The following is a 72089-nucleotide window of genomic DNA, read 5'->3' as shown; positions in this document are numbered from 1 at the left end:
ATCAAAAAGACCTGTTTGTGTCCCGACCTCATTCTGTTGTATCATTGCTGGTTGTCCTTCCTTATGGCACTTGCAACTGCACATTGTCACGTCAACTGGTCGCAGACTGTGAACTTCCCGCCAACATGAATTCTGTTCTTGCTCTTTTTGACACTCTTGTTTGCAACTGATGTTTGGTTGTTTTTCTTTGCAGTAGTTGGAATGAAAATGGCTGGTACTGAACCAATTCTAAGTTTTCTTCTAACACCTTGCATGTAAACAGTAAACACAATCGTCCACAAAGTGTGCTGAACAAATTCTGAATTGATCTCCTCGCTTATCTGCAAGAATCCGCAGAATCAATTCCTCAATCGTTCTTGGATCAAAGCTGGCATTATTACTCTGCCATGGCATTTCCCCAGGTAACAAAGAGATCCCAATGGGGGATCCTGGGGAAAGCTATATAGTTATCATTTATATTTGTAGATGTGTTATCCTATATTTTCTGCATAGTTTATCAACATAGAATTCCCTGTTAACAGATCCACGTATATGTTTATGTTCATTGATCAACATGTGATCCTCTACAACCAAATATAATGTATACATTGTCTCTATATGTATCTAATGTAAAACAATAAAAATCTATTGATTAAAAAAAAGCTGGAATTATTCAACCAAGATTTTATCACTTCTACATCTTTTGGAAAGCTGAAAAGGGAAATATTTGAAGAAATTGTATTTTTTTTTTACCACTGCCATGGACGCAAGAGGGGATAATGCAGTCAGGCATGTCTATGAGAAAAAAAAAAACACGTAAAATTAAAAATTTGCATAAAATATAATCATTTTGTCGATTAAAATTGAAAAAAAAAATTCACATATATACCCATATTTTTTTAGAAAGTATTTCAATTAAAAAATAAATATACAAGAAGGTATATTTAACGCAATCCTAAATTTTTATTTTAATACTATGTTTAAATGTAAATTAAATGGAAGGAGGGAGAGAGGGAGAGAAAAAAAAAAAAGTGAGCGAGTGAACAGCAAGCGAGGAGAGGGAGAGAGAAAAGAGAGCTAATGAAGAGTGAGCGAGTGAACAGTGAGCGAGTGATGAGCAAGCGAGGAGAGATAGGTGAAAAAAATACCCCCAAATAAGGTTGTGGGACTTTAACGGCAACAGCGTAATGTAAAAAAATTTATTCCATAGAAAAATGTATATATGTATACAAAATATTAGCATAGTTAATAAACATAACACAGTGAACACATTAAAAAGCTGAAACACATCTGTACTGATATGCATTGGATAAAGATGCTTGTAATGTCTTCCACGAAGGCCTACGCGTTTCGGGACTGAAACTGACCGTCCCTTCGTCAAAGGCGACTCGTGGGACAAGCTCTTACTGTATGGTGAAATGCAAGATTGGAAAAAAATATAAATAAATACAACATTTTCTATCGCATAATATTGTTATAGCATTGCATAGAGAACATGAAGTCTATGAAACCAAAACAAGAGAAACAGTCTACCCAAACATGACAGTTGGAGCACCCATTGCCCGAATCCCTGTGGCGGATATGTCCAAACCACCCACGGATCCAAAAACCTGAGCCTGGGTGTGTGTGGTTGGCCCCACTCTGCCCACACCGATCCACCCCCAAAAAAAGAGACACCGAATCACCGAGCCCGTCCAAGAGGGTACTGTGTCAGGAAGGCACAGACCCAAGTGGATGTCTGAAAGGGATGATAAAAAAAATTTTTAAAAATTATGGTATTCAATTAAAGATTATCTAAGTCAAAAATGTCAGCCCAAGGGTCATAGTCGGCTCAGGAAATAGTATCATACCGGAGTGCTAGAAAGTATACAGTGGTGAATCTAGGGCGAATAGAAAAAAGGGGCTATATGAAGGGAGTGTGGGGTACCAATTGAATGGTCATTGATTAGCTCGCATGAACATATTGATCTTCACACCAGCAGAGTCTGCAAACAGAGAAAGTGCTGTGTGGGAAAAGGTAAATCAATGTAAAGTAAGTAAAGTGCCTGGACTTATATAAAGCAACAAGGCAAAAGCTTACACACCGATATAAGGCTCTTTAGTTAGTGGGCATCAGATCTTGCAGCATCTATGTCCAAACAGGTCGCCTCGGTTCAGGGCAATGACAGACTGACACTGATCACTGCAGCATTTAAAAGACTGAGAGGGGAGGGGTCGGGCTTGACACTGATCTGTAAATTAGCATGGATCACATCAATTAGCATGGAAGAGGGCAAAGAAAAAGGAACCCAGAACTCCTCCCACTCTTCTGTGAGAGGGGACAGAGCGCAGCCAACTGTATCTTAGCAGCCAGGAGCGTCGTAACAATATAATAGCCGGCTACATAGTAAGACCACAGGATAGGAGGATCATGTCAAGCACAGATGCATCCATGGTTCTCCATATTTACTATGTGAACATATTAAACAAAAAAGGGGACCTACTGTATATTCAGAGCTTTTGGAAATAGGGGGCAACATGTAAAAGGTGTCAAACAGGACGGGGGGGACCCTGAGCCATCACTGCACTTCGCACCCCACAGGCACAAGCCTGAGAGGTGGGTCATGCAGCGGCGACCCACCGATGCAGAGAGGGCGGCCGAGCCAGGCATCTAGATGCCCGCAAGGATGCCACATGAAAAAGGCCCCCCAAGAGGGACACAGAGTCCCTGGGAGGCCCCCCTGCACCAGGCGGGGCAAAGAGGGGCCAACAGATGTACCCAAACATATAGTGCGCCATAACCGGACATGGCAATGAGAAATCCAACAACTGCAGGGCATGAAAACAGGTCAAATGTACATCATCAAGGGACTAAAACACGATGAGCAGGTCAGGGGTAGACAAATCTAAGTAGATGGTTTAAACATAACATTACACAGGTGACCAACCTAGATTGGACGATCGGACAGTGTGTTAGATCAAAGGAGGGGGGGAAAGAGGGGGAGGAACCACAATATAGGGGACTATAGATCTTTCTCACATTCTCCTGATGCAAACCCCTCTAAGAATGGCTTATAGCTAAGCTGTTCATTTAGGCCCGGGGGCGAGGTGTCAGCAAGGTCAACAATCCAACGGACTTCCCATTGTAGGAGGACCTTGTTCCAGTCCCCGCCCCTGGGGTTGGGGTGGATTCTATCCAGGATCAAAAATTGAATTCCTGGAAAGATCCCATGATGTTCATGAATTACGTGCCTTCCCAGAGGGAGATCTGGGTTTGCCTTTTTCATGGAAGTGATGTGCCTGGAGGCTCGCAGGGAGAACTTCAGTTTGGTCTTCCCAACGTAGAAACGTTGGCACTGACAGGTAAGAAGGTATATCACCCCCTCGGTCTTGCAGTTGAAAAAGTGGTGGGGTTGGTATGGTCGGCCATTGGGGAGAATGATATTTTTACTGGTGTTCATGTATCTGCATATAGAGCAACCAGGTGAAGGTCCCAAACCTTTTACATGGATTGTTTCGGAAGTCGCCTACAAATTCACTATGGACCAAATGGTCTCTTAGTGAACTAGTGCGTCGATATGTAATGGCCGGTCGTGCAGTTAAATGTGGGCGTAGCATGGGGTCATCATATAAGGTATGCCAAAACTTGTTAAGAATTAATTTTATGGATTCGTGTTGATTGCTAAACCTCGTAATGAGCCTGACTGTAGGGTAGTCATCGGACTTCCGAGTGTGCTAGTGAAGAGTGAAGAGTGAGTGAGTGAAGAGCAAGCGAAGAGAGAGAGAGAAAAAAAAAGAGTGAGCTAATGAAGAGTGAGCGAGTGAAGAGTGAGCGAGTGAAGAGCAAGCGAGGAGAAAGAGAGAGAAAAAAAAAAGAGTGCGCGAGTGAAGAGCGAGCAAGGATAGAGAGAGAGAGAAAATAAGAAGAGTGTGCTAGTGAAGAGTGAGCGAGTGAAGAGCAAGCGAGGAGAGAGAGAGAAAAAAAAGAGTGAGCTAATGAAGAGTGAGCGAGTGAAGAGCGAGCGAGTGAAGAGAGAGAAAAAAAAGAGTGAGCGAGTGAAAAGCAAGCGAGGAGAGAGAGAAAAAAAAAAGAGTGAGCTAATGAAGAGTGAGCGAGTGAAGAGCGAGCGGGTGAAGAGCAAGTGAAGAGAGAGAGAGAAAAAAAGAGTGAGCTAATGAAAAGTGAGCAAGTGAAGAGTGAGCGAGTGAAGAGCAAGCGAGGGGAGAGAGAGAAAGAAAAAAGAGTGAGCTAATGAAGAGTGAGCGAGTGAAGAGCAAGCGAGGAGAGAGAGAGAGAAAATAAAGAGTGTGCTAGTGAAGAGCAAGCGAGGAGAGAGAGAGAAAAAAAGAGTGAGCGAGTGAAGAGCGAGCAAGCAAAGAGTGAGCGAGTGAAGAGTGAGTGAGTGAAGAGCAAGCGAGGAGAGAGAGAAAAAAAAAAGAGTGAGCTAATGAAGAGTGAGCGAGTGATGAGCAAGCGAGTAACGAGCAAGCGAGGAGAGAGAGAGAGAAAAAAAAGAGTGAGCTAATGAAGAGTGAGTGAGTGAAGAGCAAGCGAGGAGAGAGAGAAAAAAAAAGAGTGAGCTAATGAAGAGTGAGCGAGTGATGAGCAAGCGAGGAGAGAGAAAAAAAATGAGTGAGCTAATGAAGAGTGAGCGAGTGAAGAGCAAGTGAGGAGAGAGAGAAAAAAAAAAGAGCGAGCTAATGAAGAGTGAGTGAGTGAAGAGCAAGCGAGGAGAGAGAGAAAAAAAGAGTGAGCGAGTGAAGAGCGAGCGAGTGAAGAATGAGCGAGTGAAGAGTGAGTGTGTGAAGAGCAAGCGAGGAGAGAGAGAAAAATAAAGAGTGAGCTAATGAAGAGTGAGCGAGTGAAGAGCGAGCAAGTGAAGAGAGAGAGAGAGAGAAAAAAGTGAGCAAGTGAAGAGCAAGTGAGGAGAGAGAGAGAAAAAAAAAGAGTGAGCTAATGAAAAGTGAGCGAGTGAAGAGTGAGCGAGTGATGAGCAAGCGAGTGAAGAGCAAGCGAGGGGAGAGAGAGAAAGAAAAAAGAGTGAGCTAATGAAGAGTGAGCGAGTGAAGAGCAAGCGAGGAGAGAGAGAGAAAAAAAGAGTGAGCGAGTGAAGAGCGAGCGAGTGAAGAGCAAGCGAGGAGAGAGAGAAAAAAAAAGAGTGAGCTAATGAAGAGTGAGCGAGTGATGAGCAAGCGAGTAAAGAGCAAGCGAGGAGAGAGAGAGAGAAAAAAAGAGTGAGCTAATGAAGAGTGAGCGAGTGAAGAGTGAGCGAGTGAAGAGCAAGAGAGGAGAGAGAAAAAAAGAGTGAGCGAGTGAAGAGCGAGCGAGTGAAGAGTGAGCGAGTGAAATGTGAGTAAGTGAAGAGCAAGCGAGGAGAGAGAGAAAAAAAAAAAAGAGTGAGCTAATGAAGAGTGAGTGAGTGAAGAGCAAGCGAGAAGAGAGAGAAAAAAAAAGTGAGCGAGTGAAGAACGAGCGAGTGAAGAGTGAGCGAGGAGAGAGCGAGCGAGTGAAGAGTGAGCGAGGAGAGAGAGAGAGAAAAAAAAGAGTGAGCTAATGAAGAGTGAGCGAGTGATGAGCAAGCGAGTGAAGAGCAAGCGAGGAGAGAGAAAAAAAAATGAGTGAGCTAATCAAGAGTGAGAGAGTGATGAGCAAGCGAGTGAAGAGCAAGCAAGGAGAGAGAGAGAAAAAATAAGAGTGAGCTAATGAAGAGTGAGCGAGTGAAGAGCGAGCGAGTGAAATGTGAGTAAGTGAAGAGCAAGCGAGGAGAGAGAGGGAGAAAGACAAAAAGCAGCTTGGGAGCTCATGCTGAATATGGACGCCGGCACCAGGTAGTGACTACCCTTTGAGGTTCATTATCTTTGGGTGTCTCTCCAGTAGCACCAATAGGAACGTGATGTCGTTTTCTACACAGCGTTGTGAACCTCTTCAAGAAACTATGAAGTAGCCGTGTCCCCTCTCTTGATTCTCGCATAGATGCATTTTCATAATTGGTATTGTGCCATTAGTCCTCATGAGCTTCATAATAACATACATCCCTCCCTACGGGTGATCAGGCATTTTTCTGGACTACAGGGGGGAGTGAACTCTGGGGGTATCCCTCCTCCCCTCTCCTCTCATTTGACACTTCGGGTCCTGCGACTTCCCCGGAACTCTCTTTAGAGGTTGCTCTTATCATGTGTACTGTTATTGAATAATCGAAAATCCTCGTCCATTTTCCTGCTGAAGCCTTCCTGGCGAAATATGTTGAAATTTGTGGACGTGGTTATGATCAGAATTCTTTGTGATTACAGTTCTTTCTCTTCATTTGTCAATATTAGTTTGAGGATGTTTACCTTTGACTATGAATGTAAAACTGTTTTCACATTTTATTGTTCTTTTGTGTAAAACTATATTAATAAATATTGGTATAAATTCTTAATGAAGAGTGAGCGAGTGAAGAGTGAGCGAGTGAAGAGCAAGCAAGGAGAGAGAGAAAAAAAAACAGTGCGCTAATGAAGAGTGAGCGAGTGAAGAGCAAGCGAGGAAAGAGAAGAAAAAGAGTGAGCGAGTGAAGAGGGAGAGAGTGAAGAGCAAGCAAGAAAAGAGAGAAAAAAAAAAAAAGAGTGAGCGAATGAAGAGCGAGTAAGTGAAGAGTGAGCGAGTGAAGAGCAAGCGAGGAGAGAGAGAGAAAATAGGAAGAGTGTGCTAATGAAGAGTGAGTGAAGAGCGAGCGAGGAGAGAGAAAAAAAAAAAAGAGTGAGCGAGTGAAGAGTGAGCAAGTGAAGAGTGAGTGAGTGAAGAGCAAGCGAGGAGAGAGAGAAAATAAGAAGAGTGTGCTAATAAAGAGTGAGCGAGTGAAGAGTGAGTGAGGAGAGAGAGAGAAAATAAGAAGAGTGTGCTAATGAAGAGTGAGCGAGTGAAGAGCAAGCGAGTGAAGAGCGAGCGAGGAGAGAGAAAAAAAAAAAGAGTGAGCTAATGAAGAGTGAGCGAGTGAAGAGCAAGCAAGCAGAGAGAGAGAAAATAAGAAGAGTGAGCGAGTGAAGAGTGAGCGAGTGAAGAGAGAAGTGTTGGAGAGTGAATAGCAAGTGGAAGGAGGCAGGGAGGGAGGAGAGAGAGAAGAGTAAACGAGATAAAGAAAGGGAGATAAAGCAAGATAAAGAAAGCGAGATAAAGAGATCCATATCTTAGGATGAGTATAAAGGATAAGTAGGTGAGAATTAGGATAGATGATGAGAAGGATGTTAGAAGGTGGCGGTGCTGGAATATTGATGAGGAGGATAAATAGGATAGAGGAAGGACCAGGAGTAGGACGATGGTGGAGTATAGAGAATAAGGTGGAATAGTATGGTGGACGAGGATGAAAGTGGAAAAGGAGGAGGAGGACAGAGCAAGATAGTGGATGAGATGGTGAATAAAGTTTGTAGGTGAAGGAAAATGGAGGCGGTTAGCATGTGTACGATAGAGGTGGAGAACGATGAAAGATAGTGGATGAAGGAGGAGGGAGAGGACGAAAATGAAAGATGAAGAATAGACAATGAGTTCTGTGGAAGATAGAGTTAGAGAATAGAAGTAGAGGAATACAGTGGAGAATAGAGGAATACAGTGGAGAATAGAGGAATACAGTGGAGAATAGAGCAATACAGTGGAGAATAGAGGAATACATTGGAGAATAGAGGAATACAGTGAAGAATAGAGCAGGTGGAAGAGGAGGATAGATGGAAGATATATGATTAAAAGGGGAGTAAGAAGATAGAGGATGAGATAAACTAAGATGGAGGAGGAAAGAGGAAGATGAGGAAGACAAAGAAGATGGATGATTTTGTTTAGAGGATGTGGTGTAGCATAAAAGATGGATATACACACATATACATAACCCATAGAATCACATGGTTTAAAGAAATATCTAAACCAATTGTCAATATAAAAATAGATATAAAGATGTAATTAAACATACATAATAGAAAGAAAACACCCCCCCCCACAACACCAAAAAAATATATATAGATAAAAACATAATGATGCAGAATTATTAATACTGTAAATCAAACCAATGTATTAAACTTGATATTTTCATGGTTTTGAAATAAATTAAATCCACTTGTCTCTTCAATTCTATGGAATAAAAATAATAAATAACGCATTAATAAATATAATAATAACTTCTAAATAAAAGACATTATATAATTAACTTTAACCAAAATTGAAAAAAAAATTACCAAAAAAAATAAAAAATAAACAAAAAATCATTATATATAAATATACACACACAAAACTTTTTGGTAAGTAGCATTAATATTTTTAAATCAGATTAGAAGATAATGTTACAGTGTACTTGATAGCATAAACAGTTTTACATACCTGTAATAAAAGATGTTGATGGACAGATGGATGTGGATCTATGAAAAAACAAAAAAAAAGTATCGTTATACCGTTGTAAAGGAGTAGGAGGCTGATTAGGTATTATGAATAGAAGTATGGATGAGGTTCAAGGAGTAAGTAGTAGGTGGAGGAAAAACTAAGTAGGTATTGGAGGGAGGAATAGGAAGATGAGGGAGGGGGAGGGAGGATGAGTAGGGAGGAGGGAGGAGAAATGAGGAGTAGAATGAGGTTGGACTGAGGAATGAGGAAGAGGAGAAGGATGATGGAGTAGGAGGATGAGGAGGGGGGTTGGAGATGATTAGAGGGGAGGAGAAAAGAAGGAGTAGGAGGTAGGAGGAAGGTGTAATTGTAAGTAGCTAGTGGTTAAGTAAAAAATGAGGGAGGAGGATGGAGGGATGAGGAGGTTGCAGTGAGGAGGAGGAGGAGGAAGGAGGACGGAGGAGGAGGGTGGATGGAGTAGGAGGGTATAGTAGTAAGTAGTTGGTGGCTAACAAAAAATAAGAGGAGGAGGACGGAGGATGGAGGGAGGAAGACAACGGAAGAGGGAGAAAGATGGAGGATGGGGGAAGGGATGGAGTTGAAGGGTGTAGTAAGTAATTGGTGGATAAGAAAGGAGGGAGGGAGGGAGGACAGGAGAAACTACAGTAGAAAAGATGGAGAGGAGGTAAAATTAAAAAAAAAAAATGTTCAATATTTTTAGGAGACATACCAGGGTATAGTGACTAAAGATGGAATTAGAAAAGTTATAGATAAATCTTGAGGATGGTCAGAACAAAATATATCACTGCAAAAAAAAAAGATATCAGAAATTAAAAATAAATCTTTAGCAAAAATAAATAAAATAAATAAAAATATAAAATTAAATTTAAAACTAAAAACAGCGACAATAATTAAATTAGATAAAAATATATATAAAAAATAAACAAATTATAATTGAATAAAAATTAAAAAATTTGAAATGTATTAGAAAATGAAAAAAAAAAATCTGACAATGAAAAACAAAAAAATTAAGAATAGTCTATTGCATTGTAAAGACATACTACATATACAAGCAGAAAAAAGGAAACCGAAAAAAAAAAATATTTCAAAAGGACATCTATTAAACAAAGAAAAGAGGAAAGACATGCTAACACACAGAAGAAAGAAAGGGAAGACATATAAAAAATAATGACATTTAAAAAAAGGACAAAGAAGGAGCAATCAAAATAAACCTATACAAGACATCTATACACATAGTGAGCACATTTAGACCTGCATTTCATTATTACAAAAGCTTACCTGTTCTGGGTAAATCTTCAAGGTGATTTAGCTGCTCGAATCCTGATAGATCTTCTCTCCTATCGGTTCAGGTGCTCTCTCATGGACATCCACATGTGTTCTGGCAATAAAGGGCTTTGTTCCCTTTTTAAAAATGGCGCTGGGATCCGCCTCAAATCGCCTCATTTCCTGCCTGCAAATCACACGTTTTTTCAGCACAGTCATGCCCACAGACTCATGGGAAATTATGACACTCATTTCCCATGAGGCAATGCAAGTAAAGAAGAGAGGAAGATCACTGCAGTGTAGGAAGAAGGCAGATTAGGAAGTCTGCCTAGCAACAGTGTTTTACAGGCAAGTGAAAAAAATGTTTTGAATGAAATGTTTATTAGGACATTAAAAGAAAGAGAATAAGGTGAAATTTATTTTTAGGGTGGCCCTTCACTTTTAATAGAGGTTTTTATGAATTTATAGCTATCATTAGTTGCAATTGTTTAGGTGTGTGCGGCATGGGTGGATGATATCCGGGAATGAGGTAGATTCCTTTATTGTCCCCAGTCTCCATGTTTGGGGAGCCTAGCCAATCACATCCTTTGTGCATTATAAAATCAAACAGGAAATGGGAGTTTGTCACTTCCTGATGACGCCAGTACGGTGAAACGTACGTAGAAGCGCGGACTCGTCACTTCCAGGTCTTCTATGTGACATATATGCAGAATGAGGTGTGGATCGCACACCGCCGCAATTCTGATATATCCACCCGCACATGCTGTAGACACTTTAGTGCTGGGCATAGCACAGTCACATGTAAAGGCAAAATCTTTTGTTACATTTTTAAACTTTTTTTATTAAAACTTACTACACCATAAGAGATGTTTTTGTGTGTCCTTGGTGGAGTCTGTTCCCTTATCCTCATCCGCCATCTGGAGGGGTCACTCAGTGGAGAGATGAATACCTAGGATTTCTCTGGTCCATTCAACCTAAGCATGTTTTGATCAACTGTAAAAAGTGGTCAGATACCTTTGGTGAGTTGCCATCTACCTTATAAGCACTCATTGTGAAACTTTTATTTGAAGGAACATCAAACCAGAAGATTTCTATTATGGTGTTGGGATCGTCACTTTGGACTTTATATATTTATTTGCTTTTTCAATCACCATATGCTTTTTCTTAATATTGTTCACATTTATGTTGTAAGTTTTTAGGGCCAACACCTTTACAATTAATTTTTTATATGGTTCAGTGTTTACACTTTCTTAAAGGGGAAACTATATTTTTTAAAACAAGACACTTGGCGCCATTTTCAACCCACTCATTATCACATTCTTAAAATCATTGTAATGTACTGTGTACATTAGGGGGTCATTGCTATATATATAGCACTGACCCCCTAAGGAGCTGCTGAATATTTGATTGGACCTGCACTCTGCCTCTCAACCCCAGAAAATGGACTCGACCCCCCTGGCACAACTGTGTGTTAGTGTTAGTGTAAGACCCAATGGTAAAGAGCAACACAATAATAACACAATATACTGTATATTTACCATCACCCGGATATCAATCACTCCACCAGCTGTAATAATAGATAGAGTCTCACACAAATTGTAAATTAACCACATAAACAGTTTACTGAAAAAAAAACTTGTTCAACACATTAAACACAGTGGTAACCCAATACCAAGAGTGAAAGTAATAACAATCAAGATGCAGGTGTAAACCAAACCTCAATGGTCACTTGAGGAGCATATGCAGACAGGCACAAAGTGGGACCTGTATTCAATATGGTAGATCCCTTACACTGAACACATTCCCACTCCCTCCTCTGAGCATACACACATTAAATAGGCAGTGCACTATCAGATACAATGCAGCAGTGTAATACAGTACATATATCTATGTCATATGCTCAAGGGCTCCCCCTAGGTTGTAATGCAGTACTCAGAATATGTATAACGAGGTGAGAACGCTTTATAGTGAAAAGTAAAGTCTCTTGTCTTCTTCCTCTTCAGCTAGCTTATTAAACTGCAGCATTTGTAATCCAGGAAACAAGTGAGTGCAAATTATAGTAAAGGTGATGTGTAGATATCTGTGTGCTCAGTTATATAAAGCACCTGTAAAATTTCTTCCTTACTGAAACATGCAACTCAAAATTAGCTCTGTAGTACAGAGAAAACGAACTCTGAGGTTTTGCTGCACGCATTCTTTGAATAAGTGAAACCGCTTCTGTGGGACTACAGTTCTCACCAGACGTCTGGGACCTATTTGCACAGTAACATAACAAGTATTACATCAATCTGGGCAAGTGCCTGCTCACCGCACAAGGCCCAGATGCTTGTACTGCTTCTGATATCTCAGTCCCGCTCCAAGCTGGCGCCGCCACACCGCACCGCTCCTTCCGATGGTTGGTGAATGCAATGCAGGAAACTTTTGAGATATCTTGAGCCCTCCGATCCATCCACACGCTGATTCAGCACACTGTGTTCTGGAATTCCTTAGAGGCCACACAATTCCACTCTGCGCCATCAGGCCGCAGTCTTCCAATCGCACACCCACAGCTCCCTGCAGGCAGTTCTTTAATGGCGTCCCAGCAAAAGGCAGAAACGTGCCATGCCTGTCCCTTTTATTCCCTTACCCAGCAGGCTGTTCTGTACTTGGCATTGTGGGTAAGTGAGTGAGGCATTGTGGGTAGGTAGCTCCTTGACTGGTTTAAACATATGAGTTACTTCCTTATTAAACTACACAGTCTATCATGCATAGTTGTTTGTTATGCCGCGTACACACGGTCGGACTTTTCATCTACAAAAGTCCAACGGACGCCGACGGACTAAAGCTGGCTGGTAATCCGATCGTGTGTGGGCTTCTCCGGACTTTCAGCAGACTTTTTCAGCCTCAAATCCGACGGACTTTAGATTTGAAACATGCTTCAAATCTTTACGTCGTAACTACGACGGACCCCGAAATCCGCTCGTCTGTGTGCTAGTCCGACGGACAAAAACCCATGCTAGGGCAGCTATTGGCTACTGGCTATGAACTTCCTTATTTTAGTCCGGTGTACGTCATCACGTACGAATCCGTCGGACTTTTGTGTGGTCGTGTGTAGGCAAGTCCGTTCGTTAGAAAGTCTGCTGCAAGTCCGCCGAAAGTCCGCCGGAAGTCCGCCGGAAGTCTGTCGGACAGGCTGTCGGACTTTTGTAGACGAAAAGTCCGACCGTGTGTACGCGGCATTACTAAATAGAGAGAGGTTCGAGCCAAAGCTGTAGTGGCTAGAGGGGGCCATTCCCTTATTTAAGGAATAACACACCACCCAGTACAATGACTCTGGTAAACCCCTGCGTTACATATATATAGATATATAGATATATATATGGATATATATATAATCTATATATATATATATATCTATATATATATAGATATATATATAGATATATCTATATATCTATATATATATCTATATATATGTATAGATATATAGATATATATATCTATATATATATATATCTATCTATATCTAGATAGATATATATATATATATATATATATATATATATATATATATATAGATATATATCTATATATATATATATATATATATATATATATATATATATATATATATATATATATATAGATATATATCTATATATATATATATATTTTATATATACAGTATCTCACAAAAGTGAGTACACCCCTCACATTTTTAATTTTTTTTTATATCTTTTATTATATCAATATAAAGTAGTGAGTGTACAGCTTGTATAGCAGTGTACACCCCTAAGTGAAAATGTCCAAACTGGGCCCAATTAGCCATTTTCCCTCTCCTGTGCCATGTGACTCGTTAGTGTTACAAGGTCTCAGGTGTGAATGGGGAGCAGATGTGTTAAATTTGGTGCTATCGCTCTCACTCTCTTATACTGGTCACTGGAAGTTCAACATGGCACCTCATGGCAAAGAATTCTCTGAGGATCCGAAAAAAAAGAATTGTTGCTGTACATAAAGATAGCCTAGGCTATAAGAAGATTGCCAAGATCCTGAAACTGAGCTGCAGCATGGTGGCCAAGACCATACAGTGGTTTACCAGGACAAGTTCAACTCAGAACAGGTCTTGCCATGGTTGACCAAAGAAGCTGAGTGCATGTGCTCAGCATCATATCCAGAGGTTGTCTTTGGGAAATAGACGTATGAGTGCTGCCAGCATTGCTGCAGAGGTTGAAGGGGTGGGGGGGTCAGCCTGTCAGTGCTCAGACAATACGCCGCACACTGCATCAAATTGATCTGCATGGCTGTCATCCCAGAAGGAAGCTTCTTCTAAAGATGATGCACAAGAAAGCCCGCAAACTGTTTGCTGAAGACAAGCAGACTAAGGACATGGATTACTGGAACTATATCCTGTGGTCTGATGAGATGAAGATAAACTTATTTGGTTCAGATAGTGTCAAGCGTGTTTGGCAGCAAACAGGTGAGGAGTACAAAGACAAGTGTGTCTTGCCTACAGTCAAGCATGGTGGTGGGAGTGTCATGGTCTGGGGCTGCATGAGTGCTGCCAGCACTGGGGAGCTACAGTTCATTGAGGGAACCATGAATGCCAACATGTACTGTGACATACTGAAGCAGAGCATGATCCCCTCCCTTCGTATTCCAACATGATAACGACCCCAAACACACCTCCAAGACGACCACTGCCTTGCTAAAGAAGCTGAGGGTAAAGGTGATGGACTGGGCAAGCATGTCTCCAGACATAAACCCTATTGGGCATCTGTGGGGCATCCTCTAACAGAAGGTGGAGGAGCACAAGGTCTTTAACATCCACCAGCTCCATGATGTCATCATGGAGGAGTGGAAGAGGACTCCAGTGGCAACCTGTGAAGCTCTGGTGAACTCCATGTCCAAGGGGGTTAAGGCAGTGCTGGAAAATAATGACAGTTTGGGCCCACTATTGACACTTTGGGCCCAATTTGGACATTTTCACTTAGGGTGTACTCACTTTTGTTGCCTGTGGTTTAGACATTAAAGTGGTGTTCCAGCCGAAATTATACTTTTTAAATAAAAATACCCCTATAATACACAAGCTTAATTTATTCTAGTAAAGTTAGTCTGTAAACTAAGGTCTGTTTTGTTAGTTTATAGCAGTAGTTTGTTATTTTATAAACTTACAGCAGGCCGTGGCCATCTTAAGTCTGGGCATCTGAAGCCAGACTGTATTTCTTCCTGGATCTCATCCTTGCAGATCTCGCACATGCTCAGTGCAGCACAAGCAGTGTAATAGGCTTCAGGTCAGGTTTCCATAGCAACGGCAGTGTCAGAGGAAGTTGCCGCTCCTTCCCAGAAGGCATTGCAAACAGGAAATGATGCAATGGGCCGCGGCCAGGGAGGAGGAAGTGAAAAATGAATACAGCAGATATACAGTAAGTGCTGAGAAAAAAAATAAAAAAAATATCCAATTTGTTTACAGTGCACAGTTTAGTGAGGGATGCTGAAGAGTTGTAAAAGTGGGTGAAACTCCACTTTAATGGCTGTGTGTTGAGCTATTTTGAGGGGACAGCAAATTTACACTGTTATACAAGCTGCACACTCACTAATCTTCATTGTAGCAAAGTGTCATTTCTTCAGTGTTGTCACATGAAAAGATATAAAATATTTACAAAAATGTGAGGGGTGTACTCTCTTTTGTGAGATACTGTTCATATATATATATATATATATATATATATATATATATATATATATATATATATAATTTTGTGTAGGGGGGCTAATTATTTTATTAATATGAGTTGAGCGCTCTCCTCTGAGAAGGCCCATGTACTTGGCAGTGGTAATTCATTGCTGCTTAATAAGCAGACACCACAGAGTTTTACAAATTTTCTAGTACTGTAATCTCACTATGTATAATGAGATTACAGTAACAGAAGGTGTTCTCCACAGTTCAAAGCATTTGTAGATCACTTCACTCCTCAAAAGGAGAAGAAATCTACACCGCTTCATAAACAGGCACTCAGAGGTGAGCAATCTCCTCTGAGAGTGCCGGAGAACTCAGCAGTGGTTATTTTCCACTGCTTGATAAAAGGACACCAATACACACAAATACTCATTATACCCAATATTAATTTAAAATCTTCCTGAACGATTTCTATCAAGTCTTTACTTTATTTGTCTTTAGTTTTATTTGTATTTTTCTTGTTTAGGGTCTTATATATTATCATTGTAGTTGGTAATAATTTTTTTTTGTATATGTGAGTTTAAACCAGGAAATATATACAATACTAACAATATATAGATTGGGTATCTCTTTTCAGAGGTATATGGCTATACCTGCTAACAAATCAACTACTAAATGGTGTGAATATGGGCGGGTTTATATATAACCTCTTGTGAATTACATTTTGCAATTAACTTAACTCAAATTTATTCACATGCATTGATCTGATTCAATAGTATTTTTTGATACTCCACAACAGTAGAAGTATATAGTTTGCGGACTATGGATTGAGTATATAAAGCACGCAGTAGTATAAAGCACATAAGATCGTTACTTTAGTTTTTTTTTTTAAAGTTGCCCCTTATGTGGGATATAACCAGTGGCACCCCATAATACCTCTGATTAAGAAAACCAAGTCGAGATAGTGAAAGCAAGGGCAACCACTAATGTGTAGTGATGTTGATTAACAAAACTAGTAACCATGGGAACAATGTATGGCTACAAATAGAGGACTGGTACCCACTGACTCCACCCCTGATGAAGTCACCTGTGTTGTGACACAACACATTGGGAGGAGCCAGATTACATCACTTTTGGTCACGGCCGGGACCAGAAGATTTGTGTATTGATGCATTATCCATGCCGAATATTGTTTGTTATATGTGAGTTACTGCTTTTTATTAAAATCTTTTTATAAAAATACTACACTATAAGGATTATTTTCATTACATATTGGCACTGCTGACTGGAGGAAGGAAGAATATACAGTGAGCCACAGTGAGGAATTACTTGCTACCAAGTTCTGTTAGACCTGTATGGTCTAAATGTGAGGTGAGCTGCTAGAGTACACTGTGTGGATTTCAGATGGTGTGAGGGAGTGTGACCACGTCACACAAGAAGCTTATCTTATATGCACTTTATCATCACTGGACTTTAGTTCACTTATTTATGGACACCTGATTTCATGAATTTAAGCACTGAAATTGATTGTATATTGTGGTCATTGTATTTATTGACATATAAAATGTGTTTTCTTTTTTATTTGCTCATTTGCACAATTTTTGGATTCACCACTCAGTAGGGTCACTTTAGAAATCATGTATTTTTATTTTATTGCTGTATGAAATTACTCCATGTATTTAATTGCTTATTTGCACATTTGCTGAGTTCTTTGTAGCACTGGTGATTTGGATTCATCACCCAGTGGAGTTATCTTAAAATTTTATTTTAGAAAATTGATGATTCATACATTTGTTATATGCATATTATTTTACCCTCTGTAGCACTGGTAATTTAAGGTTTTTCACCCAACAGGGTAATTTGGAAAATGTATTCATTGACTCTGGAGATTTTTATTAATATTTTTTTATTAAGTTTTTTGCACATATACCCAAAGGTACTCAACACAAGTAATTGTTGTATTTAATCAATCTAATTGATGGAATATTTATGGAATATTTACATTAGGACACAATCACATTTTACGTATGTTTATTGAATATAGTATATAACATACAAGCAATATTATATAAAGATTGGTGATTTAATGTAACATATAAAATGGATACAATTATATGATTATTCATTACCATTAAGCACTAGTCACATTAAAGCAAAGCGCTACATCATAATAATTACATCTTTGTTTGTATATGTGGGGACACATTGAACATTGTGAGCAGCTGCTTTTAATTACTATTATTTGATTATTATTTAACAACTTGTTGAAAGTAGTAGTGCATAAGACCTCTTTTATATATTTATATATATATATATATATATATATATATATATATATATATATATATATATATATATTTTTTATATATATATATATATATATATATATATATATACCCTGTTCCCCGAAAATAAGACCTAGTGTGATTGTCGGTGATGGCTGCAATAAGCCCTACCCCCCAAATAAGCCCTAGTTAAAGTCCTTGCAGGTCTTCTTTTCAGGGTAGGTCTTATTTTTGGGGAAACAGGGTATATATATATATATACATTATATATATATATATATATATAATGTCAGAATCATTACTCGATTCTCTAATCAGCACACACAACTTCAAAACATTAAACAATACTGACACTTACTGAATTCAGATACCTTAGTGAGTTTATTTGTCTCTGACCCACCTAGACTTACGTATTGACATACTAGATCTGTCGGCAACAAATAAGTCCAAAGTGAATTCAAAGGAACAGAAAGAAAAGACCCTTCCAAACATTTGGGTACTTTCAACTGTGGAGGTTGCTCCTACTGCCAATTCATAAATACCAACAAAAACATCAGATTACCCAATGGTAGTACATTTCATCAACATCTCTGTGCCAGTTATAAAACCATAGGCATTGTATACCTATTGACATGTGAATGCAGATGTTTTTATGTTAGAAAAACAAAACAGGAATTTTGAAGAATGTACTGAGCATGAAGACGTGCGACCCTGACCTCTCCTTGGGTAGGCACACTGCATCGGTACATGGACGTATATTTCCCAAGATCACCTTTTTTGGCCTTAGACCGAATTCATCCCAATAAAAGAGCGGGGGATTGGAATAAGATTTTTTTACAGCATAAACTCAATTGGAACTTTTCCCTCGGGTTTAAATGACTCAGTGAGCTTCAAATCCTTCCTAGAGGGGTTTGTATCAGGAGATATGGAAAAATAAAACAGATATCTAGGACCTATTAACATATCCATATAATGCCCTTTATGGACATGTATACCTGAGTACATATTCAATAATTGAATGCTGTATAACGAATCCTTTTTATTCCGAATTGCATTATGACATTTGCATATTTAATGTTCAGGTTCTTTGTATGTCTTGCTATTTTGAGTTCTCCGGTTTATGTACCCTTTTTTTAGCCATTTGGTTGTTAATACCCACAATATTTTTTATACTCTTGTGTAATATTGTGATAGCTGGGTGCTGTTCCCACATATGTCTGTGTACACGCGCGGACATCTGCCTATCTCCCATGTGTCAGCGGGCCATCGACGTGTGACGTCATCCTGCCTCCCACAGGGCGGGGTGCCGCCGCATGTCAGGGACTCGGAGGGCCGACGCTTTTTAACGGTGGAGCTTAAGAAGCTCACATTACCATTGCTCCTTGCTGCTCATGTGTGGGGGAGCAAGATCCGGTGCCTCATGTGGATACTGTGCTATCCTGGCCATTTACAAGACCCTGCAGGCTTATTTACAACTACTTTCAACCGCTATAGGTAAGATTTTTACTTTAATATGTCAGCCTGCTCTCCTCATCCCTACATTTGCTACTGATGGTTGGTTTATAAACACTCAGCTTTGGCAGTGTTAAAGTGGAAGTAAACTCCCATGCATAATTTTTACCTATAGGTAAACCTACAATAAGGCTTACCTATAGGTACTGTAAATATCTCCTAAACGTGCATTGTTTAGGAGATATTACTTTAGATGCAGCTAGCGACGTCACCCACGCATATGCTTTGAAGGAACGGCATACTCGTGCTATTCCTTCAAGTGTCCTGTGTAAATGGAGGCTCTGGCGTGCATGTGTGGGAGTGACATCATCATGGCTCAATCCACTCACACAGCTGGAGTCCTTGAACTCTGTGACTGGCCGGAACCGCGATGACGTCACTCCAGTGCATGCACACGGGAGCCGCTGTTCACAGCACAGGGCTCTGAAGGAACAACATTAGTGGTCATTCTTTCAGAGCGCATGGGCCAGTGATGTCACTGGCTGCATGTACAGTAAATATCTCCTAAACGATGCACATTTAGGCGATATTTACACTACCTATAGGTAAGCCTTATTATAGGCTTACCTATAGGTAAAATTTAGTGATTTACTTTCAGGTAAAACATATTTTACGTTTAAAACTATTTTAACTTTTGCTGCTGTAATACATAGCTGATATGTATTTAGTTTTGATTACAATATTTCAGGAAATGAAAGAAAGATTATCTTCAATTAATATAAAATGATTCACTTGGTAAAGTTTTTTTGTTGCCATAGATTTGGCCTCTGCTCAGAAATAATGGGGTGGATTTACTAAAAGCAAATAGACTGTGAACTTTGGAAGTGCAGTTGCTACTCATTTTCCCTAAAACTTAGTGAATGTGCTGAAACTTCCCAATGAATTCTCAATCGGGTGCAAGAAAAATTAAAAGAAAAAACTATTTTTGCTTGCACATGATTGGATGATGGTAATCAGCAGAGCTTCTCCGCATTCACTAAGCTCTAGGGAAAAAAACAGAATTGGGAAGCGCAGATCCAGGAGGTGGCAAGGAATCTATTGGAGATGGAATCCATGTGAAATTTAAAACAGTTTATTGCTGATAAAACATGTAACCAATACACAGTACTAATGGGAAAAATCTTCAGAATGGCCAAACTCACTGTGATAGTGCCAGCAATGGAGCCAAAGGTGGTGGAGAAATGGCTGTCCCCCTTCCGTGAGGGCTGTGGACAGAGGGAGCTGCAGACCAAAAATTGGAAGCCTGAAATCACTTTCAAACAGCTGGGAGCGGTGACCATAACCAAAGCTGGGCTACATCAGGGAGGGGAAAGGCTGGGCACAGATCCAGGAAGCACGGTCACTGTATGACCAGAGTGGAAGATGACAGAGCCACTACAGTGACCGGTGAGACCAGAGATGAATGCTGGAGGGGCCCAGCCTTTCTCCTTGATGTAGCCCTGCTTTGGTTATGGTCACCGCTCCCAGCTGTTTGAACATTTTTCAGGCTTCCCATTTTTGGCTTCCCATTTTTGGTCTGCAGCCCCCTCTGTCCACAGCCCTCACGGAAGCGGGACAGCCATTTCTCCACCACCTTTTGGCTCCATTGCTGGCACTATCACAGTGAGTTTGGCCATTCTGATGATTTTTCCCATTTGTACTGTGTATTGGTTACATGTTTTATCAGCAATAAACTGTTTTAAATTTCACATGGATTCCATCACCAATTGATTCCTTGCCACCTCCTGGATCTGCGCTTCCCAATTCTGTTGTTTTTGTCTGTTTCTCATTTGGTCATCTGAGTGCGGTAGCAGCGGTCCAGTGTGACTTTTATAATTACTTTGGCTCCTTGGTTTACTTTCTGCACTTGGCTCCCTGTTGGAATTTTCTTACTAAGCTCTGGGGAAAATTAGTGCAACTGCCCTTCCAAAGCACACAGTCTTTGTCTTTAGTAAATTCACCCCAACATATTTTCTTGCAGCTGCTTATCACATCCCTGTTGTCAAACTTATTATGGGCATTTTCCGACACCAGCAAAATGTATTGGAAGTTCCTTCATACAAGTTAAACAAATTGTATTAGTTGAGCCATCTAATCTATAATGGCAAGGCAATTTTTTTCTATTGCATTGAGGGAGATAAAACACGTCACGACTTAACACATTTGTGTTGTCTTTAATATTTTTACAGAGGGCCTGCACTCGCGGAGGACGTGCAAAGATGAAAGTGTTTGTTTTCTTGCAGTCGAACAATGCTTTTTTCATTTCAACATCACATTTAACTTTCTTGGTGTCTGTCAGGTGCTTCTTCTGAAATGTGTCCCAGTCTTGACATAAGGACTTATGGGTGAGACTCAAAACAACTGCAAATATCAGGAGAAATGAGAATTTTGGAAACATTCTGGAAGTCGTGATCTGAAAAAGAAGAGCAAAGAAAATGATTATATCCTTTTTACCTTTGCTGACATGTAACACCAAAAATTCACCTGTAATGTTGTGTAAATTGTTGTGCGCTGCAACACACTTGTGTCAGTCATGTGCAACGTGTCTTAACGTGCGTAGTACTAACACATCCAAACAGTGGTATCTAAATAGGTCCTGAGAGCCTATTTACACTTCTCTGTTCCAGTGCATTGCAGTAATGTGTGTTAATGTGCTTGTTATTGCAATGGATGTCAACACACCTCAACTGTTAGCACTGTTCTGGTGTAGAACACAAGAGCTCACAAAATAGTGAATGGTATTGTACCATGTATCACAAGCATTTTAACCACTTCAGCCCTGGAAGATTTTACCCCCTTCCTGACCAGAGCACTTTTTGCGATACGGCACTGCGTCGCTTTAACTGACAATTGTGCAGTCGTGCGACGTTGCACCCAAACAAAATTGACGTCCTTTTCTTTCCACAAAGAGAGCTTTCTTTTGGTGGTCCTCTGCAGTTTTTATTTTTTGCGCTATAAACAAAAAAAGAGCGACAATTTTGAAAAAAAAAGCAATATCGAGGCAGGAGGCGGAGCCTAGCGGAGCAGACATGCATTGTTAGAGCTCCGCACCGCTGAGGAGAGAAGAGAAGGACAAAGCGGAGCCTGCAGGCTCAAAAGGTATCCATTTGAACCTTTTTGCCCCAGGGAACAAACTGTGAAAGTTTGGGCAGGAAATATGGTACTGGGAGGAAATCGTGGCAGAAATAAAAATCACCTCACAAAGAGCTCACAGGCACTCACTGCAGCTGAAGCAGCTCCAGTCACCTCACAAGATACAGCATCAGGGCGCTCTTACAGACAGAAAATGTCACAGCAAGACTCTCCATTTGAGTCAGATACAGAACAAATCCTCTCACAAACTTCTCCACAAGCCTCCTCAGCATCCCCAGTAATATTATTACAATTTGAAAAGATGCTTCATAAGGCTTTAAAACAAACCTCAGACCAAATAACAAAAAGCCTAACCAAAGAAATAAGAGAGCTGGGAAACCGCACCGCAGCCTTAGAAATAAAAATGGATGAAATTGAAATTACAACCCAAGAAAATATAACAGAATTGGAACAATTAAAAAAGAGAATTTAATACTTCAAACTAAGCTCGAAGATTACGAAAATAGAGCCAGACGTTCAAACTTGCGCATAAGGGGAATACCTGAAACTGTGACAGACCTGCAATCTACTATTACTGCTCTATTACAAGAACTAAAGCCAGATATCCCTATTGAACGTTTAGAACTGGACAGAGTACACAGAGCCCTCACAGCCAAAAAGAAAGATGGACCCCCACGTGATATAATCACAAAATTTCATTATTACAGAATGAAAAAACAAATACTAATTGCTGCAAGAGAAAAAAAGGAACTTAATTTTCAAGGACACAATTATCAAATTTTTGCTGACCTATCCCAACTTACTATTACTAAAAGACGATCCATGAAATCCCAACTAATGGAACTGCAACGCCACAACATTATGTATCAATGGAGCTTCCCCTTGTCAATCAGATTTAACTACCAAGGTACAATTTACAGAAGCAGATCAGCAGATGAACTACAACAAACCCTTTTAAAATTAAATCTGACAGAACCCACAAGCAGCAACACTCCCACACGCAGAAGAATGGCATCATCTTCACCTTCAGACAACACCCAGAAAATTTCAGAACAAAATGGGAATCATCATTCTCACAAAAGAGGCCGTTATGCCACATCATCCATGGACCAAGAAGATTCAATGGACTGACATCCTAATTCCTGATATCTCTTCATTTATTATACTAAGAGATCTTTCTCTATAAAAAACCTATATTTATAACTGAATGTAACTGCATTCTGATAGTCACACACTGTGTGGGATCATGTTACATTCCAGTTATATTTCTTATTACTTCTGATTCATATAGCCTTAGAATATATAAGTGAAATAAGGAAATTCTTGTTCAGTTATATATTATCAGGTAATAACAATAGATTTATTACTTTTTAGGACAAATATGTTCAATAATCCAGAAGTAATGGAAGCTTTTTCTTTCTTTTCTTAAAACAAATATATTATTACCTAACTAGTTCCTAGAATTATGTTTTTGTTTACTCTAATCTGAAGCAATACAACCTCAATTTTATGAGTTAACATTTCTAAACAGTTGCATATGAATAAAATATGTAATTGTTTACTCTAAAAGGGTTAAAATCCTAAAATAATTCAAACTATCTTCATCAATACCAAAGTTATTAACAGTACCTTTCTAACTGAATTATTTAGCCTAGGGCAAGACTAACCATATACAACCACCCTGGAATAAATAATTTCAACAAAAACTATATTCTGCGCTCCAATTAATGAATCATCATTTTGATGTCTTTTGACATAGCACTTCTCTCCTGTAAGCGGAAGATCCGTGTACCCCCATTAGCCCTCCTCATTCTCCCAACCATATTATGTGGGAGTGTGACGAAGGCACTTATTCCCCGAGAGAGATATTTATTCTCTTTCACGGGTAAATTGTGATTACTTGCAAAAAATAATTTATACAATGTATCATCTAATCTCATATGTTTTTTGTTTACTCTTTACTCCAGAATTCACTGGTTTCTTTTCTATCTTTTCATCTCTTCAGTCCACACAGGTTGATCTGCGCAGTCAGCTCTGCATAACAAAAAGTAAGTCAAAACTATTTGATCTGTTGCCATGACACCACTGAATATACTCTCCCTGAATGTTCAGGGAATAAATGTCCCTCAAAAAAGGACCAAAGCCTTCCGTACTTTCCATAACAAGAAGGCTCACATAGTATGCCTCCAAGAAACACACTTCACCAAAGATTCTACTCCAAAATATATTTCTCCTTTTTATCAACAAATTTACACGGCTTCTGCCTGTACCAAGCAAAGGGGAACTCTAATTGCATTTCACCGATCCACACCATTCACCTTATCATCAGAAATTAAAGACCCAGAAGGTAGATACCTGATACTCATGGGTTATATAATGGATACAGCAATCACGGTGATTTCCTACTACGCTCCTAACAAACAACCAACACCATTCCTCTCACATATATTACAAGTGATTAATACACACAAAATAGGAACAGTGATAATGTGTGGGGATTCGAACCAGGTCCTCCTCCCATTTCTAGATAAATCACCTTTTACACCATCTAAAATAACCTCTAGATTACCTTTTTCTCAACTTCTTTCCAAATACAATCTGGTAGATTCGTGGAGAGAAAGTAACCCAATGAAAAAGAAATTCACTTATTTCTCGCACCCTCATCAAACCTTCACCAGAATAGATCATATTTTTCTAACAATAGGAATGATACCAGAAATTATTGCATCAGATATAATTCCGATTCCGTGGTCTGACCATAATGCAGTATACACTACTATAGCCTCAGCCATACCAAAAGCGCATGACCCAACGTGGTACTTACCGGACATAATGCTCAAACACCCACTACATCAGATGGTCATTGAACAAGCTTTAAAGGAATACATATCAATTAATAATACAACAGACATCTCCCCAATAACACTGTGGGAAGCTCATAAGCCTGTCTTGCGTGGTACAATACAAAGACAAATGGCACTATTTAAACGGGAACGCAAAAATCTAGCAAAAAACTAGAACTCAATTTTAATGCAGCCTACATATCATTCCAAGATAATCCATCTCAGAGTACAAAATCTCATCTGGAAAAATCTAGATTGGAATACGATCTATTTCTTACTGAGTCAGTTGATAAATCCCTCAAACGCTCCAAACACAATTTCTACATAATATTATAAAAAAAAAAGGAAAAACAGGTAACAAAATAAGTACTAGGAAGTTAAAATTGGGGTGTGCCCATATTGAGGCAGGTATTTAAGAAATGCTGACGCGTTTCGAGGAAAACCTCTTCATCAGAGCCAGGAGAACTGGAGCACAGTCTGTATGGGCCGGTAGGCCGACATGTGTACATGGGGAGAGGTGGTGTGGCTAGTAGGAGGATGTGTCCTGTGATGGACAATTGATTATTCCAAGTTCCATACCCAGGTGTTCTATGGATGAAATTAGAATGTAAATAGATTGTATTTTCTTTTTGCAGTCCTGTTAGGCTGTCAGATGTGCCTGTCTCAGGAGAAGTGTGTAGACACAGCTGTAAACTGTAGAGATCCTTTGGAGTGGAGAGCCGTGTGATCCTGGCAGCAGAAGGGGGGGGGAGGAGGAGGGAGGAGGTGTCCTTGAGGCAGCTGATGGCTGGATAGAAAGCGTCTTGCTGCCTAGGGATAGGAAAGGTTTTTTTTTTATAATATTATGTAGTATTTGTATGATTTTATATCTATATGACTATATGTCTGTATTCTTTTACATAAATAAACCATACATTTCTTGATGTAAGCGTCTGATCACGCGCCTTCCATCCACTTCCTACTAAACAGTCCTTTGCAGACCACCCCTGGTCAGCTAAGGCAGCGGGACATGCTCCATCATCTCCCCCAGTCCTATCTCTGACTACAATACTACCTTTGTTTTACAGCAAACGATCTCACAAGCGCAAGAGTATTTTTCACCATATCTTGTTCACAATTTCTACATGAATACAAACAAACCAGGTACATATTTGGCTCGGGCATTAAATTCAACTAACAAATCTTTCAAACCAATACGTTTGAAATTATCAAAAAATGTTTATACTTGTAATCCAGTTAAAATAGTCCATAAATTTCACTCACATCTCGCAACTTTATACAAGACAAACAATGAATTTAATCCTACAGAGGCTGAATCCTTCTTCTCAAAAATAACCTTACCTGAGTTATCTCAGAATCAAAAAAGCAGTTTGGATGAGCCTATAACTATAGATGAAGTTGCTAACGCCATAAAAGACCTAAAACTTAACAAAAGACCAGGCCCAGACGGCTACTCGGCTTTATACTATAAAACATTCTCAGAAATACTCTCTCCCATTCTCACTGAAACTTTTAACAAACTTCTACAGTACCTGACCGCGAGATTGTGTTTCCAGCGCGATAGCATTGCGCTGGTTCTCGGCGACAGGGTACTGTGAATGTCGCGCTGGCTCGCTCATCGGGAAAGGAAAACTTTGTTTTCCTTCCGCGATGAGTGACAGGCAGCGCTGACAGCTGTCTAGTATGAATCCTGAGGCGGGAACACCGCGCCAAATTTTCAATGAAAAAACCGGCGTGGGTTCCCCCCTCGGAGGCATACCAGGCCCTTAGGTCTGGCATGGATTGTAAGAGGAACCCCCTATGCCGAAAAATCGGTGTGGGCCCCCCCCCCTCCTGAGCCGTACCAGGCCGCATGCCCTCAACATGGGGGGTGGGTGCCTTGGGGGAGGGGGCGCCCTGCGGCCCCCCCACCCCAAAGCACCTTGTCCCCATGTTGATGTGGACAAGGGCCTCTTCCCGACAACCCTGGCCGTTGGTTGTCGGGGTCTGCGGGCGGGGGGCTTATCGGAATCCGGGATCTGGGAGCCCCCCTTAATAAGCATTGAAGTAGGAGGTATCACACACAAATTATGTATATTTGCAGACGATATATTACTTTTTCTATCATCACCACAGGTCTCTGGTCCTAACTTAATACCAGCTCTTGATGGATTTGCAGCCCTATCCGGCCTTATGATTAATCCCAAGAAATGCCTAGTGCTTAATATTTCACTCACAAACATGGAATTGATCCCGGCTAGGGCTGCACTCCCATTCACATGGGCAGAAAAATCAATCCCATATCTTGGAATTCATTTAACAGCATCTCATTCTGACTTATTCTCAACCAATTATCCTCCTGTATTAAGACAGATCACAAATCTAATAAAACAATGGTCACAACTTCCTTTATCCTGGATAGGGAAGATTAATGCAATCAAAATGACTATTCTACCCAAATTGCTTTATCTATTCAGAGTCCTCCCTATTCCAATTCCTTCCTATTTTTTTGAGAATAGTACAAAAAAGAGCAACTTCGTTTATATGGGGCTCTTCTAAACCACGTATACCTATACACACACTACATCTTCCCAAAAATAAAGGAGGCCTGGGATACCCTAATTTTACTAACTACTACAGAGCAGCACATTTGGCCAGTCTGTCCAAATACCATGCAAAACAGGAAATCCCATTATGGGTATTTATAGAGGCTTCAGAAAATGACCCTCTATTAATATCAAACTTATTATGGCTTGATCCTAAAGACCGCTTTAAAATTCATAATCCCATAACTAAACACTTCTTATCTCTCTGGGATAAACTAAAAACCAAATATCAGTTACAATCTCCACACAATCCTCTCCTTTCTTTTATCAGAAATCCGGCCTTTTATCCGGCATGGATCTACCCAAATTCTTTTAAAGCTTGGACAACATCAGGCATTCAGACACTAAATGACTTCATAGCATCTAAATCATTCCTTTCATTCCCATCGCTTAGATAAAAATATGATCTACCAAACTCTGAGATATTTAGATATCTCCAAATCAAAAATTTCTATACACCATTCCTAAAGGGGGATACACCATTATCCCAATTATCCATTTTTGAATCAATCTGTACAAAAGATCCATTTGCTCAAGGTACAATTTCATCACTTTATAATCAATTATATGGAGTAGCAAATCTTAATAGACCCTCTTACGTTCAGAGGTGGGAGGAGGACCTGGGACGAACTTTAGAAGACACAGACTGGTCTAACATATGGCTCACATCTAAGTCATCTTCACCCAACATCTTAGCACTGGAGACAAATTATAAAGTCCTAACTCGCTGGTACCTTGTACCCGCTAGAGTGGCAAAATATTCACCTAATACCTCAGCTCTTTGTTTTCGAGGATGCCCAGAAATAGGCACACATTTACACATATGGTGGACGTGCCCAGTAATCCAAACCTTCTGGAAGGAAGTCTTCGTGATTGCATCTAAAATATTTAAAAAAATAATACAACCAGATCCTTATATAACTTTACTTAATCTAAAACCGGAATGGTTAACACTCTCTCAATTCAAACTTATGATCCAACTAACAACGGCTGCAAAACAAACAGTGGCCAAGGCATGGAAATCTCCTACATTGGTACTAGCAGAAACAATTCACAGAATGAATAATACAATGTCCCATGCTAAGATGGTAGCCATCGATCAAATTCCAAAATTTGAAAAACTTTGGCATCCTTGGATAAAACAACAGTTCCTGTCAAACTTCAATGACTCTGTCCTGTTGCCATGGTAGCAGATTAAATGACTTACAGAGACACCCATTCTAAGGCTTCAACGAGAACTAAAAAGAATAATAAACTCACAAGCGGGACAACCTTGTGGACCATACCTCTGCCTTTCTACCCTTTTTCTTCTTTCTCTTTCCTTTTCTCCACCTTACGATTAAAGCTCATTATGAGAATTTATTTGACCTATATACACTCTACCTGTAAACAATATGTATAGTAGGTATAAATCATTTAAATACCTACAAAAGAAACTAAGGAAATGATATATATCTTTAATTTAGGTTTACATGAACCCAATGTTTAATATTTGAAATTTCATGATATTTACCTATATAAACCCTACTGTAAAACAATGATCTTACTTTATAGATCCTTGTAAACTTACTTTATGTATCTTTATAATATTGTATACTCAATAAACTTCTTTTGACAAGGAAAAAAAAGCAATATTTTTAACATTTTGCTATAATAAATATCCCCAAAAAATATATAAAAAAACAAATTTCTTTCTCAGTTTATGTATTCTTATTTTATTATTATTATTATTTTATCGTGACTGCGACATTATAGTGGACACATCGGACACTTTTGACACTATTTTGGGACCGTTGTCATTTATACAGCGATCAGTAGACATGTGCATTCCGTTTCGTTCCGAATCGAAATTAGGACAAATTTTTCACTATTCAGAAATTTGTATATATCCGAATTACAAAAGTAACAAATTTAAAGGAATCTAAAATAACGATTCAAATCGAAAAAAGCTAACAAAATTCGAATTGAATCGAATACGGAAACAAATTTGAATCGAATTCGAAAACAAATTAGAAAAAATAGAAATCGATTTTCTTGAGAGCTTAATCCAGAAGCCACCATATGCAAAAATGGTGAAAGAGGAGATTAAGGCTTACTTTGCAACCAATACAGCTTCGGTGTCCTCGCCTTGCTTGTTATGGGAGGCGCACAAATGTGTAGTCAGGGGAGTACTTATAAAATTGGGAGCTAAAGTCAAGAAAGACAGTCAACGAGAGGTGGACTCTCTCTTGGAGCGCATTGGGGTCCTGGAAAAGCAACATAAACTATCTCTAGCCCGAGACGTAGCCGTAGATCTACAAAATTTACGTGACTCCCTTAATTCTCTCCTGATGGCTAAGGCAAAAACCAAATTCATGTACTCACGGAGACAATTCTATGAATTTGGAGGTAAACCTGGCAGACCCCTAGCCCGTGCATTACGTGATACCACGGCACGTTCCTATATCCCCTCTCTGACGTCCCCGTCGGGCCAAAAAATCTTCAAATCACAAGAGATTGCCAACTGCTTTCGCAGCTATTACGAGAAACTTTACAATTTGACCCCTACGGTAACAGAGTCTACATCACAGACTCACAACTCGTTAATAGACGAATACCTGCTCACTTCAGGTGTCCCCACGTTGACGTCTCAGGAGAGGGAAGAAATGGAAGGCCATATTACAGAACAGTGCTCAAAGCCATCAAAGGTATGGAAGTACGCAAAGCACCGGGACCCGATGGTTTCCCCTTGCTTTATTACCAGACGTTTGCATCGCATTTGGTACCGCGTTTTGTGCAGGCCTACAATGCGCTCCTGGATGGGACCCCACTCCCTAGGGACTCTTTATTTGCTCACATAGTTCTGATTCCTAAAGAGGGTAGAGATGCTACAGACTGTGCAAACTACCGCCCAATATCTTTATTAAATACGGATCTCAAGATATTTACAAAAATATTAGCTAACCGTCTGATCTCCTTTGTCCCCAAATTAATCCATTACGACCAAGTAGGTTTTGTCCCAACCAGGGAAGCCAGGGATGATACGATTAGGGCCTTGAATCTTATCCACTTGACCCGGTCCAGGAAAACTCCAATGTTGCTGATTTCAGCTGACGCAGAGAAAGCCTACGACCGGGTCAACTGGCTCTTTATGAAACGCACGTTGAAGTATCTTGGCCTAGGGCCCCATATGCAGGGCCGATCCTAGGGTCACCGGCGCCCGGGTGCAGAAATATTTCTGGCGCCCCCACATGGGCGTGGTCATCTTACCAACTCCTCCCCTTTACAAATGATTCTATGGCAACGACTCAAACACAGAGCTGCTCCCCTAAGAAGTCTTTGTTACCCTAGGATCTTCCCACGATCTCTTAACAATAAAGAAAATACAGGAAGAGAGTACACTAATGAGACCTGGAAGGGAGTCTCTCTGATGCACACAGAGAGGGCTGTCTGTTAGAAAGAGTCCCCAGACATAATACAGGATGCGGTCAAAGACTGCAGACATGAGACAAGAGACAGTCAGAGACTGCAATCATAGTACAGGAGATGGTCCGAGACTGCAGACATAGTGCAGGAGATGGTCAGAGACTGCAGACATAGTGCAGGAGATGGTCAGAGACTGCAGACATAATACAGGAGATGGTCAGAGACTGCAGACATGATACAAGAGATGGTCAGAGACTCCAGACATGGTACAGGAGATGATCAGAGACTGCAGACATGGTACAAGAGGTGATCAGAGACTTCAGACATGGTAAAGGAGATGGTCAGAGACTGCAAACATGTTACAGGAGATGGTCAGAGTCTGTAGACATAGTACAGGAGATGGTCAGAGACTGCAGACATAGAACAGGAGATGGTCAGAGACTGCAGACATAATACAAGAGATGGTCAGAGACTGCAGACATAATACAAGAGATGGTCAGAGACTGCAGACATGATACAGGAGATGGTCAGAGACTCCAGACATGATACAGGAGATGATCAGAGACTGCAGACATAGTGCAGGAGATGGTCAGAGACTGCAGACATGATACAGGAGATGGTCAGAGACTGCAGACATGATACAGGAGATGGTCAGAGACTCCAGACATGATACAGGAGATGATCAGAGACTGCAGACATGATACAGGAGATGGTCAGAGACTGCAGACATGATACAGGAGATGGTCAGAGACTCCAGACATGATACAGGAGATGGTCAGAGACTCCAGACATGATACAGGAGATGATCAGAGACTGCAGACATGATACAGGAGATGGTCAGAGACTGCAGACATGATACAGGAGATGGTCAGAGACTGCAGACATGATTCAGGAGATGGTCAGAGACTCCAGACATGATACAGGAGATGATCAGAGACTGCAGACATAGTGCAGGAGATGGTCAGAGACTGCAGACATGATACAGGAGATGGTCAGAGATTGCAGACATAGTACAGGAGATGGTCAGAGACTGCAGACATAGTACAGGAGACTGCAGACATGATACGGGAGATGGTCAGAGACTGCAGACATAGTGCAAGAGATGGTCAGAGACTGCAGACATGATACAGGAGATGGTCAGAGACTCCAGACATGGTACAGGAGATGGTCAGAGACTGCAGACATGATACAGGAGATGGTCAGAGACTGCAGACATGATACAGGAGATGGTCAGAGACTGCAGACATGATACAGGAGATGGTCAGAGACTGCAGACATAGTGCAGGAGATGGTCAGAGACTGCAGACATGATACAGGAGATGGTCAGATACTGCAGATATGCTACAAGAGATGGTCAGAGACTGCAGACATGATACAAGAGATGGTCAGAGACTGCAGACATGATACAAGAGATGGTCAGAGACTGCAGACATGATACAAGAGATGGTCAGAGACTGCAGACATGATACAAGAGATGGTCAGAGACTGCAGACATGATACAAGAGATGGTCAGAGACTGCAGACATTATACAAGAGATGGTCAGAGACTGCAGACATTATACAAGAGATGGTCAGAGACTGCAGATATAATACAGGAGATGGTCAGAGACTGCAGACATGATACAGGAGATGGTCAGAGACAGCAGACATAGTGCAGGAGATGGTCAGAGACAGCAGACATAGTGCAGGAGATGGTCAGAGACTGCAGACATTATACAAGAGATGGTCAGAACAAGAAGATGGTCAGAGACTGCAGTTCCTATGGACGTTAGTAGATAATGGCCGATCGGCCCTCTCACCTGACCCAGCGATACAGCAACGGTTCCTCTGATCAGGAGTCAGCTCACTCTGAATTGCCCGTGGTGACTCCGCTGGGTAGCACCCAGATCTGTATTCCGGCAATGACTCCATTCCTTTCTCCACCAGGGATGGCGCTAGGCTGTGTGTCTTTCCCTCTGGTGGTGCAGGGCAGTGGGGTTCCCTCTCTGATGGTGTTCCCTCAGCACTCCCCTCTCCCTCTGGAGTCCAGGGTGTACTTCCCTGAAAGCTTTCCCAGGCTCCTGTCTCTCTCTCTCTCCCATTCAGCTGAGCATGCTGTGTGGGCTGCAGTTTCCGTGTTACAGCGGGGCTGTCAGTCCTCGGGACTACATGTCCCACAATCCTCTTCTATGCTCCTTTTTCTATTCTATTTTTTCCCTGGCTGATATGAAGGCAGGGGAAGAAACATAGTGGGAGGCTGTGCCGGCCAGCACCGCTCACTAGTATAGCAGTGCACGTGCGGAGGAGAGGGAGGGGAAGGGGCAAAAGAAAAGCCCGCAGCTGCAGTGTAGACCCCCCCCAGGAGAACCCCCCTCCACTAGTACAGACCCCCACAGGACAAACCCCTCCTCCATTAGTACAGACCCCCCACCAGGACAAACCCCCCTCCATTAGTACAGACCCCCAGGACAAACCCCCCTCCATTAGTACAGACTCCCCCGGACAAACACCCCCCCTCCATTGGTACAGACCCCCCAGGATAAACCCCCTCCTTTGGTACAGACCCCCCCAGGACAAATCCCCCATTCATTAGTACAGACCCCCCAGGACAACCCCCCTCTATTAGTACGGACCCCAACAGGACAAACCCCACCTCCATTAGTACAGACCCCCCAGGAAAACCCCCCTCCATTAGTACAGACCCCCCTAGGACAAATCCCCGCCATTAGTACAGACCCCCCAGGACAAACCCCCCCTTCATTAGTACAGACCCCCCAGGACAACCCCCGTCCATTAGTACAGACCCCCACCAGGACAAAGCCCCCTCCATTAGTACAGACCCCCCCAGGAGAACCCCCCTCCATTAGTACAGACCCCCCAAGACAACCCCCCATTAGTGCAGACCCCCCAGGACAACCCCCCCATTAGTACAGACCCCCCAGGACAAATCCCCCCTTCATTAGTACAGACCCCCCCAGGACAAGCCCCCCCCCATTAGTACAGACCCCCCAGGACAACCCCCCATTAATACAGACTCCCCCAGGACAAACCCCCTCCATTAGTACAGACCCCCCCAGGACAAGCCCCCCATTAGTACAGACCCCCCCAGGAAAACCCCATTAGTACAGACTCCCCACCAGGACAAACCCCCCTCCTTTAGTACAGACCCCCACCAGGACAAATCCCCACCATTAGTACAGACCCCCCCAGGACAAATCCCCCCCATTAGTACAGACCCCCCACCAGGACAAATCCCCTCCATTAGTACAGACCCCCCACCAGGACAAACCCCCCTCCTTTAGTACAGACCCCCCCAGGACAACCCCCCCATTAGTACAGACCCCCCAGGACAAATCCCCCCTTCATTAGTACAGACCCCCCCAGGACAAGCCCCCCCATTAGTACAGACCCCCCAGGACAACCCCCCATTAATACAGACTCCCCCAGGACAAACCCCCTCCATTAGTACAGACCCCCCCAGGACAAGCCTCCCCATTAGTACAGACCCCCCCAGGACAACCCCCCCATTAGTACAGACTCCCCACCAGGACAAACCCCCCTCCTTTAGTACAGACCCCCCCAGGACAACCCCCCCATTAGTACAGACCCCCCCTAGGACAAATCCCCCCTTCATTAGTACAGACCCCCCCAGGACAACCCCCCTCCATTAGTACAGACCCCCCACCAGGACAAAGCCCTCTCCTTTAGTACAGACCTCCGGGACAATGCCCCCCCCCTCTATTGGTACAGACCCCCCACCAGGACAACCCCCCCATTAGTACTGACCAGTGACCCCCCAGGACAAATCCCCCTCGATTAGTACAAACCGCCCCAGAGACAAACCTCCCTCTATTAGTACTCTAGAGACCCATTAAAACCCGGGCGGCAGCTAGAGAGGACAGTGTGCAGCCGCGCCGCCCGGGTGAAGAGCAGTTGTCTAGACATGCTTGGGCGGGCCGCGGGAGTGAGAGACAGAGGAGGAGAACCTGTGTCAGCCTGTCAGGCTGCAGGCACGGACCGCTCTCCCCCTCAGCGAAGTCACTGAGCGGCTGGTCTCTCTCCACACAGAGACCAGCCGCTCCGATCTCAGGCGGCTGCTCTCCTTCTCTGACAGGAGAAGGAGGGAGGGGGGATGGGCAGCAGCGAAAAACACAGCGGCCGTGCGGAGGGAGCCTGCTCTGGACACGGAGAGGAGGAGGAGGAGGGAGGGGAGCACTCTGGCGCTTCAGCGCCCCCACCTCTCTGGCGCCCGGGTGCACTGCACCCCGTGCACCCGCCTGGGACCGGCCCTGCCCATATGTGTCAATGGATAGAGGCAATTTACTCCCAACCCTCAGCATTAGTCCGAGCCAATGAAGCAATTTCAGCCTCCTTTCCCTTGAGCAACAGGACAAGACAGGGATGCCCATTGTCACCTTTAATATTCATATTGGTATTAGAACCCCTGCTAGCTCACATTAGGAATGACCAAAATATAAAGGGCGTCAGCACCGGCAACACACAGCATAAAGTTTCGGCTTACGCTGATGATTTATTATTTTTTGTGACAAGTCCCGTCACTTCCATCCCCAATTTATTACAGGCGCTCAAGACATACTCTGCTCTATCTAACTATAAAATTAATGTGCACAAATCTGAGGCTTTAAACATTAATTTACCCAAGGAGACTCTCAATATAATTCAACAGAATTTCCCTTTCTCATGGGCTCGCCACAAAATGAAATATCTGGGCGTTTATCTTACCCCCTCACTATCAGCAGTCTTCCAAGAGAATTACGTTCCCTGGCTTGCCTCTCTACGTCTGGATCTCCAGCGATGGCACAAGAATACTTTCTCCTGGTTCGGAAGGAACAGCATTTTAAAGATGGCGGTTCTGCCAAAATTATTATATCTCCTCCAAACATTGCCAATAACGGTTCCAAAACACTTCCTTCGCTCTGTCAGAGGGGAATTTTTGAATTTTCTATGGGGCTATAAAGTTAAAAGATTGTCTCATCATATCTTATCCTTACCAAAAGACCAGGGCGGCTTGGGGTTCCCAGACCCGTTTAACTACTACCAGGCGGTTCATTTAACTAGAGCCCTTGACTGGGCCAAACATGCCTCAGAGAAGGAATGGGTGGGGGTAGAGCAGGCATTGACATCTCTCCCGCTCCCAACTTTGATGTGGCAGACTTCTGCCTTGCCAGTACCCCTGAAATCCCACCCTTTGATTGGAACTACTGTGTCGGTGGCAGTAAAAAGGGTTGTGTCACGTTGGCCCCCCACACTCCCTCACCTTTGTCACCGGTAATCGGCGCTCAGGAGTTCCCATGTAGTCTATCGGGGAGGGGGTTTAGGGAATTTCTGATGATCAACAGATTTAGGTTTCAAGACTTCCATCACGAGGGTCGATGGTGTACCATCGAGGAAATACAAGCAATGCTATCGCCACCTTTAGATAGATGGAGAGCAACACAGATCAGACATTTCCTTACCTCCTCACAGTTCGTGCCATCCACTAGTCATTCCATGTCTGCTTTTGAGAGGCTCTATCTGGATCCTACTCCCCTCCGTCATCTACTGTCCTTAATGTATGGGTTTCTAGTCGACCCCCTGGACGGCTTTATTCCTCATTATATACGGAAATGGGAGAGCGATCTGAGTCGAGCCTTCTCAGAGGAGGAGAGAGAACGAATTTTATACTTTGCACACCGCTCCTCAATGGCAAACAGGTTCCAGGAGGTTGGGTTTAAGATAATGACTCGTTGGTATAGAGTGCCCAAGCTTCTCCACAAAATATACCCTTCAGTTCCTTCCTCCTGCTGGCGGTGTCAGCATCCTGACGGTTCGTTACTGCACATTTTCTGGACATGCCCCCGGGTTCGTCCCTTTTGGGAAGCCATTAGGCGCATAGTCTTTAGACTGACGGACATTACACTTGCAGATGATCCGGCTCAGTGCCTGCTCCACCTTACCCCGATGTCGAGACGTCGTTATAAGAAATCCCTCTTGATACACCTTCTAAACGCCGCTAAAATTTGCATTCCGCAAAAATGGAAATGCTCAGACCCCCCATCAGTTGGTCAGTGGATAGCTGTGGTGAATGAAATTAATCTGATGGAACAATTGACGGCTGCATTACAACGTAAGGAGGAAAAATTCAACAAAACCTGGTTTTACTGGCATGATTTTCGATTCTCTCAGGATTACAACACCTTTGTGACCCCCTCAGTAGAGCTATAGTGACAGAGCATGTTTCTCTCTCCAAGGGCCTCCGCCTTCGTCACTCCCCCCCCCCCTTTTTTTTTTTTTTTTTCTCCTACCCCCCCTCTCTCCCCTTACTGTTCTCACATCCTTTCTCCCTTCTAAACCCGTCTCATCTTATCGGTTCTCACCATGTCTATGTCTTCTTTCCCTTTCTTCGGATTCCCGAACTGTTATTTCCTTTTTATTACTTGAAAAATCTGTTTGTGTACACCTGACTAGGGGCGAGCATATTGTCTTTTCATTGTACATTGTAGTACTTTAGGTTTAATGTGGGTGAGCTGGCGCTATTTTTGGCGCCAGCCGACCTGCCATCTTCATATAGTATGTTAATGCTTTGTCTTTGGTTTATGTATCAGCCTGCCTTCAATGTACAAACTGTCAGTGTTGATCTTGTTTTGTCCTACCTGGTGTACTCAATAAAAACACTTTAAATGTAAAAAAAAAAAAAAAAAAAGAAATCGATTTTCTAAAAAATACAATACAATAGAATATAAAACAATAAAGCAATGGAATAAAAATAAAAGGATAGTAAAGAATAGAATAGAATTTAATAGAATGTAATGAAATAGAACATGACCCTCTTCCGAAATTCGAATTCCGAATAGTATAAATTCAAATCGAGAATAGATTGAAATATAATTCAAAACAATGGAAACTAAAATAGAGAAGAACAGCAAAACAATAGAACAGAATAGAATAAAATGTAATTTATATTTTATTCTATTCTGTTCTATTGTTTTTCTTTTCTCTTCTGTTCTATTCTATTCTAATCTATTCGAATTTGAATTTGAATTCATTCTATCCGAAATTTGAATTTCTTATGTAATGAAATCGAATTTGAATAGAAAAGATTAGAATAGATTAGTTTCGAATTTGAAAAAATTTAGACCAAATTTGAAAAAAGTAAATTAAATTTGAATAATATGATCAAATTCGAAAAAATTCTACCGCATTCGAAAAAATTTGACCGAATTCGAAAAAGTAAACTATATATAACCATTTTCCAAGATTAGAATTTCATATAGAATGAAATTGAATTAGAAAAGAAAAGATTATAATAGAATAAAAAATAATAGAAAAGAATAAACTAGAAAAACAATAGAGCAGAATAGAATAATATATATTATATTATATTCTCTTTTGTTCTATTGTTTTTCTAGTCTATTCTTTTCTATTCTTTTCTATTGTAATCTTTTCTATTCTAATTCAAATTCATTCTATACGAAATTCGAATTTCTGAAGCCATTTTCCGAAATTCGATTTTCGTATAGAATAAATTTGAATTTGAATAGAAAAGATTAGAATAGAATAGAAAATAATAGAAAAGAATAAACTAGAAAAAACATATTATTCTATTCTGTTCTATTGCTTTTCTACTCTATTCTTTTCTATTATTTTCTATTCTATTCTAATCTTTTCTATTCAAATTCGAATTTCGGAAAATGGTTATGTATATAAATTATATATATATATATATATATATATATATATATATATATATATATATATATATATATATATAAAACCATTTTCCGAAATTCTAATTTCATATAGAATGAAATCAAATTAGAATAGAATAGAAAATAATAGAAAAGAATAGACTAGAAAAACAATAGAACAGAGTAGAATAAAATATAATATACATTATATTTTTTTCTATTTTGTTCTATTGTTTTTCTATGCTATTGGTTTCTATTATTTTCTATTCTATTCTAATCGTTTCTATTCAAATTTGATTTCAGTCTATATGAAATTCGAATTTCGGAAGATGGCTCCTGAAATTCAAATTTCGCATAGAATGAATTCGAATTTGAACAGAAAAGATTAGGATAGAAAAGAATAGATGAAAAACAATAGAGCAGAATATAATAAAATATAATATATATATATTATATCTTATTCTATTCTGTTCTATTGTTTTTCTAGTCTATTCTTTTCTACTCTATTCTAATCTTTTCTATTCAAATTCAAATACATTGTATATGAAATTCGAATTTCGGAAGATGTTTATATATATATATATATATATATATATATATATATATATATATATATATATATATATATATATATATATATATAAAACCATCTTCCGAAATTCGAATTTGGTACAGAATTAATTTGAATTTGAATAGAAAAGATTAGAATAGAACATATTATATTTGTATATATATATATATATATATATATATATATATATATATATATATATATATATATAATATATTTTTTTTCTGTTCTGTGCTATTGTTTTTCTATGCTATTCATTTCTAGTATTTTTGATTCTATTCTAATCTTTTCTATTCAAATTCAATTTCATTCTATACGAATTTAGAATTTTGGAAAATGGTTATATATAGTTTAATTTTTCAAATTTGGTCAAATTTTTTCGAATGCGGTAGAATTATTTCGAATTTGATAGTTTTTTTCGAATTCGGTAGATTTTTTTTCAAATGCGGTTGAATTTTTCGAATTTGAATACGAAATGAAACAAATGCCGAAAACGAATGTAACGAATGTAACAAATTTAACTAAACGAATTTAAAGGGGGCGTACCTGTACGCCCATTTGCCCAGCCGTGCCATTGTGCCAACATACATCGCTGTGCGCTGGTCGGCATGTGGTTAAAATGTAACAGAAAAAAAAAATTACATCTACAATGCAGTCTGTCAATAACAAATAACACAGCAATTGTTATCTCTGTGTTACATCATTTTATTAGTTGTTGATCCTGCCAGTAGATACATAGTTTTTTCACTTTTTGTAACAGGCCAAATAATCCAGCAAAAGCAGTTACAGGGTGTGATGGACCTGGTGTTAGACCCTTGCCCCCTTCACCGACTATGACAAATGACTAGTCATACTCACACCATTCTGTCACTGATAACGATAACATGACAATGAGATGCTGAGCCTCACCCTGCACAAAGATTTTCCAGCTCGGGGGACCAACTTGTTCCCCCTGACTGAGAGAGTGATTCTCCCTGGGTTTGGTTAAAGAGGTAGTAAACCCTCTCTTAAAAAAAATAAAAACACCCTGCAAGACAAAGGCATAATGAGCTAGTATGAATAGCAAAGGTACTCTTACGACTTTGGCATGTCGGTCATGAAAAATTACAAAAAACAGGAGAGAGGGGAAGAACAGGTACCCACAACCCCTATGAAAAGAGAGGAACAGATAGCTTTGGACAATCTTCTAGCACTTCTCGATGAACAAAGATCTCAGAGAAGAACCCTGCCCTACAGGCCTGAGAAGACAAAATAGTCTATACATTAAATCAATGAAAATACCCCCCCTACATAAGTATCAATGGATTAAGGTTTTCCTTGACTTTGTCAAGGAAGACCTGAAAAGAATCAATTGGTCATGGCGAGGTCTTGATAACCTATCCACAGTTGAAAGAAATGTACCTCAGCCACGTGGCTGAGGTACATCGATGATATCCTGGTGGTGTGGATGGGAGGCGAGGAACAACTTAAGGAATTTCTTTTTGGCCTAAATGAAAATGAGAGAAACGTTAAACTTACTTATACGGTCGACCATACATCTATTCCCTTCCTAGATCTACTTATATGCAATGGGGGGGGGTAAAATTAACACATGTACCTACCGGAAACCAACGGCAGCAAATACCCTATTACAAGCCTCAAGTCACCACCCTGAACCCCTTATTAAAGAGATCCTGGTGGGCCAATTCCTGCGAGTTCGCCAGAACTGCTCACAGGACCAGGACTTCAAGGATGAGGCATGCAAAATGTTCCAGAGATTTAGGGAAAGTGGGTACCCCCATAAGACCCTGAAGAAGAGGCACGTAAAAAAGCATGGTCAAGTGATAGAAACAATCTATTGAAAGTAAATGCTAAGTCCAAAGGACAAAGGAAAAATCTCCCCCCCCTAGGATTGTTACCATCTATGGGGCACAATGGGAACAGGTGAGACAGGTCCTCACCAACCATTGAAGTATCTTAACAAAATCCCCAGTCCTGGCAGATATAGTTGGCCCAAGACCCCAGCTTGTAGCCCAAAGAGCATGCAATCTACAGGATGCTCTAGTTCACTCAGAATATATGAAAGAGAAAACGAATAACTGGCTGACAGACCTGCCCCAAATTAAGGGCATGTATGCCTGTGGCCATTGCAAAATTTGCAGATATGTGGATAGATCTGCTGTGTTCATCAATGCGGATCACAATGTCGAATTTCAGATTAAGAATTTTATCAGTTGCTCTACTAAAAGAGTAATCTACATGCTGGAATGTCCCTGTCGAAAATATTATATAGGGAAAACTAAACAACAGCTTAGGGCCCGCATCAGTGAACACATTAGAAGCATAGGGGAGGCCAACAGGGAGGATAGGGGAATGAAAAAGAAGGAGCTGACTCCACTAGCGATACACTTTGCCGAATTCCACGGGGGGTAACCCTGAGGGCTGGAAGGTTAAGGGTATCCCTTAATCTCCCACCACGCAGAGGAGACTTTGACACTATATTGCTCCTGAAAGAAAAAATGTGGGTGTACAGGCTAAATACCCTTGTCTCCACAGGGCTAAATACCGAATGTAACTTTAAAGTCTTTCTTCAATCGACTTATAAATATCTATCTGCAACTGCAAATTTTGACTGCAAACTGATTTTGATGTTAACTCAATGGTGAGTGTTCACCAGATATGATTATTCAATGTTTTACTGATCTATACTTGATTCCTTGAATCTAGCCTGGTCTTTGATATATCCTATTTCCTTTTTTTTTGTGCTGTTTTCCTGCTACCTATTTCCTCCCACTTCAATTCTCTAGAAACTGAACTATGGCTATCGCAGCAGAAACCAATTGCAATTACTATTATAAGATAGGGACGTGATTGTTGAGAGTGACTAGTGGGGAAAAATTTAAATGCAGCCCGATTTATTAGGGTATAAATAAATGCCCAGCACTAGTCCCTCCCATCCCAGATGACGCTCAAGTTGATTGGGCAAAACATGTTGAATTACACGACACCCTGTGAGTGATGCTCTGTTGTCACATCCAATGCAGCTTGTTCACCTGCATATGTTCTATGGATTCCTCAAGCACCTGGACATCCATCTTTGATCAGGCACATTCAGCCACTGCTCCATGAGACTTGATCTGAACAAATGGTGAACTATCTTACTCTCTGTGAAGCTCCCCATGCTGACTCCAGTCATGCACTGACCCCATGCGCCCTGTTAGCGTGATCATACCGGCTACTCAGGGCTGCAGTGAAAGAGGAAAGTCATCACATCAAGGCTGGGTGAGCGGACTTATAGCACTTTTTGACTTTACATCTGTCTTTTTGAATTGTGCAGTCATAATCAATTTAAATGCAAAGCAGTTCTAGCTCAGCTAGTGGAACAATTGGTTTAGCTGAGTAACACTGACCCCTATGTTTTCAAGATCTGAAGGGCTATCATTTAACGCTGACACACAGTGCTGGTTATACCATATATCCTCCATTCAGTGGAAATCCAAACTGTGGATTCAATAATCATCACTTTGGTTCTCCAATCTTTCAAAACAGTGCTTTTTGGAGTACCCCTCCTCCTTCACATGTGACTTTTGGAGTCCTCACACAAACAGGAACCCCGTATCTTTATGCAACCTGGCTATATTTTCAACAAACCCCTTTTTTGAGAAGGCGTCATTGAACTCTGCATTTAATGATTACAACATTATTGGATAGGCCACTATACAAGATAATGGGCCCATATGTGTTTGATGTGTGAATGAGCGATATGAATGCAGCAGTTGCTTTTTATTATAGACAACGTTGTCTGTTTTAATCTTTTCTGCTTAAGTGCTGGTGGTGGAATTTATATATCCAGTTTTTTTGTATCATTATCTACTTTGTAATAAAGATCCTCTTTCAAGCTGCTTAGTCCATGGTAATTACTTTTAGGTGGGGTTTCCCCACCTTCTTTTTGTTCCTTGTCGGATCTATGCCTTCCCCTAGTAAAAGCACTTCCCCCACAGTGAGAAAACACATGTTAGGCACACATTTAACCCTTTGATTACCCTAGATGCTAACCCCTTCCCAGCCAGTATCATTAGTACAGTGACAGTGCATATTTTTAGCACTGATCATTACTAGTAAAAAAAAAAAATATGTCCCCAGATTTATTTTAAAAATCTGGTCACCTTACACTACAGACAGGTATACCCAGAGATTTACCATGTAGTAGCACTCTTCAAAAGACAGGAATTCTGACCCAGACCCCGTGCACAATATCACGTACGTGATTTTGCACAGGAGGGCCGCCATGCCACAGTATATCTGCGTGGGGGGATCCTTAAGTGGTTAAAGAGGGTGTTTTTTTCCATTGTTTCTTAATATTCAGACATTATGGGGATAATTTATAAAAGTTTTCATGCAAGGTGTACACAACTTTTCTCCAGGATTTACAGTGTTTTTAAGTTGTATACAGTTAGAAAAATTGTGAATTTTGGGGATTGCTGTGTAAAGAATTTCAGTCTTATGCTGCGTACACATGATCGCACATTCCGAAAACAAAATCCATGTTTTTTTTCCTTTGGATGTTGGCTTAAATTTGTCTTTCACACACACAGTCACACAAATCTTGTCAGAAATTACAATAGTCAAGAACGCGGTGACGTACAACATGTACGAAGAGCCGAGAAAAATTAAGTTCAATTGCCAGTGTGGCTCTTCTGCTTGATTCCGAGCATGTGTGGAATTTTGTGCGTCGGAATTGTGTACATGCGATTTTGTTGTCAGAAAATTTGAGATCCAGATCTCAAATTTTGTTTGTCGGAAATTCCGACAAAAAATATTCGATGGAGCCTACACACGGTCTGAATTTCTGACAACAAGCTCCCATCGAACATTTCCCATTGGAAAATCCGACCGTGAGTATGTGGCATTAGTTTGCATAATGAATTATATGGGCTGTAGTCGTGGCACCACAATAAAATGGCAGCAATTCTGCCACTGTATGGCAGAATTACATTATACTGTATAAGTAAGTTTGTTTTTCTTAAAAAAATCAATGGTTTACAACCCCTTTAAGCCTAACATCAGCCTGTTCTGCAAAGGTAAGCAAATTGGAGGTGGAACCCTTCTTCAAAATAACATGGTGCCACAGCACCCTTAATTTTGGTGCATGTTAATCCGCACATCTCAGCCAATGCATGAGGGTGTCATTAACAATTAATGGCACTGCTGTGTATCTGTTAAAGGGCAGCACGTTTCTGTGGTGTCAGAAAAGTGATTTTGCATGTATTCCCAACACACAAACAAATGTGAACGCAGGCTAAATGTCTCCGTTTCATTGGTGGTCAGGGTAAATCTTCTCATTACATTGGGGCTTGGTGTACAATCCTTTCATTCACACTAATGGCCAGTGTGAAGGTCCCCCTTACATTGGTGGTCAGTGTAAATTCCTCTTTACATTGGTGGTTACTGTGAATGCTCCTATTACATTAGTGATCAGTGTAAACCCCCATTACATTGGTGGAGAGTGTAGAAACTCCTCTTTATATTAGTAATCGTTAAGAAATCCAAACTTGCATTTGTGGTCAGTTTAGAATCCTCCCTTACATTGGTGGTCCATGTAGTAGCCCCCTTTAAATTGGTGGTGAGTGTAAATCCCCCTTACATTGGTGGCCAGTGTAGAAATCCCCTGTATTGGCTGTTGATGTAAAATCCCCCATTACATTAGTTGTCAGTGTAAATTCTTCATAACATTGGTGATCAGTGTACATTTCCCTTTAAATTGGTGGTAAGTGCAAAATTGCCCTTACACGGGTGGTCAGTGCAAATTCTCCCTCACATTGATGGTCAGTGTAAATCCCCCCTCACATTGGTGGTCATTGTAAATTCCCCATTACATTGAACACAGAATCCATAGATTCTATGAACATAGAACACATTACATAGAATCCCCCACTATATCCCAGATAGTAAGTAATTGTGCTGCAAGTTTAAAAATAACTTGCTAAGCTCTTGCTAGACTTGCCAGGCTTTACAATTTTGTTGCACAGTTGCAGCAAGTCCGCATTGCATGACTCCAGATCAACTTTCTTTGCAAATATTCTGCAAGTCTGCTGCAAGTTCTGGTTTAGTTATGTTGTGTAATAGTTATCACACCTCAGGGGCCACTGTGTCTGAATTTTCATCATTGCTCCCTGCTATGTGTAAAGGCCCATACACACAATCAGAAAATCTGAAGTTAAATTTAGTCCGATGAACGATCTGCCGTTTTTCTGATCGTTAGTATGCTGCTTTTGACAGCTGATTACACGTTTTCGTCAGACAAAAACTGGATGTGCAGTTTCCAAAATTTTTGTCTGATGTGACCACAACATCTGATTTTCTTTTCATTAGTACAGGTTTCGGACCCAAAAACAATCTGAAGAGCAAGACTAGGCATGCTCAGAAATGAAAGAACACATACAAAACAATTAAACTTTTGACGTTGAATTCTGTCGTACGAAAAGTTTCTGATGGTGAGTAACCTCTTCACTTTTGATTTGAGACTAGCATGCAACAAAAAAATGTAAAAAAAAAATTGTCCAATAATCTGATCTTGTGTACAAGGCTTCAGGTTTTTCTTTAATTGGTACTGGGGCGTGGTGTGCAGAGAGGTGAGTGGTATCCGCTCTGATATGGAGTTCTGAGAGTTAGAAATCAAGGCGTGACTAACCTATACAAAACTAGTCTATATACAAGATTTTAGTAATGAGAACAGTATTATTAGCAGTAATCAGCATGGATTCATGAAGAATCGTTCTTGCCAAACCAATCTACTAACCTTCTATGAGGAGGTGAGTTGCCATCTAGATAAAGGAAGGCCCGTAGACGTGGTGTATCTGGATTTTGCAAAAGCATTTGACACAGTTCCCCATAAACGTTTACTGTACAAAATAAGGTCCATTGGCATGGACCATAGGGTGAGTACATGGATTGAAAACTGGCTACAAGGGCGAGTTCAGAGGGTGGTGATAAATGGGGAGTACTCAGAATGGTCAGGGGTGGGTAGTGGGGTTCCCCAGGGTTCTGTGCTGGGACCAATCCTATTTAATTTGTTCATAAACGACCTGGAGAATGGGGTAAACAGTTCAATCTCTGTATTTGCAGATGATACTAAGCTAAGCGGGGCAATAACTTCTCCGCAGGATGTGGAAACCTTGCAAAAAGATCTGAACAAATTAATGGGGTGGGCAACTACATGGCAAATGAGGTTCAATGTAGAAAAATGTAAAATAATGCCTTCGGGTGGCAAAAATATGAATGCAATCTATACATTGGGGGGAGAACCTCTGGAGGAATCTAGGATGGAAAAGGACCTGGGGGGTCCTAGTAGGCTCAGCAATGGCATGCAATGCCAAGCTGCTGCTAACAAAGCAAACAGAATATTGGCATGCATTAAAAAGGGGATCAACTCTAGAGATGAAACGATAATCCTCCCACTCTACAAGACTCTGGTCCGGCCACACCTAGAGTATGCTATCCAGTTCTGGGCACCAATTCTCAGGAAGGATGTACTGGAAATGGAGCGAGTACAAAGAAGGGCAACAAAGCTAATAAAGGGTCTGGAGGATCTTAGTTATGAGGAAAGGTTGCGAGGCCTGAACTTATTCTCTCTGGAGAAGATGCGCTTGAGAGGGGATATTATTTCAATATACAAATACCGTACTGGTGACCCTACAATAGAAATAAAACTTTTTCACAGAAGAGAGTTTAACAAGACTCGTGGCCACTCATTAAAATTAGAAGAAAATAGGTTTAACCTTAAACTACGTAGAGGGTTCTTTACTGTAAGAGCAGAAAGGATGTGGAATTCCCTTCCACAGGCGGTGGTCTCAGCGGGGAGCATCGATAGCTTCAAGAAACTATTAGATAAGCACCTGAATGACCACAACATACAGGGATATACAATGTAATACTGACACATAATCACACAAAGGTTGGACTTGATGGACTTGTGTCTTTTTTCAACCTCACCTACTATGTAACTATGTAATTATCCCATTGGTGGAGCACAATTTGGAATGCTTTATTTTTCCTTGTTTATATGCTAGTAGCTCACCTAAACAAAGACCACAACAGGTCTAGTTGTACTTTTAGGAGAGGAGAGGAATGTGATTTTCCATAAGGGATCCATATATTAAAGCCTTGTCAGACCAGCTGTGGATTTCGATGCAGAAGAGGAGAGTGGAATGTGAACTGCCATTAAGGATTTGTATACCAAAGTGCCACTAGACCTGTTGTGGTCTTTGTTTAAAGTGAGCTGCTAGGGCACACTCATGGTGGATGCCTGGATGGTGGGAACAATTCTGTTCACAACTTTCAAGAACTGTTCTTTGAGCACATGATCTTTACATTTCATCACGTTTTGATGCACATGTACTTTATTATTTGGGACTTATTTTATTGTTTTTTATGTAAAATCAGATGAATGCCTGCTTTTGATTTGAGCACTTTTATCACTGTTTCACATATTATTGCATATTATTGTATTTTTTAAATTTTTTAACCACTTCCGGACCGCCTCCGTCGTTTTACGTCGCTATGTCAGTAGCAGCGGAGGCGATCGGATCCTCTCCCTAGCCTGACATGAAGACAAGTGAGGGGAAGATGGCCCCCACCCGTCTCCATATCATTGCAGGGCAGGGCGTCGATTCCGCCCAATGCTCTTAAAGGGACATTTTTTTTTTTTTTTTAAATGACATTACATTTTTTTTTTATTGCATTTTAGTGTAAATATGAGATCTGAGGTCTTTTTTGCCCCAGATCTCATAATTAAGAGGTCCTGTTATGCTTTTTTTGCTATTACAAGGGATGTTTACATTCCATGTAATAGGAATAAAAATGACCCAATTTTTTTTTTTTTTTTAAAGAACAGTGTAAAAAATTTAAAATAAAAGGTAAAATAAATAAGAAAAAATAAGATGTAATCCAGTGTTATGTATTGATTTTATTCTAATGTTTTAATAAATGTTTTTATAAAGATCAGTTTTATCTTAATGTACTATTCAGTGAACTGAGGTAAATTTTTTTAGGGAAATGATAAAATATAGGCCAAAAAATATTTCAATGAGAGTTTTTTTTTCTACTTCAGCCACTTTGGCTTAGATTTTGGATTTTTTCTGACAATTCAGCTCTCTTCACTTATTAATGAATAGACCCGATAAAAACGGACACTTGGACAAACAACAAGAAAAACTAGTACCAAAGATATTAATGGAAGATTGCGGGATTAAATCAGATTGCTGCTACTTAAGTACAGGTGAATCACCAGCATAGGTGTGTGTAGCCTATTACATTAGGTGCACACCCCAAAGATCAAACACATATGCGTGTATGTGTATATATGTGTGTGTGTGTGTGTGTGTGTGTGTGTGATATACAGAGGGGACAGAAAGTATTCAGACCCCCTTAAATTTTTCACTCTTTGTTATATTGCAGCCATTTGCTAAAATCATTTAAGTTAATTTTTTTTCCTCAATAATGTACACACAGCACCCCATATTGACAGAAAAACATTGAATTGTTGACATTTTTGCAGATTTATTGAAAAAGAAAAACTGAAATATCACATGGTCCTAAGTATTCAGACCCTTTGCTGTGACACTCATATATTTAACTCAGGTGCTGTCCATTTCTTCTGATCATCCTTGAGATGGTTCTACGCCTTCATTTGAGTCCAGCTGTGTTTTATTATACTGACTAGACTTGGTTAGGAAAGCCACACACCTGTCTATATAAGACCTTACAGCTCACAGTGCATGTCAGAGCAAATGAGAATCATGAGGTCAAAGAAACTGCTGAAGAGCTCAGAGACAGAATTGTGGCAAGGTACAAATCTGGCCAAGGTTACAAAAAATTTCTGCTGCACTTAAGGTTCCTAAGAGAACAGTGGCCTCCATAATCCTTAAATGGAAGACGTTTGGGATGACCAGAACCCTTCCTGGAGCTGGCCGTCCGGCCAAACTGAGCTATCAGGGGAGAAGAGCCTTGGTGAGAGAGGTAAAGAAGAACCCAAAGATCACTGTGGCTCAGCTCCAGAGATGCAGTCGGAAGATGGGAGAAAGTTGTAGGGGGTCAACCATCACTGCAGCCCTCCTCCAGTCGGAGCCTTATGGCAGAGTGGCCCAACGGAAGCTTCTTCTCAGTGCAAGACACATGAATGCCCGCATGGAGTTTGCTAAACAACACCTGAAGGACTCCAAGATAGTGATAAATACGATTCTCTGGTCTGATGAGACCAAGATGGAACTTTTTGGCCTTAATTCTAAGCGGTATGTGTGGAGAAACCAGGCACTGCTCATCACCTGTCCAATATAGTCCCAACAGTGAAGCATGGTGGCGGCAGCATCATGCTGTGGGGGTGTTTTTCAGCTGCAGGGACAGGATGACTGGTTGCAATCGAGGGAAAGATGAATGCGACCAAGTACAGGGATAGCCTGGACGAAAACCTTCTCCAGAGTGCTCAGGACCTCAGACTGGGCCGAAGGTTTACCTTCCAACAAGACAATGACCCTAAGCACACAGATAAAATAATGAAGAAGTGGCTTCACAACAACTCCGTGACTGTTCTTGAATGGCCCAGCCAGAGCCCTGACTTAAAACCAATTGAGCATCTCTGGAGAGATCTAAAAATGGCTGTCCACCAATGTTTACCATCCAACCTGACAGACCTGGAGAGGATCTGCAAGGAGGGATGGCAGAGGATCCCCAAATCCAGGTGTGAAAAACTTGTTGCATCTTTCCCAAAAAGTCTCATGGCTATATTAGATCAAAAGGGTACTTCTAATAAATACTGAGCAAAGGGTCTGAATACTTAGGACCATGTGATATTTCAGTTTTTCTTTTTTATTAAATCTGCAAAAATCTCAACAATTCTGTGTTTTTCTGTCAATATGGGGTGCTGTGTGTACATTAATGAGGAAAAAAATGAACTTAAATGATTTTAGCAAATGGCTGCAATATAAGAGTGAAAAATTTAAGGGGGTCTGAATACTGTCCGTCCCCACTGTATATTACATATACATACACATACAGACAAACACACTCTTATGGTAAAGCCAGTACAGTGAAAGAAGAACAGTAGCACTTCATGAATGGCAGAACTGGTCAGAGGGAGATATTTCACATCTCCCTGCCTGCACAAAGAGCAGTAATGCACTTAGGGTGATTAGGGTGTGCCCAGGCACACCTGGCACACCTCCTGCGCATGCCTATTATCACCAGTTAATTGGCAAGAAAAAAAGAAGCAAGCGGTGCAAATCTATAATAATGAACCCACTGCTATTACCTAATCCTTTACTAACCCCAGATGTGAAATGCATTCAATAGCATTGCCACTGATCCCAGGAGTCCTAGGAGTTTTCTGTTTATTGATGGGTCCCCTCACCTCTCCAGTCCATGGTGTGCAGACAGTGAGGAGATGATGTGCTGTAACCTTTATCAACCAGTCATTGAGCGGTAAGGATATGCAGTAACCTCTAGGAACCAATCAGTGAGTAGTAATAATGTGCAGTAACCTCTAACAACCAATTGGTGAGTGGTATAGATGTCCAGTAACCTCTAGCAATCAATCAGTGAGCAGTATTGATGTACAGTAATCTCTAGCAACCAATCAACAAGCAGAAGTCATGTGCTGTAACCTCTAGAAAATAATCAGTGAGCCATAATGTTTGCTGTAACCTCTAGCAGCCAGTCAGTGAGTGGTAATAATACACTGTAACCTCTTTCAACAGGAATAAAAACTGACAGGTATTCTAAGCCCTCTCCATTCAATCCAAAACTTAAAAAAAAGTTTTGCCTTTAGTTATACATTAACCCTTCTCTTCTCTGTTCTGCTACTGGCCACCTCTATGACAAAATCTCACTCCTGTCCTGCCGCAACCTAGCCATTTCTGTCTACAACAATTCACTGTTATCCTCTCTGGACACACTTCCCCCCTCGCCACACACAGAATCAGGCACGGACCCTACAAGTCTCAGAAAGACTTCAACCAATATAAATCTGCTCTGCAAAAATAAAATCCCTGCCTCCATATTGCCAAGCAGACCTATTTTATCACTTTCATGAACACCCTTTTATCCAGTCCCTGTCAACTCTTCTCTATCTTTTTATTTATATCTAGCTATATCTTAGGCCCCTTACACACTGGGGCGGGGGCGGCATCGGCAGTAAAATGCCGCTATTGTAAGCAGTGCTTTACCGTCGGGGGTAAAACCGCCCTGCTAGCGGCCGAGAAAAGGTTAAAAACCACCGCAAAGCGCCTCTGCAGAGGCACTTTGCCGGTGGTATAGCTGCGCTGTCCCATTGATTTCAATCAATATACACCGCTCCTTCCCCGTTCCGAAGATGCTGCTAGCAGAACTTTTTTCACGTCCTGCTAGCGCACCGCTCCAGTGTGAAAGCCCTTGGGGCTTTCACAATGGAGAGACAGCAGTGGCTGTTTCGGGTCGGTTTGCAGGCGCTATTATTAGCGCAATAGCGCCTGCAAACCGCCCCAGTGTGAAAGGGCCCTAGGACTCTACATTGTTCTCACCTGCTTCCACCCATTAACTCACTCACTGCCCAGGAGATCACCGATCACTTCAAAAATAGGATTGATACAATTTGCAATTAGATGTCCACTGTACAGGGCAGGCCATTGGGGACAAGCTAGGTGAATGAATACATGGAAATAGGGGAACAATCAGCCATGGCGCTACAATCTGCAGCCACAACATGAGAGCCCTTTACTACAAAGTAAGGCAAACAAACAACACAGGGAATAAATCTACACTAATACCTAGTTAAAATAACAAAAACATTTGAAAGTGTACAATACCTTTAAAGCATCACCTATGTCAAATTTTGATTATCATAGGTCAAAAATCAGAATAAAAAAGAAAAAGAAAAGAATCTCCAGTAGTTACATGAGATGTAAGAAATGTTCATGCCCCTATTAGACAGGTTTCACTGTAACGGGGCTTCCATTGGAAAGTTTCACCTCTTGTTCTGATGACAGCGGTGTATTTTTCGATTTCTCATTATTTTCTTTCTCTGAAAATGGCCTTTGGGACATATAGTGCATCTGCATAGATAGCAATAAAAACTTGACAGGGGTTCTAATGATTCCCCCCCCCCCCCAAAAAAAAAAGTTCTGTGTGCTGATTAGAGAATCGAGTAATGATTCTGACATATATATATATATATATTTATATAAAATATTTTTTTTGTCTATATACACATTAATTATTGCTGTCTGGAAACTTTCAATAAATATGGCTGTCCTGTGAGAAGAGGAAGAGAGACCAGGACTGCTGTAGACGGGCACATCGCTGGATTGAGAGACAACTCAGAAAAGTATTTAGGGAAGGGGGAAGGAACAGGTAGTGGGATATTTTTTCACCTTAATGCAGGGAATGCAATAAAACAGAGGTCCGCCCACCCCACGAAAAATTTAAAAGTCAGCAGCTACAAATACTGCAGCTGCTGACTTTCAATATATGGACACTTACCTGTCCAGGTCACGATGTGAGCACTGCAGCAGATCTTCGGATCGGCTATTGGGTGCAGCTGCCGCCATTGCTGGTTAAGGAACCCGGCAGTGAAGCCTTTTGACTTCACAGCCGCGTGTGTGAAGCACGCTGCTCTTTTTAATTGGCCTGGCAGTGGAGGAAGGAGGCGGGGGGCTGAGCTTCGCTGTGTCACCATCTCCTGGAAGTGGGGAAGAGGACCTGTTAAAAAACAGGTCCCCCCTCCCCCCCAAAAGGTTCCAAATGTGGCATCGGAGGGGGGAGGAGATGAATAAGCGTAAGTTCCACTTTTGGGTGAAACTCTGCTTTAAGGTAAAAAAAAAAATGACTTTAAAGCCACTTTAACGTGTGTGTTACTGCAATAAGCCAAAATGCATGTTATGTGTAACGCACATCTTTCCAATGTACCTGTGTCTCAGCACATCACAATGCACAGTCATGCTATATTGCTAAAAATAGTGCATTTGTAAATAAAGAGACCCTGTCAGGTCTTTCGACGATTCCTAATGGCAAGTCCCTCTAAGAGGTAGTATGCTCACCTTTCTGGTGGCCCATGTCTGCAACTTTCCCTTTGCTCCAGCTCTGTAGACTTCTTAAAGCCCAGCTTTCAATTTGAATCAGCTAAATATACCCCAGGTACCTCAAGAGATGTGTAAAGTCTTAGTTTATTTTCATTAGAAAACAGCCACAGCCAGTGTAGAAAAGCCTGAACCTCTGACTTGGCCATTTGAAATAATGACCTAAAACAAGTATGGAGATCAGGCTTTCTGACTTTCCTGATCTAAATACCTATTCCAGGTCAGTGACTCAGGAAGTACTGAAGCCAGTGTTTTTATAACAGGCAATGACACCAGCACAATAATATTTTTAGAAAGAGGTCAGAAATGAGCAATGGAAGCACCCATATTTATGTTACACAAGGTGGAACCACTAGCCGCACATGCTCACCTTCCCTTTGCTCCCTCCCTATGTTTGGCGGACAGAGAGAGGAGGCAATTTTGAGATTATACAGGGTTGAGATAGCTTTTCCTGTCCCCATTTTACAGTACTGGGTGCCTATTTGCCACGCACTGTCACAACCAATTGGAAAAAGGAGTGTGAGTCACATGCCTGCCTAGATAGATAGATAGATTTGTTGACAACTAAACAGAACAGTGGGGGAGTGAAATGAAAGCTGAATATGTGCCCCTCTGTATAGTGAACATGGAAGTGCGTTGTTCTGAGCTCTTCTGTGATCACATCTGTCAGATCCTGGCCAGCTAGAGTATGGAAAGGAGCAGACTGAGTACTGTCCAGTATAGTGAGATCTATACTATCCAGCCTCAATTAAATTGTAAAAATGAAAGAAAGTGCAACAACACTTAATGGGACATACACCTTATAAGACTTAAAGTGTAACTACACTGCATCTGAGCACCACAAACCAAAAAGGTTATTTAAAGAGTAGGTCCACCACCCCACGAAAAAAAGCCGTCACCATTCCTGGTAAGGGTACCCGGCAGTGAAGCCTTTAGGCTTCACAGCTGCTTACCTACTGTGCATGCGCAAAGCGTACTGCACTTTATAATTGGTCTGGTGGCGGAGGAAGTAGGAAGGGGCCGAACTTCCGAGAGACGGTGCCACGGCCCCGTCTCCCGGAAATGGGGACAGGTACCTGTCCAAAAACAGGTACCAGTTCCCCACTCCTCCCCAACAAGTGCCAAATGTGGCACCGGAGGAGGGAAGGGGAGAAGACGTATAAGCGGAAGTTCCATTTTTAAATGAATCCATTTCCATTACCCATTCCTTCATCGATAGGGATTGTATTGATCGCCAATCTTGGAATAACCAATCTCGCCGCTGTCAACCAGTGTCTGAGCAGACCCAGCCGTCCTGTTGGCACAGAACACAGATTACCTGACTCCACCCGAATATATAGGTTCTCCCAGCAGGCCAAGGGATTCAAGAAAACCCCTGTCTGTTGGCTGAGATAGCCCACATATCCATAACCTGACCTTGGGTCACCCTTCTCTTATCTAGTACCACTAAGTATCCGGCCACCTAGTGGTAGAAGAGAAAAGTGCAAGAAGGCTAAATTTAAGGAGAAATCAATAGATCTCTATCAATCAACCAGGATAACTACTCCTGACAAGTAAATTTGTGAGGAGCTCCCTGCCTAAACTACAGGGTGCTACATAGGCTTATTGCGATTTTTTTACCAAAAATATGTAGAATACATATTGGCTTAAACTGATGAATAAATACCACCAAAAGAAAGCTCTATTTGTGGGAAAAAAAAAGACATCAGTTTTGTTTGGGTACATCGTCGCACGACCACGTAATTGTCAGTTAAAGCGACGCAGTGCCGTATCGCAAAAAATGGCCTGGTCATTGAAGGGGTAAAGCCTTCCGGGGCTGAAGTGGTTAAACATGTTATTAATGAGATAGCTAAGTATAATCAGTTTAATTGTGAACTTAATCTGTTTGAATAGATATGCATTTCTGGGGAAATAACTTCCCATTCCATCTTTTTTTTGTATAACTTATTACTTTCAAAACAACACCTGGAGAAGGTATATTATTTAAGAGAATGGGAAATGAATATCTGTTTAACAGAACAAGATATATCCAGATGTTTCTTACACATAAACTGAATATGGCTAGCGAGATGCAAGAAAGAAACTGATGGTATGGATCTCCTTATAAGTTGCACCAAATATCTGCTATAAATTCAAATAAATGTTGGTGATGCCTCTCGGGGGTTGGCACACTCTTACACATCTGGTGGAGCTGCCCTCTAATTAGGCAGTTTTGGGATAAAGTTGCACAGGTATATAATAGGGTAGTTCCAATAGATTATGAGTGGACACCCAAGATGGTGTTGGTTTCAGTAATCCCTGGTACAATTTCCTCAAATAAGAAGTCATTACTCAAGTTCTTTATTGATGCAGCCAGAGCTCTGATACCGAGACACTGGCAGTCTGTCAAATCCCCAACGATTGGGGAATGGGCAATAGAGATGTGCTGTTTAATAAAGACGGGGAAGAAGTTGCACAACAACATGATAGATGCAAGGTCTTTCATTTAAGGTGGACACCCTGGATTATCTATATGGAAACAGATGATTTTAGGACCTTAAGGTGAAGTTTTGTATCTGTGAAATTGATGAACCCCTTTGCTCCTAAGGGTAAAACTAATCTAAATGCCACAATTTTGCAGCTTTTGACATGTGTTAGTAAAACCGTACATATCATCACAATTACTTTGTGCATCCAGGTGGATTATACCTTGTTTTTTTCAGGACTAATTGGGCTTTCAACTGGTGATAAATGTTAAAGCATATCTCCTGATTTTATTATCAAAGGAACACTGGCCCAAAATAGTAAACAAAAATATATATTTTTTAAATTTAGCTGTATATTTCTTGGTGCTACCATAACCTACCACCAAAGGACAACCCAAATTAAATTCTCCTGCTCCTAGCGATCACAGTGATACCACATATGTGTATGTTAGTTGTTGTACGTACCGGTAGTACAGCCCAAAAACAATGGTGCACGTTTTGCTTTTTTTTTCCTACCTACTGTAAAACACACTGGCATTAACTGACAATGATACTACTTAAAAAATAAAAACTCTGTCCAAAAAAATTACTGACCCTGACCTTGATCCAAACGCTAACCCTGGCACTGTCCTAGATCAAACCTTGATCTAGGTATTTTTAGTATTTTTTATTATTATTATTTAAAGTGCTTGACAAAAGTTTTTTTTATCTTAATGCATTCTATGCCTTCTTTGTGTAGCAGCCCCCCCTGCCCCCTAACACTTACCTGAGGCCCATCTCTAACCAGCGATGTGCACAAGTGCCTCAGCCCTCTGGGACTCTCCCTCCTGATTGGCTGAGACACAGCTGCATCGCCATTGGCTCCCACTGCTGCCAATCAAAGTCAGTTAGCCAATTAGGAGAGAGAGGGGGCGTGGCTGAACCATGGCTCCATGTCTGAATGAACACAGGAAGCTGCGGCTCAGCTTGGGTATCCCCATAGCAAGGTACTTGCTGTGTGGGCACTCGACAAGAGGGATAGGCCAGGAACGCTGGTGAGGGACCCGAGAAGAGTATTGGGGCTGCTCAGTGCAAAACCACTGCACAGAGCCCTTCAGTATAACATGTTTGTAATTTTTAATGAAAAAAGCCCAATCCAGTGGGGCTGCATATTTGTGTTACGCCGGTGTGAAGGAGTTAAGGTGGATAAAGTGAAATAAGCCCACTATTTGGATATGCCTCTCTTATTGTGCTTATTTTTTTTTCTTGTTGTTTTGTTTTAAGGGTGTCAAATAGAGTTTTAGGAAAAATAATGATGATATTAGTATTTCTACAAGACAGATATATAGTCATGTATAGAAATACATATGACTAGACTTTATACATGTTTAAGGAAGAGGAAATATGGATACTGAAGGACTTTTGTATTCACCCCTTTTATATTTTATATCTTTAACTTTTACCTTACTTTTTATGGTTTTGTACTTTTTTCCCTGTTTCTTATAAAATTCTATAAAAATAAATTGAGCAAAAGGGAAAGGAAAGAAAGGGAAAAAAAAGAGCCTTTCATGGGAAACACAAAAAAAAAAACAACAGCAGGGATCTGCTGAAATCGTGCACCAAACCTACCATGGCCTAAAACTTAGCCTTTTATTAGACAACTATATAAAATGCATATTATAGGGAGTATAAAGAAGTCACAGAAAACTGCCAGGTGTGTGACCGTGTTTATAGGGCAATATGGATCTAGTACAGAGGCATGATATAATAGTCATAGATGGTCCCAGTAATAAGCTCAGCCGCGGGTTGGAAATGACATCAGCTGCAGGCTGGATGGAGACATGGAAAGCAGAGATAGAGCGCAAGCTTGTGCTGGTTGCCGTGACAACACCTTTTACGAGTATGCGCTTTATCAAGTCCAGACAGAGACAATCAGGTTATTTATAGTAAACTAAAAGGTAAAAACCAAAAAGTAAAAAACAAAATTGGATTATCAGGACTGGGTACTAAAAATGGGACTGGATAACCAAAACCCATTCAGATCCAGGGGGGATATTCTAAAAAATTATCTATTTAGTTATATATTATATGAAAACTGAAAAAGTAATTTAAAAAAAAAAAAAAAAAAGATTATATATATATATATATATATATATATATATATATATATATATATATATATATATATATATATATATATATGTAATAAAAATGAAAAAAAATCAAAAAATGTAAAATACAAAAAGAAAAAAAACAAAAGAAAAAAGAAAAAAATATGAGAATTACTGATGGTTTTCCACCTTTGTCTTACATTAAAACAAACTCTTTGTGGGAGGTCCTAAACAGGCTGGTATGCTCCTGTCATTGGACCTACAACTCCATTTCTTGGCCATATATCTTTACCATCTTAGAGCAATGGGGCTTTGGACAAAGATTTCTCGGACTGATGCGGGCCCTTTACTCCAACCCCAGTGCCCAAACCTGATTGGGTTGCAATAGAAAAACAGGCAGTTCCTAATTTCACGCTAGACTTCCTCCTATGGATGCCCCCAAGAAACAGACCCTCTATTCTAGCCCCGACCCTTTCTCACTCTTTCGCTCTATGGGATTCCTTACGTTCTTCCAAGGCTTTAGTTTCGCTTACAAACCCCTCTCTCATATTTATAACAATCCAGACTTCCCTCCGGGGAAAAATGTTACGGCCTTCAAGTGGTGGGTGGATAAATGCCTGTACAGGATAGGACAATTTTTTACAGCCGCAGGCCCCTTCACTCTAAAACACTGTACCAAAATGCTAGACATGCCCTTATCTGAAACCTTTCGGTTCAGTCAAATCTCCCACTTTTTGCAATCGCTATATAAAGACAACGACTTCCCTCCAAAATTCTCTGATTACGAAATGTGGTGTGGTCAAGCCAGAGACCAGAGGGGTGGGATCTCGGTGATATATTCGTTACTTACTTTGCCATGCTCAAAAGCGACTTTTATGGAGGCCTGGGAATCTGAGCTTCAATTTAAGTGGAACTTAGTAGATTGGCACAGATCCTGTTTTAGATCCTTTCAGGGTGTCCTCAATACCACTTTAGCTGAGGCCAGCCTGAAAGTGATCTCCAGATGGTACTTTACACCGACTAAACTGGCCTCAATCTATCCTACGGCTGACCCTCTCTGTTTTAGAGGTTGTAAACTCCAAGGCACTATATCCCATATTTGGTGGGAATGCCCCAAAATTCGCTCCTTCTGGAAAAAATATTCAATATTTTGGATGAACTAGTGGGGGCTTAGGTTCCCAGAACTCCTCAGGTAGCCCTTCTTAATGCCCCAATTCTGGGGATCCCAAAGTCCTCGGGCAGACTGGTTCACGTTGTACTGCTGGGGGCTAAGCTCACGATTGCCAGAGCCTGGAAACGTCCGGGAGTTTCTCTCCCAGCAGCTAAAAGGAAAATATCCTGGATAATGGCCCAGGGAAATCTCACTAGCATAGTCCAGGACACTGTGAAGAAATTTGAAGGTATCTGGAATCCATGGGCTCCATTTGTAGGAGTAACTTTAGGACCTACTGGTAGATCCACATAAAGCATACTCTAAACGCATGAGAGATGTTCCACCCTTCCCCTTCCTCCCCTCTCCCCTCCCTCCTCTTCTTTCTTTCTTCCTTTCTACTATTCTCTCATCTTCAGGTCTCCTCTAGACCCTGGTATTACTTCAGTTACATGGTTACTATGTTTGCTCAGCTTTGTTCATTTCAGTATCAATCACAGCAGTGGAACAAGGAAATTTTCTATTCCCATCTTCCTCATAGCTCTACTTTATCTCACAGCTCTCAGAGATGTAATTTTATTTGAGATGTGAGTTCTTACCGGGAGAACTCGGATCTCCGAGATTGTATGGAGGTCCCTCGGCCCGGCACAGTGTGTTCCCATACGGGGTGGCGGGCAGAAGACGATCTCTTGAGTGACAGCATATAGCTTCTCTGACACCCTTCTTTTTTTTTGTGTTAGACTATTTACTGAGCCCTGGAATCCTTGACCACATATAGTACATGCTGTAGACAACTGTTATAATGTTTACTACTTAGACACTGTTCTGTTTCTTAATGCCTATACCTGACAATGTACAATCCTGTTTTGTATAATTGCTCTTTTTTTCTCAAAATAAAAATCTTTTTAAATAAAACAAACTCTTTGTTTGAGCCAAAAATAAAATTCTATTCACCACTGAAACTTGCAGAATAACTTATGGCTGTAGAGAATATATGTACACACAAGATAATAACAAATAATGATATACTAGAACCATTATCAGTACATGTAATACATTTGAATGCATAAAGGATTACAAAATGAAAACAAGTGAAAAAACACTCACCAGGCCTTTATATATAAGAGAAATTATTCATAAATATTGCTTCAGATGGAAAACAACTTGGTCAAACGATGAGTAACTAAAAAATAATAATCAAAAACATCATAAGTGGTCTGAAAAACCAGAACAGGAAATATGTTTCAAATATAAATAATACCAAAATAAGATAAAAAAAGAAAAAATAGAAATGAGAAACTATACAAGCCAACGTCACACTATATTATGTACCTCAAGAGCCTCATTGAGGCTATTTGGGGACATGAAACCTAGTTTAAAAATTCAAAAAGTCTCCCTTTTGCATAAAAGGAAGTGTTTTTTTCATTGGCTGTGAGTGGGTTGTCACCCCTGTCAATTTTTTTTTTTTTTTTGCTACCTTTGTCCCTTTGCTTCCTGTCCCATTGATGCAAGAGGATGTGAGAGGAAATCTTTATAAAGTAAGGAGAAATCTTCTATGAAACAGTCATCACCATCATAGAGGTTCCCTTTAAAACTTTTCAGCTCTTGTTTTGGTGACAACTGTATTTCAGATTTCCCATCATTTTCTGTATCCATGAAAATGGTCATCAGGACAAACAATGAAGGTGAATCTACACAGACAACAATACAGACTTGACAGGAGTTCTAATCCTTCCCACCTCTATCCAAAATAAAAAAAATAAAAAAATGCTTTGCCTTTACATACACTCTAACCCAATGCTGGGTGGCAGTATTCAATGAACACAGCTGATCCTTGTGCAGTACCTAGATATTCTACTTCAATATCTCTCTACCCAAAAAAATATAACTTTAAACTTACCTGATTCAATGCTTTAGCTGTCCTAAGAATGAGGTGTGTTTTGTGTGTTTTGATGAGATATTTATACTTCATTTTAGTGTTACTCATTATTTTCACGTGCATTGGTCAAATAAAAATTAGCTTCAAAATTGGTTAGTTATTAACTTGCCTTTGTCAGCCTTTGAGATAGGTCAGTGCGTCCTAACCCTCTTGAGTAAAGTTCTTTTAGCAGCAGAAGAATATGTAATTTACATCTGTGTGTAATGTGTAAAACAGTATGAGACAGTGAGGCTGATTTAACTAAAGGAATGGAGAATTTTTACTCATTATTGTATGAATAGTGTACATGTACAAACCTCAGCACTAGGGATGAGCTCGATGTTCGAATCGAACGTAAGTTCGACTCAAACATCGGGTGTTCGCCTGTTCGCCGAACAGCAAATATTATGGGGCATTCGCGGGAAATTCAAGTGCCACGGAACGTCCCATAATGCACTGCGTGATTGCAGTGCATTGCTGTATGATGATTAGCCAAAGCATGCACCAGACCTGCATGCTTTGACCAATCACAACACACTCTGCTGAAAGAGCCATAATTGGCCAAAGGCAGGGTGCTTTTGGCCATTCATGGCTCAGGGGGACTAAGTCCACACCCCACACTATATAAGGCTTCTTACAAAGACCTTCCTGGCTTCTTTGGCCAGTCTCCAGGTCTAGGACCCACAGTCATTAGTTGTAACAACAGTCTTTCCCATGCTCTTGAACCCTGGAACTGTCTTACCAGAACCGATGGGTGATCTTGCACCCCTAGACACACCGAAGTGGGGCATAGACGGGTTCACCAAGCCCTAAGTAGCAATGTACCTCTCCACTAAGTCCACCAATTGGGTTGCAGTTTTGGGGTCCCCCTTTCTGACCCACTTCCTCAGAGCATCAGGGAGCGCACACAGGTACTGATCCATTATCACACACTCCATGATCTGAGGGCCTGTCAAGGTTTTTGGCTGCAACCACTTCCTGGTGAGGTTGACCAGGTTGAACGTTTGAGAACGGGGTGGCTTGTTGCTGGAGTAGGTCCACTGATGTACGCACTGGGCCCGGACTGCCATGGTGACACCCAAGCGTGCGAGTATCTTTTCTTAAGAGTCTCATAGTCCTGGGCCTTATCCAGTTCCAGATCAAAATGTGCCTTTTGAGGTTCTCCTGTCAGAAATGGGGCCAACAGACCCACCCACTGTTCTTTTGGACATCCTTCATGGACAGCGACTCTCTCAAAAGTCGCAAGGTATGCCTCGACATCATCGGCAGGTGTCATCTTCTGTAGGTGGTATGAGGCACGTACCAATTTTGGTTCCACTGGCACAGGATGTGCGAACCCCTTTTTGAAATCCACCAGAGCCTCTGCGAACTGTCGGTTCATCTCCTACTGGGCCACCTGTTGTGCTGCAGCAGCCTCTGCAACTTGGCGGTTGGTTTCCCATTGAGCTGCATTGGCTTGTAGCAGGGCCTTTAACATTTCCTCCATTTTTAGAAATTGCCTGCATTCTCCACCACGTGTGGGAGATTAGCTCGTGGGGATCACCTTTTCTGGAAATTAAGGTCAGCATGCAGACAGTTTCTTTAAAATCTGGCGGGTTTCCAGCTTTATTTAGAAGAGGTTTGCAAAGTCATGAAAACAAACAAAAAACAGTAAACTAAATCCTTGCCATCCAGCGTTAAACTAAACAGTAGACTCCTCTCTATACGGTGTGGGGCTGGTCCCCGTCACCCACAAAACATATGGTAAAGCAAACCTTCTTATTAAATCCAAACAGAGCTCCTCTCTCTCAGATTCCCTTCTGAGTCTCAGGCCAGAGCTCTGCTGTGCTCTCTTCCTGCTCATTGAGGCTGCGTTCACACCTATGCAAATTGGATGCGGGTTTTCCAATTCGCATAGCGGGAAAATGTGACCGGCTCTTTATGGAGATGGTTCACATATCTCTAGGGCGGCTGCTGAGCGCACTGCACAGAAACGCGGTGTGTCTTTGGTTCTGTTTCAGGGCCGAATTCAGGCAGAGATTCGGCCCTGATTCATCCCTGAACCGGAGAACAGGGACGCAGAGAGTTTCTGTCCGATCCGTGGCCAGTTCCAGTGTGAACCAAGCCTTAAAATCCACTCAAGTGGACCACAACATCCAGACTGGAACCAAGCCTGCCACAGGCTGGAAAAATCCAGGCCGGATTCTGGTTCAGTCTCTTGCAATAGAACGGATGCGAGGTGAAATATACCAATTATCCAATACCTCACCCCGCATACCGTCACAATATATATATATATATATATATATATATATATATATATATATATATATATATATATATATATATATATATATATATATACTCTGTATTCAATGTAGCCTATATAGTCAGTGTATGCTCTATATTCAGTCAATTCCGGCAGTGTAGTTTATATAACACAGTGGGGGTCATTTACTATAGCGCTATGGCGCTAGTTCGCGCTAAAACGGTATTCACTATAGCGCTGGTGAGAAAATACTCCCAAAATCGAATTTACTATAGCTCCCTGAAACTAAATAGCGCCCAAACCCTTACTCTGCTAAAACCTAGAGAATTGCACATGGAAATAATGTTTAGAGCATGATATAATTGCCTAAATGGTACTGAAATATGCGGTATATTACTTAAAGATAATCTGCTTTTAAACTGTGTGAAAAAGTGATTTCTACACTGAAATATCTTTAAAAGTCTGAAAAGTTAAAAATTCCCCGTTTTGGACAAATAGGTGCCAACACAACTGAGCATGCTCAGACCTGAATATAACTCTCATTGTAACTCAAGTGACTTTTTTACCCGGAGCTATAGTAAATACCAAAATGAGAGCTAATTAGAGAGCATTTTTTGGGAGTTAAAATCTGCTCTATTTTAGTCCAAATGAAGTTTCAGTCATTGATTCGAATGGAACAATTGTAACTTTCACAAAAAAACCTTTTAATGTTGAGATGAAATGTATCTTTCTGTGAAATACATTTTCCTTTGCAACATTGTTGCTTCTACTTAAAATATTTTGATTTTAAGAATACTACAATGTGGAATGTTTTGATGTTTTGGTAAAATATATTTTTCTCTGTCACTTTCACTTGTTCTTCATCTCACAACAATCTTTACCCCAAACTCACACAGGTGTCTTTATAATCCACAAACAATACTATTGCTGATGAAAATTTAAAATGAATCACAATTTTTTGTGCTTTTTATTATTTCCAAATATTCATAATTTGAGCACAAAAAATGTGATAGGTGTTCCAACATCAGAAAGCAAAATGTAATTCCCAAAAATTTGAGGGTAATATTCTACTCTCACCCACAAAAAAACACCAAATATCACAGAATAAATCAAGAAGAATAACTCTTGAGTAATGTAATTCCATCACCTGTATGTCCATAGAAATGCAGTATTTATGTGTAGTTATGTGTAGGGGGGTCTCACATGTGGCAGCTCTGTGGCTTAGAGGTTAGAACTTCTGCTTAGTATCTCTGAGGGTTTGGGTTCAAATCCCAACCATGTTACTTCATGTAGAGAAGTTGTCTCATCTCCCAGGTCCTATGTCTAAATGTAGTAGTTATGTGTAGGAGGGTTCCACCACCTTTGTAAGTCTTTTCCGATGCACTATTTAGCCAAAAGTATTGGGACGCCTGCCTTTACACACACATGAACTTTAATGGCAGCCCAGTTTTAGTCCGTAGGGTTAAAATTTGATTTGTCCCACCCTCTGCAGCTAGAACAGCTTCTGGGAAGGCTGTCCACAAGGTTTAGTGTGTCTATGGCAGAGGTCTCAAACTAGCGGCCCTCCAGCTGTTGCAAAACTACAAGTCCCATGATGCATTGCAAGGCTGACAGTTACAAGCCTGACTCCCACAGGCAGAGGCATTACGGGACTTGTAGTTTCGCAACAGCTGGAGGGCCGCCACCCCTGGTCTATGGGAATGTTTGATCATTCTTCCAGAAGTGCATTTGTGAGGCCAGGCACTGATGTTGGATGAGAAGGCCTGGCTCACAGTCTCTACTCTAATTCAGCCAAAGGGTGTTCTATCAGGTTGAGGCCAGGACTCTGTGCAGGCCAGTCAAGTTTCTCCACCCCAAACTTGCTCATCCATGTCTTTATGGACCTTGCTTTGTACACTGGTGTGCAGTCATGTTGGAACAGGAAGGGACCATCCCCAAACTGTTCCCACAAAGTTGGGAGCATGAAATTGTCCAAAATGTCTTGGTATGCTGACGCCTTAAGCGTTCCCTTAACTGGAACTAAGAGGCCAAGCCCAACCCCTGAAAAACAACCCCCGCACCATAATCCCCCTCCACCAAATCATTTGGACCAATGCACAAAGCAAGGTCCATAAAGACATGGATGAGTGATTTTGGGGTGGAGAAACTTGACTGGCCTGCACAGAGTCCTGACCTCAACACAACAGAACACCTTGGGGATGAATTAGAGAGAAGACTGTAGGTCAGGCCTTCTCATCCAACATCAGTGCCTGACCTCACAAATGCACTTGGAAGAATGGTCAAACATTCCCATAGACACACTCCTAAACCTTGTGGACAAGAAGAGTTGAAGCTGTTATAGCTGCAAAGGGTGGGCCAAATTAATTTTGAACCCAATACTAATACTGGGATGCCATTACAGTTCATGTGCATTTAAAGGCAGGCATCCCAATACTTAGGCCAATATATTGTATATTGCTTGTGACACTGAGCATGGCTATGGACTTAGGTCTGGTTTACACCACAGAGATGCAGAGAACATGTGTGGGGTTGCCTGGTGGCTTAGTGGGTAGCAGTTCTGTCTAGCAGCACCTGGGATGTTGGTCCAATTCCCCAACATGCTAATGCTTGTGTTGAAGTTTATATGTTCTCCCTGTGTGGGGTTCTCACCACAATCCAAAGACATGCTGGCATGTTATTTGTCTCCTGTCGAAATAGGTTCTAATGCAAGAAAGTTAATTTTGGACTTTATATTGGAAGCTCATTGCAGCCAGGGACTGATGTTAATGTTTATTAGCACTAATCATGCCCAGGGACTTGGACATTTCAAATTTTAGGGTTTACACTGCATTTGATCTCTCAAATCGCATGACCAATCACTCTAATGTAAACCTAGGCTTCTGCACAACTGCAAGTTAATGATAAAGGTGGAATCTTTATATATAACAGCTGTGGAGAATTGCAGGTAATGAATTCAGCTGGTGGATAGGCAGTGTTTGAATGTGTCAGCTCTGGTTCACATTGGTGTGATTTGACATGTCAAATCTGTGGCAATTGCACTGTTCTAATTGGTGCGATTTGTATTGATATTGGTGCAGAAACCTGCACTGATGTTGCCCCCCCCCCCCACAGTCGGGACTGACATGCAGGAATTAAATTGTGGGAGTTCAGCTGAACGCTTTCCTCCTGCTGTTAGTGTAAACCAGGGCTCAAACTGGGCCTTTTGCCTTTGTAATTCACCTGCTGCTAACCTAGGGACACCATTTCTTATCAAACTCCCTTAAGTTTACCTTCAAATATATGTAGAAATACAGATTTGCATATCTGAAAATAAAAAATACTATTCATGGTTGAGATCAAATATTTGCAGCTGCAATCAAAAGCGTAGTTTCACCTTCTGACCTGGAAATTAGTCATTGTATGCACCCGGAAGTTCCTGTGCTGGACAGGATCTCCATCTAGGTGGACATGGCGAGGTCTCTTTAGCAAAGTCGAGGTGCTGCTGATTTGCTGGGTAAGTGTAGGATATGTATTTAGTGAATGTGGGGGTGGATGTGGTAGTTAGATTTGGTGTGGGTGTGGTTCATTGATTTGTTTGGCATCACCACACATTTGCTTCTGTCCCATATGCACACATCACTTCCTGCATTTGTTCTGCTGATGTAAATCAGTAAGGACTATGCAAGTATAAATGAGAGCTCCTTTTATTAAAATATATATGACTTGTTTCACAGCTGGGCGAATTTTCCAGCAAATTTGAACCTCTGAGTTGCATGACAAGTTGTACCCTGTGATTCTCAATGATAACCATTCATATCTGTGCTACCTTAAGTCGCACCATCTTCAAAGTAGTCCCTGTACTACTTTGGTATGTCTTGAGGTATATCGGGTACAATATTACACCGGCATTCCCAGAAGTTGGGGCCAAGTTGCAGCGGCAAAGTGGCAGCAAAATAGTGTGACTTTCAGGTCGCAGCAGTGTGAATGAGATTCAAGGATAACACCTTTGAATTTGGCCCTATTGTCACTTGTGCATCCTGAAAGTGTAGAAAATTTGTCCCTGCACTACCTTGGTTTGACTTTGATGCAATTTGAGGTCCATACACCACAAGATGACACAGACATTGCTTCAAGTCATGACAAAGCTGTGCAATTTTAAGGTCGCACAAGTGCAAATGGGGCCTTATTCAAAGGTGTTATCAATTAATCGCATTAGGTTACTTTCACATTTGGGTTACTTTTCATGGAGCTTTGGACCTCAGAGTCACATGAAAAGTTTTCCCCCTTGATTTCCATGCATATTTATTAGAGCTGCACGATTAATCGTGATTTTTTCCCCTTTACGATCTTGAAAAAAGCGTTTCACGATTCTTGCTATGCAAAGAACTCTCTCTGCTCTTCTGAAGCCACAGCTGTCAAAAGAAAGGAATAGAAAAACCTGGAAGTCTGCCAAGAATTAGAACATTCTTTATCAGTGAACTTAACTAAAAACCTTGTAACAATTTGTCAATGAAATAGAATTCTGTGAAAGTGAGGAAAGTTTAACCACTTAAACACTAAACCTTTTTCTGACATTTGTTGGTTTCAGGTTAAAATCATTTTTTTTTTGCTAGAAAATTACTTAAAACCCCCCAACATTATATATATTATTTTAGTAGAGACCCTAGAGAATAAAATGGTAGTGTTACAATATTTTATGTCACACTTTATTTGCGCCTTTCAAATGCAATTTTTTTTGGAAAAAATTACTTTAATGAATTAAAAAAAAAGAAAAGTTAGCCCAATTTTTTGTGGGATAATGTGAAATATTTTACGTCGTGAGAATCGTGATCTTTTTATTCTAAGCAAAAAAATTGTGATTCTCATTTTGGCCAGAACCGTGCAGCTCTAATATCTATGCAACTTCACCCATGTTCACATAGGTCTGAAATGACATGTCAAATTGCAGGCCAAATCGGCGCCTATTGATGGCAATGGAACTGTTCAAATTGGTGCAATGCCACAACGATTCCCAAAAGTAGTTCCTGCACTACTTTGGGCGACTTCAGGGGGCGATTTCTTACCTCCCAACTTTTTGAGATGGGTATAAGGGACACCTATTAGCAAAAGTAGGTAGGCATAGGACACCTTCTTAAAGGAGAACAGTTGGGACCTATGTGATTTCACTAGACATCTGTGCAGGAAAGTGCACTGATGTCTCTGAAATCGCTGACAAAGTCGGGCTGAGTCACACTTGTGCAACTTTGGACATCAGAGTCATATGAGAAGTCATACCCCATGATTTTCAATGTGTACCATTCATATCTGTGCGACTTCAAGTAACACTGACTTCAACGTAGTCCCTGTACTACTTTGGTCTGACTTTGATGCGAGTTGAGGTCCATAGATCTCAAGTTTACACAGGCATTCCCTGGAATTGCAGCAAAATTGCTGATGCAAAATCGTGGGAAAGTTGCGTGTCTTTCCCTGCGACTCCTGCATCCATAGATCTCAAGATTACACAGGCATTGCTTAAAGTCGCATTAAAATCTTGCAACTTTCAGGTCGCACAAGTGGGAAAGGTGCCTAAGTCACTGTGCTGAGTACTATTATACCTAGAATATAAAGTAGTTCCACCATCAAACACTAGTAAATGTATTTTCTCAATATAATTGTGCTCAAATGGCTGAAAATCACACAGATGGTATCACCTACTGAAAGCTTACATTGTACTCAGCAGCATATGCTGAAAAGAGGCGAATGCCTATTAGCCAATGCCACATCGGCATGAGCATGGTTGTTACTATAATATTAATGTCTGAAATGCAAAACATTATTGTATAGAATCAAACATTAGTAAATGTATTTTCTCTGTAGGTAAGTGCTCAGCTCTTGTAGCATAGCGGTATACCCTGCTGCCCCCAAAAGTTCAAGCCATGAATTCAAATCCCACTGATAGCATCACCTCCTGGAAGTGTGCATTGTACTCAGAAGCATAATTAGCCAAAGCACATCAGCTTGCTTTATTCCATATTTTAACTCTTCAAATGCATGCAATGGTATGTACTTATTCAATAATATTATGGTATGGAATTCCAAAATTCAAGGGAAAAAATGTCGTAGGGTCCCCCCAGTACATATCAGGCTCTTCGGTATGGACTTTAAGGGGAACCCCACACGAAAATGTAAAATAAATTTGATGTGGGGCCCCCCAAAATACATAGCAGACCCTTATCTGAGCATGCAGCCTGGAGGTCAGGATGGGGGGGACAAGTGAGCACCCTCCCCTTCTGAACCTTACCAGGCCACATGCCCCAAAGCACCTTTTCCACATGTTGATGGGGACAAGGGCCTCTTCTCGACAACCCTGGTCGGTGGTTGTCGGTCTGCAGGCAGGGGGTTTATCAGAATCTGGAAGCCCCCTTTAACAAGGGGGCTCCCAGATCCTGCCCCCTATGTGAATAGGTATGGGGTACATTTAACCCCTACCCATTCACCAAAAAAAGCAGTGAAATGTAAAAAAATCAATAACCGGTTTTTGACAAGTCCTTTATTGTAAAATAGCTCCGAGCTGTCTTCTTCCTTGAGCCATCTTCTCCAGACGCTGTCTCTCCCTCCTCCATCTTCTCCCCGAGCTGTATTCTCTCAGAGCCGTCTCTCCTGCCGCCGCCATCTTCTCCATCTGCTGTATTCTTCCGCACCGCTGGTTACCCGCTAATAAAAAAAAAAGTTGCTCTTCTATGGTGGTCTTCCTCCGCTGTGTTGTCACCCACTGTGTGGCGTCTCTTACATAGCCATGGAGCGGACTCTCTGGGTGACATTATCGGATGGCCACAGAAGACCGCCACAAGAAGAGCGGCTTTTATTTTATTAGTGGGTAACCGACTGCGCTGAAGAACACATCAGCGGGAGAAGATGGTGGCAGCAGGAGAGACAGCTCGGGGAGAAGAAACATCAAACACTAGTGAATGTATTTTCTATGTATTTTCTATGTATGATTGTGCTACACCCAATAGGCTAGCGGTCAGCACTTCTACCTTAAAGAACTCATGGGTTCAAAAAAAGTTTAAATTTGGCTGATTCTATTATATTAACCATTCAAATGCATGCAATGATATGTAAGTATTCAATACTATTATGGTGTGAAATTCCAAACACCACACACTAACTAATGGTCAGATTACATTTTTTTGTTTGTTCATTTTAATTCGCTTGTGCACTGAAAAAATAAACACAGCTGGGGGATGGTAGGTTGGCTAGTATTTGAACTTGTACCATGAGTGCTGTGGAGACATCTGAGCAGACTACTAAGCCATTGTGCTAAGTATGAGACGTGCATAATAGCGTAGTATGATTAAAGAATGAATATAAATAATTACCGCTTTATAGTCACCTAAATTAAAAAATAAAAAACAACATACAACAAATAGGTAACCTAAATGTTTAATACATGTAACTTTACAGAATAGCAGACATTACTATGTAATAATCATTCATAACTGCATTAGTTAGCAAAAGAAGGAAAAAACTAGGAATACTAATTGCAACATACATCAATAGATGCACACAAGGTAGAGCACATCTCACATAAAAATGTTTCTTTCACATACATGGATCATGGTTACAGTGCAGTACTATATAACAACTTGGTAGGAATTGGCATTTGCATATACGCGGAAGCGCTAATTAGCACCAGCTTAGAATTTACTAACATGTGTTTCTCACTAATAGCGCTAATTTTTCATTTGCACATTCTCCTGTTGAAATTTTATTTGGCTAAAATGGGAGCTATTATTTGCCCTAGTGCCCAGTACTTCCTGGTGCTATAGTAAATGACCCCCATAGACTTTAACGGTGTTCGCGTGCTCGAACGAACTTTTTTCCTGTTCACATTTTCTGGTGCGAACCGAACAGGGGGGTGTTCAGCTCATCCCTACCTAGCAGTAAAAAGGGTCGCTGGTTCGTATTCCCAACCACACCACAAGACTACCTGCCTGGAGTTTGCATGTTCTTCCTGTGCCTGCGTGGGTTTCCTCTGGGTACTCCGGTTTCCTCCCACACTCCAAAGACATGCTGGTAGGTTAATTGGCTTCTGTCTAAATTGGCCCTAGTATATGAATGTGAGTTAGGGACCTTAGATTGTAAGCTCCTTGAGGGTAGGGGCCCATGTAAGTGTATAATGTATATGTAAAGCACTGCGTAAATTGACGGCACAATAGAAGTACCTTAAATAAAAATAAATAAGTCTTCACTAATATTATGGTGTGAATCTCCAAAACACCATACACTAGCTAACAAGCAGTTTACATTTGATAACATTTATTGTATGGTATATAAACCATAAAACACTAGTAGAAGTATTTTGTATATATAATTGTGCTCAGCCCAATAGACTAGCAGTTAGCACCTCTACCTTCAAAAATTCAGGTATTGAAAGACTCATGGGTTCAAATCCCACAGAAGATTCCTAAAAGATTACTATTAGTGGAGAAAAGGAGAATTACTGTTAGCCAATTAGCCAAAGCAGCATACAGTGAATGCCAAGTAGCCAATACACTTTAATGTGGTTGATATTATTGTATTAACTCTTCAAATGCTTGCAATGGTATGTAAGTATTCACTAATATTATGGTGTGAATCTCCAAACACCACACACTAGCTAACAAGCAGTTTACATTTGATAAACTTTATTGTATAGTATATAACACATCAAACACTAGTAAAAGTATTTTGTACATATAATTGTGCTCAGCCCAATAGGCTAGCAGTTAGCACCTCTACCTTCAAACAATCAGGTATTGAAAGACTCATGGGTTCAAATCCCACAGAAAAATCCTAAAAGATTGCATTTGTGGGAAAAGGAGAATGCCAATTAGCCAAAGCAACACAAATATATGTATATATATATACTGAAAATAGGTGATTGCCCAATAGCCAATGCACTTTAATGTGAATGATTTTATTGTATTAACTCTTTAAATGCATGCAATGGTATGTAAG

The 72089-nt window shown here is 40.9% G+C and overlaps 1 long non-coding RNA gene across 1 annotated transcript; it reads right to left on the bottom strand.

Moving 5' to 3' along the window:
* Positions 1–20591: 20591 nt before the first annotated feature.
* LOC141107207 (uncharacterized) lies at positions 20592–60974 on the bottom strand. Its single transcript, XR_012235814.1, has 3 exons — positions 60866–60974; positions 60073–60148; positions 20592–21425 (listed from the first exon to the last, which is right to left on the bottom strand). It is a non-coding gene; the product is annotated as an uncharacterized lncRNA (long non-coding RNA).
* Between the last annotated feature and the right edge of the window lie 11115 nt (positions 60975–72089).

Source organism: Aquarana catesbeiana, linkage group LG09, assembly GCF_042186555.1.
Source record: "Aquarana catesbeiana isolate 2022-GZ linkage group LG09, ASM4218655v1, whole genome shotgun sequence".
Lineage (NCBI taxonomy): Eukaryota > Metazoa > Chordata > Amphibia > Anura > Ranidae > Aquarana > Aquarana catesbeiana.
Note: the sequence above shows the minus strand (reverse complement) of the source record. Positions and strands in the feature narration are given on the sequence as shown.